At 46.4% G+C, this 72089-nt stretch overlaps 1 protein-coding gene across 1 annotated transcript; it reads left to right on the top strand.

Moving 5' to 3' along the window:
- Nucleotides 1-17258: 17258 nt before the first annotated feature.
- LOC144784144 (vimentin-like) lies at nt 17259-50489 on the top strand. Its single transcript, XM_078662820.1, has 6 exons — nt 17259-17581; nt 25418-25478; nt 43962-44057; nt 44455-44622; nt 45951-46076; nt 50265-50489. The coding sequence occupies exons 1-6, from the start codon at nt 17259-17261 to the stop codon at nt 50487-50489; spliced, it is 999 nt and encodes a 332-aa protein (XP_078518946.1).
- The last annotated feature ends 21600 nt before the right edge of the window (nt 50490-72089 follow it).

Raw genomic sequence — 72089 nt, 5'->3', positions numbered from 1 at the left:
GAGCAAGAGTTTACATACACGGGGCAGATTTACGAGCCCCTTGTGCCACGTTTATGCCGCTGTTGCGTCACGAAGGTGGCGTAAATGTGGCGCATCCCTACGAGGCATTTACAACGTGACGCATCTATGGAGATGCGTCACGGTGTAAGGTCCTGTGCCGCATGAAACCTGCGTCAGGTTTCATGTAGGCGTTCCGGTGCAGGGGGGGGCGTTGCGTCGCAGGAACGCCCCTGGAAAGTGACTCAGTGAAATCTACAAGATTTCACTGAGTCACTTTCCCAAAGCTGCTACGTCAATTCCTTACGCCTGCTTGAAGCAGGCGTAAGCAGTGATGCACCATGTACTGTATGGGTGGCCCCTGTGCATTGCAGGAGTTGCGTCGCGCTTGCGACGCGACTCCAGCAATGCGCCGCCCGTAAGCCAAATGATGTGTCACGCATCTGCCCTTCCTTGCACCATGGTGCGCCGCATTGTAAATGCGGTGCACCATGGGTGGCGGAGCTGTGGCGCACAATAACTGGCGCATCCCTGGGGATGCGCCAGTTATTGTAACTCTGCCCTGAGGTCTTTAGATCGTGAAAATCATTAGTCTTAACCTTGAAATTAAGACTTGGAGTTTGAACCTGCAAAGCTGTGTTTGTTTCTTTGATTGTTTGATATTTATCCCTGGTAATAGAAAAGTGAAAAGTGTGAATGTGTTTTAGGAGAGTCTTGTTCACATTAAAAGGCAGTATTACCCATAGTAGTGATAATGCATTTTTGTGGATCCATCCTTCTGCTCCGCATCTCCAAAAGATAGTGGCAGATTACACACAGCCTAGATGGGAGCTACGGAGATAGAGCAATGTTTGCATAAGAAATTATATGAACAGCAAGGACCTAAATCATTGTACTTGGTTAGAGAGAGATTGTTTTTAAAGGACAGACATTAATACAACACATCCTACAGCTTTTCCCTAAGAGAGGTGCACTCTGCGCAACCATTATGTACTGGTTCCGGGCTACAGCTCCATCCAGATTGCATAGGGCACAGCCTACATCTTTGCACTCTGTGTTGTGCATTTACTGCAGTCATTATGAACTGGGCATGAACTGTGGCCTTGTCTACACTGCATAGCACACGCATCATTATATCAAAACTTGGTATCTAATACAGTGTGTAATACAGAAAGAAGACGTTGTTTGATGATAAAACTATATTGAGCGGAGCACCGGACTATCAGTAAGTCGGGCGTGCCTGGGACTCATCATTGTAGAGCAGGGGGCAAAATTTACATCCAGAACATTGCGGCCTCGGCGGACACGTAACAGTGTGGAGGCGGGAGAATGGCCTCTTTGATCCTGCGCCCCCATCAACACTGTGAGAACAACACAGGGCATCTGTGGTCACTTGGGGCTGCTTGGTTTGATTTTTCCTGACTCTGTCTTCCCTCCACCCCCTTCCCCCCCCTGGCCATTCTCTCCCAAGAGGATCCCCAACTGCGGTGAGTGAGAGGTTCTGTTTGCCATCAGCGGGGGCTGCCACTCTGCGGTCTCATATACACACGGCTCGCTGGACAGTGTAGTCCTGGGGAGAAACACCTCCGTTAAGCCCGGTCTGTGACTGGCATAAACTTAACTGCCCGCCATTTTGAGGAGCGTATTTGCCATTTGCCATTGCCAAAACGACCAGTCTGTGGCAGTTATTGAGCGTCTCCTAAAGAAAGTGACACGCAGCGCCCTCACAGATTTGGGGCTCAGCAGGAGGGCAAATGGCCCCTGGAAGCGGCGGCAGAGGCAGAGGCAGAGCAGTGGGCTCACCACAGCATGTGGGACTTGGTGTCCCGACAGACAGCAGCGCGCACAGCCCCGCCCACACCCTACCGGATATCATCAGCTGGCCACTTCTGCCCCGCGGAACGCGCGTGGGCGGCGCCGGGCGAAGCCCGGGCCAAGGGCGGGCCCGTTGTAGTCCGTTGGAGCCCGGGGGAGACCGGACTGGGCCATTCCTCTATCGTCTGCGGCTTCATTACTGTACAACATCAGCCATAGTAAGTACTGCTGCGGGGGTCCTGCATATCACTAACATGGCTGCCCGGGGAACAAGGAGTAACACAATGGCCAACAGAGGGTTGATTACTGGTACTCTAGACAATTTCATCATCAGAGCAAATTCAGTGATCGACCAGGGTATTTCCCTCATGGAGCGTAGAGTGTCCCAGGACCTTGCTATGGCCAAACGTTCATCTATGGGCCACCTTGCGAATGCTCGGACGCCTGTGCACTATAACCATGCCAATACCACCTGCGTTCCAGTCCTGGTACACGCTCCTCAGGAGGATGGCCACATCTCTTCAACTACATGCTCCCCAACTCCAGAGGCAACAGTGTTCCAAGAGGCCGAATCCCCGCCTACCTCGCCCTAGAAATCATCGGATTACCCACCTAGGGGTACTAAAAGAGGGGCAAAACATAGGACGAAGCGGGCTGCCACCAAAGTGACTTGTCACAGGAAGACTAGAATAGTGAAGGGCCGGTCTGGCAGTGCTACATACTCACAAATCAAGGGAGGTCCTACTTTGAATGACTCAATTGGCCCGGACACTGACACATCTTTGTCACCTCCAGATACACAAGGACCCTTGATTCTGGAGCAGGCCCAGTGCACGGGGGAGGCCAAGGGGGAGGACGATCTCATCCTAGAGAGACTGGGGTCCCTACTAAAGATAGCGCTTGAACCAGTAGATGAGAGACTTGCTCGCATGCAATCTCAGCTCTAGGTCCATAGGTCGCACGATACTCCACCATTCCAGCGGAACTTTTGAAAAGCGCACCCACTTTGAGAAAACTGCATTTACCATGATACTCCTGGGGTATACCCGCTGGAATGGTGGAGTAGCGTGCGACCTATGGACCTTTTACTTAAATACGGCTCCCTCGAGCCTTTGAGCTGACGAGCTCAGGTAACGCCCTACGCGCCCGGAGAGGTACCAGACCTGAGAACACTTTGGCAGCCTGCACAGCAACCCCTGAAAATCTTCCTACACTCTGCTGATGAAGGACAATAATCCTGAAACACCGGTGTCCAGAGTTGGCCTGTAACTTTGCATTACACTTCGGAACTTTTGAAAAGCGCACCCGCTTTGAGAAAACTGCATTTAGCATGATGCTCCTGGGGTATACCCACTGGAATGGTGGAGTAGCGTGCGACCTATGGACCTTTTACTTAAATACCGCTCCCTCGAGCCTTTGAGCTGACGAGCTCAGGTAACGCCCTACGCGCCCGGAGAGGTACCAGACCTGAGAACACTTTGGCAGCCTGCACAGCAACCCCTGAAAATCTTCCTACATTCTGCTGATGAAGGACAATAATCCTGAAACACCGGTGTCCAGAGTTGGCCTGCAACTTTGCATTACACTTCGGAACTTTTGAAAAGTGCACCCGCTTTGAGAAAACTGCATTTACCATGATGCTCCTGGGGTATACCCGCTGGAATGGTGGAGTAGCGTGCGACCTATGGACCTTTTACTTAAATACGGCTCCCTCGAGCCTTTGAGCTGACGAGCTCAGGTAACGCCCTACGCGCCCGGAGAGGTACCAGACCTGAGAACACTTTGGCAGCCTGCACAGCAACCCCTGAAAATCTTCCTACACTCTGCTGATGAAGGACAATAATCCTGAAACACCGGTGTCCAGAGTTGGCCTGCAACTTTGCATTACACTTCGGAACTTTTGAAAAGCGCACCCGCTTTGAGAAAACTGCATTTACCATGATGCTCCTGGGGTATACCCGCTGGAATGGTGGAGTAGCGTGCGACCTATGGACCTTTTACTTAAATACGGCTCCCTCGAGCCTTTGAGCTGACGAGCTAAGGTAACGCCCTACGCGCCCGGAGAGGTACCAGACCTGAGAACACTTTGGCAGCCTGCACAGCAACCCCTGAAAATCTTCCTACACTCTGCTGATGAAGGACAATAATCCTGAAACACCGGTGTCCAGAGTTGGCCTGCAACTTTGCATTACACTTCGGAACTTTTTAAAAGCGCACCCGCTTTGACAAAACTGCATTTACCATGATGCTCCTGGGGTATACCCGCTGGAATGGTGGATAGCGTGCGACCTATGGACCTTTTACTTAAATACGGCTCCCTCGAGCCTTTGAGCTGACGAGCTCAGGTAACGCCCTACGCGCCCGGAGAGGTACCAGACCTGAGAACACTTTGGCAGCCTGCACAGCAACCCCTAAAAATCTTCCTACACTCTGCTGATGAAGGACAATAATCCTGAAACACCGGTGTCCAGAGTTGGCCTGCAACTTTGCATTACACTTCGGAACTTTTGAAAAGCGCACCCGCTTTGAGAAAACTGCATTTACCATGACGCTCCTGGGGTATACCCGCTGGAATGGTGGAGTAGCGTGCGACCTATGGACCTTTTACTCAAATACGGCTCCCTCGAGCCTTTGAGCTGACGAGCTCAGGTAACGCCCTACGCGCCCGGAGAGGTACCAGACCTGAGAACACTTTGGCAGCCTGCACAGCAACCCCTGCAAATCTTCCTACACTCTGCTGATGAAGGACAATAATCCTGAAACACCGGTGTCCAGAGTTGGCCTGCAACTTTGCATTACACTTCGGAACTTTTGAAAAGCGCACCCGCTTTGAGAAAACTGCATTTACCATGATGCTCCTGGGGTATACCCGCTGGAATGGTGGAGTAGCGTGCGACCTATGGACCTTTTACTTAAATACGGCTCCCTCGAGCCTTTGAGCTGACGAGCTCAGGTAACGCCCTACGCGCCCGGGGAGGTACCAGACCTGAGAACACTTTGGCAGCCTGCACAGCAACCCCTGAAAATCTTCCTACACTCTGCTGATGAAGGACAATAATCCTGAAACACCGGTGTCCAGAGTTGGCCTGCAACTTTGCATTACACTTCGGAACTTTTGAAAAGCGCACCCGCTTTGAGAAAACTGCATTTTCCATGATGCTCCTGGGGTATACCCGCTGGAATGGTGGAGTAGCGTGCGACCTATGGACCTTTTACTTAAATACGGCTCCCTCGAGCCTTTGAGCTGACGAGCTCAGGTAACGCCCTACGCGCCCTGAGAGGTACCAGACCTGAGAACACTTTGGCAGCCTGCACAGCAACCCCTGAAAATCTTCCTACACTCTGCTGATGAAGGACAATAATCCTGAAACACCGGTGTCCAGAGTTGGCCTGCAACTTTGCATTACACTTCGGAACTTTTGAAATGCGCACCCGCTTTGAGAAAACTGCATTTACCATGATGCTCCTGGGGTATACCCGCTGGAATGGTGGAGTAGCGTGCGACCTATGGACCTTTTACTTAAATACGGCTCCCTCGAGCCTTTGAGCTGAGGAGCTCAGGTAACGCCCTACGTGCCCGTAGAGGTACCAGACCTGAGAACACTTTGGCAGCCTGCACAGCAACCCCTGAAAATCTTCCTACACTCTGCTGATGAAGGACAATAATCCTGAAACACCGGTGTCCAGAGTTGGCCTGCAACTTTGCATTACACTTCGGAACTTTTGAAAAGCGCACCCGCTTTGAGAAAACTGCATTTACCATGATGCTCCTGGGGTATACCCGCTGGAATGGTGGAGTAGCGTGCGACCTATGGACCTTTTGCAATCTCAGCCCTCCCAGTTACAACAGGCGATGGTGGGGAATGGGGCAAAAAGAAAGAAAAAAATGCAGCCGGTAGATACAGTCCAAACCAGTTCTGTGTCCATTGGGGCCCCAATCTTGTTCCTTCTTCCACTGCCGGGCTTCCTAGCTCTGCTGCCAACTCGACAGCTGTGGTTGCAGTAGTCGGTGCTGGGATTGGACCGGCAGCCAAACCAAGTGCGCCCACTTCAGACCCCGCTGCAAAAGCACCAGAGAGGAGTCAGTCTCTACCTAATTCAACATCTAAGGTTGTAGCAAGAATTGATTTACCGCCTGAAACCAGTCCGTATGTGGTGGTATTGACAGGTATTCCTGAAATTAGCAACCATGGCCAGGAATCACACACGTCTCTAAAAAACAAAGTGACCCAATGGCTCAATCACAATAGGCCCCTACCACACAATGTCAAAAGTGAAGTAATGATGGTACGCAGGATAGCTTGGGTGGGACGCAGCAGAAAAGCCATCTCAGGCGACTGTGTTCTGGTTAACTTTAGGGACCCGCGCACAGTAGAACACGTTTGCAATTGGGCTCATGACAATGCAGACTCAAGGATTAAACCCTATCCTCTGTCCTTCTTTTACCCCCAACCCGCAATGCAAGATTGCACACCGGATTGGTCACTGGTGATGCAAAGGCAGGGCCAAAAGGTGATCAGGGGCGGCCACAGAGACCTAATTACCTATAATTACCCAGCGACCCACAATAAGTTTAGTTCCCTTGAAATGGTGGACTGACTTCATGCGGACAGGGAGCTGAGGGTGGGTAATTCTCAGACTATGGGTCCTAAAAAGTCTACTGAAAGTGCAGAGGAGACAGAGGGTTGTCCAGGTAGAGTGTTCCCAATTATCCAGACCCGGGCACCGAATATGGTAGAAAGGCCTGTGATACGAGAAAGTGTGGTGCCACAGCTCCAAGCTCCAACTGATTGTGGAGAACAACTGTAGGCGAGCCACTAGGAAGCGCTGCAGTTACCAAAGTAGCCACGACACTGACATCAATTAAAATATTATCCTGGAACGTGGCAGGTGTTACAAGTAAGCTACATTGTACAGAGTGGGGCTCCCTGGTAGACCAGATGGATTTATGTCTGTTCCAGGAAACTTGGGCCAGGGAGGAACACTCTAGAGTGGGATTTGCCACCTTTTATGTACCTGCAAAGTAGGGAGGGAAAGGAAGACCATCTGGGGGGCTGGCTATATGGGTTGCTCTTCACCTGGGTTGTGTGGTGGAAAACATGCCCACTGATTCAGATGATGTGCAGTGTCTAGTGCTAAAATGGCTCAACGGGTATGGTGTGGCGGTTGTGAATGTTTACTCGAGGCCAGTACGGCGGGGCCTTGAGACTTCCACAATCGATGATCTATCCCAATTCCTGAGCACATTGCCAGGGGATTTTAGGCTTTTGGTGGCAGGGGATGTGAACTGCCAATTTGAGCCATTTTTTGGAAGTAGCGAAGGTGCCCTTCTGGGAGAGGATGACTACTGGGCGATTCCCCAATGCCAGTCCCCACGCCCCAAGGTGTGGTCCATCCCCTTTGGCTACTCAGATTACAGCCCTGGTATTAAACAACTCCCTTAGGGCTTGTAATGGACGCTCAGCGTCCGACAGCCCGTCAGTGTGTACCTACAACAAAAAAGGGCAAGAGTCCCGAATCGACTACATCATGGTGGAAACCCGGATGTGGTCGAAGGTCATTGATTTCAGGGTAGTCGAGAGAGCTGACAGTGACCACAACGCGTTACACCTGGAGTTGGTACATCCAGGGCAACAAGAAGTAGACCCAGTTAACGCAGGAGAAGATGATGAGGGTACTGGTTTGACCCTATCCAGTAACAGGCACAGGGTTAAGTGGGGTAGAATAGTAGGTTCGGAAGAGAACTTAGCTAAAGTTTATAATATAGTTCTACCACGACTCCTGGAGGTCGAAACTCTAATCTCCCAAGATTCTCACAGGGACATCAATGAAGAACTTAGCTTAATCCACTGAGAATTGGCCAATAACCTGGCTGAAGTTTTCTACCCTCTGGCACCCACAAGAAGGCCCAGACAACCTGCTTCTTCCTGGTATAACTCAGTATGCAGGAAGGCAAAGTGCAATCTTGTTACAGCAATCAAGGCAGGACACAGTAAAATGGTGATCTGAGATTGTAGATTGAAGTACAAAGAGGTAATGGGGCATGCAAAAAAAGAATGGGACATGGAAAGGTGGTTGGACTTAAAGTTAGCCCTGGACACAAAAGATGCGCGCAGATTTTGGTCACTTGTTAATCATGGCTCGGGTGAACCGAAATCTGCTTTAGAACCGAATATTGCAGCATCAGCATGGGAGGCCCATTTTAAAGGTCTATATGGGGGGGGAAGCTGTGTTGTCTAGTCTGCCCGACCTGCAAGTCTCAGAAGATCAGCAGGAGCCCCTGGAGTTCACCTTGGGGGAGGTGATAAGTGCAATAGGCAAACTATCAGCGGGGAAAGGCCCCGGGGCTTGATAAATTACCGGGGGATCTCTTTAGACATCAACCTGAAATCTGGGGCCCCTATCTCCTTGTGGTATTTAACACCATCTCGAGAGGTATGGCAGTTCCTAGTACTTGGCTGGGGGCAGAGATAGTCCCGATATTTAAGAAGGGGTCCCCTCTGCTCCCAGTCAACTACAGGCTAATTAGCTTGATATACGTGCAACAAAAAAATATTTGCGAGACTGGTCCTGGACCATTTGTTGACGTGGATGGAGGAACACGTCCACTATGGACCAAATTTTCTGACTGATCCTATTGTCCTGGAAGACGGTAAAGGTAGAGGGTGGCAGCCTCTACATGGTCTTCGTGGACCTTCGGTCCGCGTTCGACCTAGTTCCTAGGGGGAAATTGTGGGCTGTCCTTCATGATCTGGGCCTCCCACACCAGATTCTAGCACTGCTCATGAGATTACATGAGGTGAACTTTGCCCAGGTCTGCTGTGGCAAGAACGGGATGCTGTCACCAAGGTTCCCCATTGGCAGGAGGGTGAGACAGGGCTGTGTCTTAGCACCGACCCTGTTCTGCCTTTATGTCAACGGGGCAATCTCACATCTGGACAGCGTCCCCGACAATGACGCACCAAGGCTGTCTGGTAGGAGGGTGCCGGCGATTATGTTCGCGGACGACACCCTCCTACTCTCCAAATCTCCCATGGGAATTCAGAGGATACTGAATGGTTTTGGGGACTTTTGCCGCAGTAGAGGCCATGAGATCAATGCCGACAAGACAAAATTCATGATTTTTAACCTGCCAGTGTCCATTCGTGCAAATCCATCACTGGGCGATGTATGCCTGGAAAGGGTTACGACTTTCCAGTACCTAAGTGTTACACTTCATGAAAATTTGTCATGGGGACCGCAAAAGGCGAAATCCCATATGAAACTCTCACAGTTGTCGGGTGCCATCTCAAAGGTTTCCAACTCTTCAAGCTTTAGGCCAGTGAGTCCTGCCCTGGAGATCTATAAGACGCAAGCAAGGGCAGCTGCTCTATATGGAGGTGAGCTGTGGGGTCACTGTGCTGCCCCGGAAATCACAAAAGTTGAGTCCAAATTTGTAAGGCGATTATTATCGCTTCCCCAGAGTACCCCATTAACACCATTGAGGTTAGACTTGGGACTGACGCCCTTTGCAGACGAGTTAACAGTAAAACCTCTATGGTTCTGGCACAGACTATGGACCGCTCCAGATCTCATAAATTACAGGGATGAACTCAAACAGATCCTGAGCTTTAACTGTGTGGGCAAAATTCCCTGGCTTGCGTTCATCAAGCGTGAACTTCTAAGTTTAAGACTACAGCCCATGTGGGAAGAGCCAGATAGGGCCTGTGGCAGGATCTCACAGAAAATGTTCACTAAAATTTACAAAGGGCAAAAGCTGGAACTTTTATCTACGGCCCCTAATGCAGGCACCCTCACTAATTCCTTCTTTGAATTCAAAAATTCTTATAATTTCGAGGACTTCATGGATGTTGTCTTTCCGATTTTAGCTCGGAAACTTTTTATCCAATGGCGACATGGCACTTTACCCCTTAAGGCCGTTACATCCAAGTGGACGGCCTCTTCTAACAAGTCTTGCCCGGGCTGCAGCTGGGACTTAGAAGATGCACTCCATGTTCTCTTCTTTTGTCCAGAATACACAAAATCAAGAAAATATTGGCTGATACCATTGTGCAGAAACCTGGGTTTTGAACATTGCTTGGATGCTTTTAGAATTTTTAAAACCAGTACACTGAGCCCTATTGTTTTTTACTCTCTAAATTTCTGCTAGCTATGTGGTGTAGGAGGCGTAAATTAGTAGAAATTGATTGCTAGCCTTAAAGCTTAGAAACAAGTGTGCTGAATTTGATGCTATTTTTAATTAATTTTAATGTGGCATAGTTGAGTGGGTATTTTTGCCTGTACGAAAATATTGTCATGTGTATATAAATGAATTTTAAATGTTACCTACCCTCCCTTCCCCCTTTCTTCCCTTTTTCCTTTTACTGTGTACTCTTTTATGGCCAAATTGGCCGAAATAAAGAATTTTTAAATTTGAATTTGATATTGTTCTGTACCTCGACCTCTTCTTTAGACAATCCTCTGGAGAGTATTCCCAGAATGTTAATTCTTTAGTTTGATTTGTATCATGTATAGTACAGAACAATAGTCCGTTGTCAGTTTAATCGCCTCCTTGAAATCTCCTCAATATTGTACATGTAGGTTTTCCAAACTGATAGGTCCAAGATCTGACAGTATAGGTCAGATACAAATCACGCTACAGAATTAACATTCTGGGAAGAATCTCCAGCGATTTTTGATGATTGCCTCATAACATTAAGACGTTGTTTGCCAATGCTAGGATTGCTTTTGGGGAGAATAGGGAGTTTCTTTCCACTCGTTGGGAGCACCGTGGGTAAGAACCTTTGCATTAAAGTATCTTTTGTGACTGTCAAGTGAGGGCCGCACACCTGTCTAACATCCACCTCAGTAGGATGCATTGCATAGGACACACCTACAGCTTTACCCTATCCATTATGTGTTCACTATTTTTTGGTTGAGCCTACCAGACAGCTCTGTGTGTAGGCAAAAATACCTATTGTCATCTTACAGTGGGCTTAGAGCCTGCCCAGTGCTTACCATTGGTTGGCTTTATTATTACGCTCATTTGCTTGCTTCTTTTCTGTTCATTTCTGCAGACTGTACTTCCTGTTCATGATTTGTTTTCAGCTGGTGAATGACAGAAAGAGAGGGCCTAATGTGTCTAAAAAAACTCTAAAAAAGGGTTTTTAGCCCACCAATGACTTACCATTCGTTGGCATTATTATCACTCTTCTTTGGTGCCTTCTGATTCAGGAGAGCGTTCAAGGCATCAATTACGGTGTCACTTCCTTGCCTTTCTACGGGAAATGGACCAAGTACCGGTTGATTTATTTTAATTAGTGACAATCTGCTGCTCAAGCTGTGCTTGAGGTACTAGTTATTTTTTTTGCAGTTTTATATAGCGTGAGCCTGACCTGAAGGTATTGGAGCACTTTACACAAGCACCAGTTACATTACACAAGTTTGTATTATTTTATTTATGCACTGGAAAATTAAAGGATTTTTTAACAGCATGGACTTTTATAAAAACTTTAATACCATCTCCAATGGAAACTATTTTGGAATAATAGCTTATTTCTGTGTGTTGAATACTTTGTATGGTCTAGCCGACCTGCAGGACAGTTACCTCCCGGAATATATGGCCAGCACATGCTTTTGCTCGTGAAAAGGGTTGTGTGTCATCTTCCAAGCTTTGGTGTTTCCTTTTATCTTTTTAAAAGCTTGAATATCCCAACTACTGAGCCTCTTTAAAATAGAACTATGTTCATACTGTTTGCCTTGTCCAATAACACACAGTACTATAGTGAAGAGATTGGACTTTGTGTATTCACTTTAAACCAGTGCGACAATTACTATGACAAACTGGCCATTTAAAACAAAGCAATCCACATTGCCTGTTTTGGACCCACATTTGGAGTTATCCAGCTCCCTGTCTCACCATTTTATTCTTTTCTTAATTGCCAGTGAGTCCAGAGTGTCTGAAATATGATAATCTCTAAATAATCTAATGTCTACAGCCTACCCTGCTCTCTCAAAAGCAGCAACAGTGGGTGCAATAAAGATGAGTGCTACCTTCCTGTGCCGGTTCTCCGTGCTCTTCGGGATCCGGATGATGCTCTACGGGTCCACCTCCAGACCTCCCCAAGCCCTGCTACTAAACCTCCAGAGCTTAGAGGTGATCAGGCGTGGGAAAAAAGGGGTAGGGAAGGTGCTGCCTGGGATTAGGAAACCTGAAAGACAAAGGACAACCCATTACTAAAGGTCTATACCATCTCACTACACTCCATAGTCTCACTGGTGTTGTTCCACGTACCTTGCTGAATACACTGTGGGGGACTAAGGTATCTGTCTCTGAATGGCCTCTCCTAACGTGGAACAATCTGGTGAATGCCCATAAAACACAAGCACAGATTATACACCGATTCCACCGCTCAATTCCACACCAGACACCTAGATTCCCTTTCCTCATACATACCCAGGGTCATGCACCATGCAGACATGAAAGAACGGACCAAACTCCCCCAGAAGCCAGTAGACACAGTTCAAGGTATAGTTCTCCAAAACAACCTCCTTCTGTTCACTCCACAGAAACAGAGATCGTAATCCACAGTAGTTCAGCACAAGAACCAAAATGATAAGGGGTCAAAACTCAAAAACAACTAGGGCACAGGATGAGGTAATCCCATTACCGTACAGAGTACAAACGGAGTCTACAGTACCTCTGGGCTCCGAATACTGTGCTTTGATCCGGGTAATGCCTTATTGCCCCGCCCCCGCTGTTCTGCAGACATGGAAATCTGCCCGCTGCCACGATGCTCAATCCAATAGGAATGGCGGTCCACGAGGTAACAACTGCCCTGTTCTGAAACGAGATCCAGTGGCCACTGACTCTCGGATCACACACAGCACACGAGGAAACGATTCCTCCACGGTGACAACAGTCTTCTGGTTCGCAGCCGCGAACAACGAAAAAGGTCTCTCTCCTCCAGTGACGCTGCACGGACGAGACCGCACAGCCGCTGCACTCTGGGTGTCTGAAAACTGGTGTCCGTGTCTTCAGCAGAGACGTCTGCGAAGCACCACAGATCACCAGAGAAGAAGCGGACAGACGCTCCGCTAGGTACCGAAGGCAACATTCAATACAACCCGACTTCCGGGTTGACGATGACTATATAGGTCCCGCCTACTAGAAGCAGGGTATTCTGGGGCAGGTAGTCCAAGATAAATTAGGCAGGCGCGATACCGCTTCAGATCCTGACACTTCCTGCTCCTCCTCAAGCTATGCACTGGTCCAACTTTACCCCCACTCTAGATGCCCCTCCCTCTCATCCCTCTCTCTCTTTCGTACCTACCCTTACCCCTCTCCCTCACTCTCTCACAAACTCTTTCCGCCTCTCTCATGGGGTTCACTTCAGGTCTTTGAGCACAGTTTCGTACCTTGCCTTTGAAGGTTTCCCTCCCTGAAACCCACTCTCTCCTCCTCTTCTTGCGGTGTCTGCTGCATCCACAGTGCTCCATCTTTATGCATCTGTAGCCTGCTCTCCCCCTCTTTCTCTCATTCTCACACAGTGTTTCTGCTCCTCTTTCTGGATTTCATTCCCCATTTCATGCGCAATCTACCTATCCGTCTCCATCTTCCCTTCTATCCCTTCTGTGCAGCTCACACCCCATCTATTCCCGATTCCACAAAATTCCTCTGTGCAAATACACTACACACCACACAATTCCACAACTAACAAATTCTAATCCAACACACATAATTTGACTCCATACTACATACATCCACTCCAAACAAAAACACTTGGGTAATATACCTTGTCATTTGCTTAACTTTCACAAATGCAAGATCTATGGCATGGTAAATGCGTGTGTGCTTTTGTTTGTGGTTCTTCTTGTTTCTAGGTCAAGCATTCAAGACCTCTTGTATATACTTTAGTATAGACGTATATATGTATGTACTTTGTGGGCTCTGGAGATCAGCCCTAGGACTTATCTGCTTCCGCTTGAGGACTTTTATTTTTTGTTTAACTACCTCTATTTAACTGTTTTGATAGAAAACAACCAGTAGAGGTCAGTAAAAAAACAGAATTGCTTTCTGCTTGCTCAGCTGCCACTATTTAACTGTCTTGACAGAAAACGACCAGTAGAGGTCAGTAAAATACCAGAATTGCTTTCTGCTTAGGGACTTTCTTTTGTTTTTCTGGCAACTGCCTCTATTTAACTTTCTTGATAGAATACGACCAGCAGAGGTCAGTAAATTACCAGAATCACTTTAGCTTCTCTAGATTCCAGTCCATAGATATTGTCTTCCACAAGCAACCGTAGAAAATATTTTTTTCAAATCTTGTATTTACAGTGATACGACCACCGATTGCCCTGATTTCATATTAAAACACAGAGCTTTGGACTGTACCATTTCACGCTGAAAGGAAATATTTCTCTCCATATTAAAGAACAGTAGATGTTTCAGCACCCAGGCTAATGTGCTGCATAGCTAAATACAAATATGGTGCCAAAGGCGAGACCGATTGCATTGCAAATATTTGTTTAATGTTTTGTTCAAACCAGTGAACTGTGGAAAATAAAACAATAAAGATCTGGAAACTGTAGCCAATCCTCTAAACAAAGCGATAAATGCAGCATTGCCTGCAGCCACATGTGTGACGGGCTTGCCGTCATGTGTGTGAGAATACTTGCAGTGATGTGTGTAACAGTGCCTGCAATGCGTGTCACAATGCTTGCAGCCATGCGTGGAACAGTGCTTGTAGTGATGCGTGTAAGGGTGCTTGCAGCCAGGTGTATATCAGTGCTTGCAGCCATATGTGTGACATTGCTTGCAGTCATGCGTGTAACAGTGCTTGCAGCCATGCATGTGACAATGCTTACCGTTATGCATTTAGGCATGTGTGTAACATTTCTTGCAGTCATGCATATAAAAATGCTTGCACTCAAGCGTTTGACAATGCTTGCAGTCATGCATGTACCAGTGTTGCAGCAATGCGTGTAACAGTGCTTGCAGCCATGTAAACAGTGATTGCAGCCATGCATGTAACATTGTTTGGAGTCATGTGTGTGACAGTGCTTGCAGCTGTGTGTGACAATGCGTGCAGTCAGGGCTCGAGTCAGGCGTACACGCGGGTGGACCGCGTCCCCCCACTCTATTCACAGGGTGGACGCCGTCCCCCCTGCCAAGAAGCTGGGCCCCACAGAAATAAGCTGAACGTGTCCCGGTGTAATTTTCAGACACCGGGACACGTTCAGCACGTGACGTCATAAGGTCATTTACATAATGTCAGTCCCCCCACTTCTTTTTATAGGACTTGTGCCCTGCTTGCAGTCATGCGTCTAACAGTCCTTGCAGCCATGCGTGTAACAGTGCTTGCAGACATGCAAACAGTGCTTTCAGGCATGGGTGTAGCAGGGCTTGCAGCATGAAATTGACAGTGTTTGCAGTCACGTGTGTAGCAGTGCTTGCAGCCACGTGTGTAACAGTGCTTGCAGTCGTGTGTGTAACAGTGCTTCCAGCCATGTGTGTAACATTGCTTGCAGCCATGTGGTAGCAGCATGGCCCTCCATTCTCAAACTACTAAAAAACTCCTGATTTATTTCACCCGCCCCCACTGTTGGAAAGGATAAGGGGAGTCCCTGCCAGATGGTGCCTTTTACCCAGCGGCTTAGAAGGTTGCCTAGTTTGGGACGTGCCGCACCCTGCCTTTCCTCACTGAGGTGAACCTTCTGGTTGAGACAGAGCTGCTGGACTCGGGCGGATGTCAAGACAGTGTACATTGACTGGCAACATCTGGAAGACCCCACCCAGAGAGGGAGACTTATAGGTTGTGGTCATTAGCGTTCCTTGCGACTAACATGAGAGCCCGGGGTATCTACTCTCCTTTGGAAATATAGAACTGTTAATTAATATTAATACTTTTGCCAAAAAAAGTGTGTGACCTGTTACCTGTGGGGGACAAATAAGCCCTTCTGATAGCAGATTGCACCACACAGAGTCGTCTGCAATCATGTGAAACATCTGGTCATGCTGGCCCACACCTCAGTCAGAAGCTCCCTCAAAGTCTGATGCTTTCCAGAACCTAAACGATATAAAATATCACGCTCGGTTGTTTCCTCAAATGTTGAAGTTGGTAAACAGCACGTTCCTCTCTCTCCTGGGTTTTCATTGGTTCCTGGGCGGACCACTTACTTTTCCTCCAGTTCTATTTGGTGTGCCATACTTTCCTGCATTGCCAATGCTTGTTTATTTTGTCAAAGGCAATTGCAGTATAATCTCTCCTACACCATGGCGGCAATGTTCTTATTCAATTTTAACACCTCTGTTTTTTTATGTAACTGATTATTTTCAATTTTTCCGGAAGCACCATATAGCGTGGTGCATGTAAAAATGCTGTAAAATGTAATATTAAAGAGGGATGCTGAATTTCGCGCTAGGTTATTTGCGCCAAGGGAGAAATTTGTGATCAACACATTTAGCAACAAAAAGAGGCGTAGAATTGATGACTCTCAGTAAAGTCCACAATCACCCGTAAGGGTCTCTAGGTGCCGTCGGGAAGATTAAGCGAGCTATTGCCCAGAGTCACATGGTGCTGGGCTAACCTGCCGACGGAGCCGGAGATCGAACCGTGGTCCCCAGATTCCAGCTCAGTCGCCCTGGCCGCGGCGCCACACCTCTCAGTGGCTCGTGCTGCCTCCCGCCACGGAGCGAGTCCCTTGTTGACCCAAGGGATGCTTCATAATGTCTGCTTTGATGGTCAAAGTGACAGGCGGGTCGTCAGGGCTGCTTTCCTCACTTGGGGGCATCCCGTGTCTGAACTGTCCTCTTTAACACCACATTTTGCTTTTACTGTTACTTGCGCACCCGCGCAGGCATCCTTCAGCTGCTCTCCCCATCCTCTACCTAGGTGGCCAGAGAGGGATGTATGCTGGGCAGGGGGCCCTCTTTATTGCCAAGGGGGGGGGGGGGGGGACTTGATAAACTGTAGCGTTGCAGGAATGGGCTTTGTACTAGGAAGTAATCCACATATTTGGGCTGCAATATAGGGAGAAGGGTGGGAGGCTTCGGAAATAGATGCACTACCGACATTGCCTGTCCCGCGAGTCTCAAAATGTTAAGATGCGGAGCATGCGACGTTAAACTTTCTTTTCATGACTGTGATGCAGCTGTCCCTCCTTCTTGCACTGTGCTGAGGAGCCCGCCTCCCTCCCAGTGAAGACAGAATTTGGAACAAGCCCCACCTCTGCCCAGCCGCTGCACCCTGGACCTGCTGCTGGTCCTGCCCGGACGGTCCTGGTCACACCCTGGCGCTGATTGGCAGATTGGGGCCGCTCCGTCCTCCCATTGGCTGTGGTCGCTGCCTCTGCGGATGCGGTCCCCTCATGAGAGTATTAAAAGAGGTCCCCGGCCGCCCCTCAGCACTGACTGAGCGCACCAGAGAGGAGCACAGAGAAGCACAGGGGAGCACCGCAGCAGCAACATGAACACTCTGGACACCTCCCTGGCAGATGCCACCAATCAGGAGTTCATGTTCACCTGCATCAACGAGAAGGTCGAGATGCAGCATCTGAACGACCGCTTCGCCAAATACATCGACAAAGTGCGCTTCCTGGAGCAGCAGAACAAGAGCCTCGTGGCCGAGCTGGAGAAGCGGAAGGGCCAGGGCAAGACCCGCGTGGGCGACCTGTACGAGGAGGAGCTGCGGGAGCTGCGCAGGCAGGTGGACCAGCTCACCAACGAGAAGACCCGCGTCGATGCCGACCGCCTCAACTTTAGCGACGAAATCCAGCGGCTGCAAAAGAAGTAAGGGGATGGTGTCTGAGGGGGTCTTTTGAAGGACCGCATTACTATCTAGCAACAGCTGGCAACCTTTGTGACACCAAAGGACCAGCCCAGGGCACGAGTCGGGGTGGACGGCGTCCCCCCACTTATTTCACAGGGTGGATGCCGTCCACCCTGCCAAGGAGGTGGGCCCCACAAAAAAAGATGCTGAATTCGTCCCGATGTAATTTCCAAACACCGGGACACATTCAGCAGCGCCTGCACGTTGTTATCTGCTTTCCATCACAACAACGTGCAGGCGGGGATGGGGCTCTCTTATTTCTGACTCCTTCTAGAATACTGGCCACAACAAAGGCCGATTCTCGGGGGTCCCAAGCCTCCTTTTGTTGGAGTTTCCTGGCTGGCAGCAGTCAGGAGCCTCACACCTGATGCAAATGCAGTAGAGGGGAAACAAAGGCTCGCACTTTGTTAGCACTGCACACATACTTAGGAGCGGCAGCTTTTCTCTTTATTCATGCTCTGTTTAGGAGATTTTCATGCACTGTTAGAACGTCCGGTGTGTTGGCCTTTCCCAGTATTTGCACAAAATAAATTACATTTATATACGCTTATTACCCTTGAGGGGGCCTTGTAATAATTTAAATATCACTATTCTTTTTAAAGCACTAGGGCTAGAGAAAGCTTAATGCTGACAAAAGGTAACATTGTTTTATATGTAGCGTACAAAAGTGTGAATCTTCTGCCTAAATCAGGAGGGTTTGCAAGTATACTTGAAATGTGCTCATGATACACCTGCTAAACATATATGTGAGAGCTTAAAATCTGATATCACTTCTTGTGATGCCAGTTTCTTTGATGTCACGCACTGTAATGTCACGCGCCGTTATGTCACACGCTTGCGATGCCACGCTTTGTGATGCCACTTGAATACTGATTAACTAGGTTAGACCCCCCCTACTTCTTTTTTTAGGACTTGTACCCTGCAAAGGACCATACCAAGCCTCAGAGGGGCATCCCACTGTAGCAATAAGTGTAAACCTGCTGACCACCATGCCCAGCTTCTGAGGGCTGGTCCAGAGGGGCACCCCACTATAGCATTAACTGGCAAAGCCTTTCTGGATTCTTAAGGAGTGTAACAAGCCTCTCAGGGCTAGGTCAGAGGGTTGTCCTGAGCCGGCCATTGCTCAGGGAACAGTCTGGGTAAAAGCAACGTTGGCACCCCCTCCCAAGCGTCTTCTTTAAGTGTCTAGCAATTGATAATTTGGGAGGAGTAGGAGGAAGGTGGGTGGGCGGATTAAGGCATGCCACCAACTTGTCCTCCTTAATTGTCTTTATATTGAATATTTGGGAAGGTGTGGGGGGCAAGATTATGGAGCGCTATGGAAAGAAAAAAAAGCAGGCAAGGGCACCAGCAGCCTTTAGAACAAGTGTTATACATTTTTCTTTGGACGGAAGAGGTAGGGAGACTGCTGCTGGTAGATGGAGCGCTGCTCTAGAGGTCCACAACCCGGCTGTAGACCCAGTTCACACATACCGATTGTGTAAGATCCGCGCCCAGCAAGACCCATGGGCAGTTCTCGTGCGGGCACAGCCGAAGGTCCTTTACCATCGACATGACGCCCACAGCCACCGAAGGACCTCCCACTGAACGACCCACTGAAACCCTCAACTGCATCCTTCTCAACATGCGCTCTCTACACCGTCACGCCGTGGAGATCTGGGACTTGATCAACCCCCTCTCGCCCGTCATCGCATTCTTCATGGAAACCTGGACCAACGCCACCTCCGGCCCCGACATCGCCAGAGCTATCCCTGATGGCTACACGATCCAGAGAAAGGACCGCCCACACCTCCCGGGAGGAGGACTCGCCATCGCACACAAGATCCCCCTCTGGCTCTCCACATCCAGCACCAGCGACCCACACTCCAACACAGAACATCTCCACTTCCAGACCCAGGACCACGCCATGTGGCACCCTCATCTACAGACCACCGGGACCCCACACCCAGCCCGCAACCACCATCACCAAGCTCGCCGCACCCCACACCATCACCTCCACCGACTACATCCTGCTCGGGGACCTGAACTTCCACCTCGAGAACAACTAGGATCCCGATTCCACCACTCTCCTTGAGAACCTCACCAGCCTAGGACTGAAACAGCTTCTCAACAGGCCCACCCACAGAGCTGGACACACCCTCGACCCCATCTTTGCAGGAGGATCTAACATCCGCTTCAGCCACACCACCCAGCCCCTCTGGACAGACCACCACTGCGTCCATTTCACTGTCAACAACACCACCGCACCCAAGCCTGAACAACACAACATGATTGGGTCAGAGCTATTTTCTACCTGCACACTATTCCACTATATATAGTCCTATATCTAGTACTCAAAAGCCTGTGCGTATTGGTCGAGGGCGTGACCCGTGAACACCCCCTAAATAGTGATGCAAAACATCACATACAATGAAAATAACAAAGTGACCCACACAAGGAAAATTATAAACAGATTATATTTTTTGCTAGATAATGCAATAGTATTTTCAGATATACAACATGAACGCTTTCCAAGGAGAAGTAAGATCCAAGTCTTGAGAGTTGTATTAGAAGAATTTTTATTCATGAAAAAATATATTGGAGATTCAGAAAATTGCTAGCTGCCAACGCGTTTCGTCACCACCGTGACTTCTTCAGGGCTCTAAAATCAGTAGAACTGTGATAGATAGAGCTTGCGTCGCTTGGACAGAAATACATCAATGAAAAAACATTAAAAATCCTCTCTCCTAGTTCCCTTTGTATTTAGTCTGACTTCTCAGTTATTTCCTCTGTTATACAGCAGTTTTCAGTATTAACATCTGTGTCACAGGGATAATGTCAAGGGTAGTCTGATATATCCCCAATAGTGTCTTGCTTATTTTTGTATGTTCAGGTCTTGTGGTGTTATGGGACCATCAGAATTTCTTCAGTAAATGGCGGGCATCTGGTTAGGGCTCTCCTATTTACCCTCTTCTGTCTGATAGTCTCGTCAACCTCTTAACCCACACCTGCCTCGGGAGGGAAAACCCGTTAGGTCTGTTCATGCGCGTGCCACGCTGAGCAAGGCGCGCGGAGCAGAGGACAGGAACGCGCGCTGCCGGGTTTTCCCTCCCGAGGCAGGTGTGGGTTAAGAGGTTGACGAGACTATCTGACAGAAGAGGGTAACTAGGAGAGCCCTAACCAGATGCCCGCCATTTACTGAAGAAATTCTGATGGTCCCATAACACCACAAGACCTGAACATACAAAAATAAGCAAGACACTATTGGGGATATATCAGACTACCCTTGACATTATCCCTGTGACACAGATGTTAATACTGAAAACTGCTGTATAACAGAGGAAATAACTGAGAAGTCAGAATAAATACAAAGGGAACTAGGAGAGAGGATTTTTAATGTTTTTTCATTGATGTATTTCTGTCCAAGCGACGCAAGCTCTATCTATCACAGTTCTACTGATTTTAGAGCCCTGAAGAAGTCACGGTGGTGACGAAACGCGTTGGCAGCTAGCAATTTTCTGATTCTCCAATATATTTTTTCATGAATAAAAAGTCTTCTAATACAACGCTCAAGACTTGGATCTTACTTCTCCTTGGAAAGCGTTCATGTTGTATATCTGAAAATACTATTGCATTATCTAGCAAAAAATATAATCTGTTTATAATTTTCCTTGTGCGGGTCACTTTGTTATTTTCACCGCACCCAAGCCTGCCCTGCGCCTGCCTCAACAGAACTGGAGCAAGGTCACTGAGGAACACCTGAACTCCACCCTCCTCCAAGACCCCCCCAGTTCTACCACCGACCCCAACTCCACAGCCAGGGAATTCCACCACTGGGTCTCTTGCTGTGCCGGCAAGCTGGCACCTCTCTGGCACACCGCCAAACAACGCCCGCCAATGGCCGCCTGGTTCACCACCGAACTCCAAGAAGCCAGGCGTACCTGCAGACGTTTGGAGAAAACCTGGCAGAACCTGAATGCCTTGGAAGCACGAAACCTTCACAAGATCGCCATGAAAGACTACCTCCAGCGTATAAGGGACACCAAAAGAAACTTCATCAGAGACAAAGTCAAGACCAACGCATCCAACATGAAGGAACTGTTCAACGTCATTCAGCAGTTCGCAAAACCATTCTGCGAAGCCACTGACATCGCACCCTCCCAGGAACTATGCAACAAACTCAGCTCCAACTTCCACCTGAAGATCCAGGCCCTATACGACAATTTCAGCGAGCCTGCAGAAGACATCACCACACCACCCACCACCGTCAAGAAGCCGACCATCACCTCCTGGGTTACGGAGTCTGCCGAGCTCTTCTCCTCAACCATGAAGAATACACATTCAGGAGCCCTTACGGACAACTGCCCCCCCCCCACATCTTCCACAGGGCTGCCGCTGCCATCGATCCCAAACTAGGACACACTATCAACTCCTCCCTTTCAACCGGCACCTGCCCTGAAGACAGAAAACGCGCAGAGGTGAAACCCCTCCTCAAGAAAACAACGGCCGACCCAATGGACCTGAAGAACTACCAGTCTATATGTCTCCTCGCGTTCACTGCCAAAGTCACCTAACAACTCATGAACGCCCAGCTAACCGCCCTCATTGAAGAAAACTGCATCCTAGACACTACCCAATCTGGCTTCCGCAGCAACGACAGCACAGACACTGCCCTCCTCGCTGCCACCGACGACATCCGCATGCTGCTCGACCAGGGACACACCGCAGCCCTCATCCTCCTAGACCTCTCCGCAGCCTTCAACACAGTCTTGCATCGCACACTAGCCACCAGACTCCACAACGCAGGAATTCAAGGATCCACCCTCGACTGGATCCGATCCTTCCTCTCTGGCAGAACCCAGTGGATCAGACTCCCCCCTTTCCACTCCGCCCCCACTGACATCGTCTGCGGAGTACCCCAGGGATCTTCACTAAGCCCAACGCTCTTCAACACCTACATGGCCCCCATCGCTGCCATCGTCAGACAGCACGGGCTTAGCGTCGCATCCTACGCCTACGACACCCAACTCATCCTCTCCCTCACCAAGAACCCAGAAATCACCATACTCATCTTCCAAGAAGGAATAAGAAGTGTAGCAGCTTGGATGAAGGACAGCAGCCTAAAGCTCAACTTCGAGAAGACCGAGGTCCTCATCCTCGGACCCTGCACCTCCGCATGGGACAACACCTGGTGGCCCTCTGCCCTCCGGAGCCCACCCACCCCGACTGACCACGCTCGGAACCTCAGCAATATCCTTGACTCCTCCCTATCCATGAACCGCCAGATCAACGCTGTCTCCTCCACCAGTTTCAAACGCCTCCGCATCCTCCGCAAGACTTTCAAATGGATCCCCCCGACTGCAGAAAGACCGTCACCCTTGCACTCATCACCAGCAGACTTGACTACGGCAACACTCTCTACGCCGGAATCAACACAATTCTTATAAGCAAGCTCCAGACCATCCAGAACGCTGCAGCCAGACTCGTCCTAGGGACACCGCACCACAAACATATGACCCAAGACCTCCGAACCCTTCACTGGCTCCCCGTCGAGAAGAGGATCACCTACAAACTCCTCACCCACGCCTACAAATCCCTCAACAACATCGGACCCAAATACCTCAACGACCGAGTATATTTCTACGTACCCAAGAGAAGCCTCTGCTCAGCTGACCTCGCCCTGGCGGAGGTCTCCCACATCAGCAGAAGCAGAACGGGCAGGAGAGCTTTTTCCCACATCGCTGTTAAAACCTGGAACCTAAACCACTGATTGATTGTTTGATTGATTGAACTAGTCCTACTCACTCCCATTGGTGTAGGGGATGCCAGTGAGAGGCAATGTGGAGGTGCATGCATGTATGTATTTGGACCATTAAACATCGAACGAAGCTACAAAGATACCAAACCTTGTACAGAAACACAACGGGGAAGGGGGGGCAGGAGTGTCAGCGACCGGAGCGTAGGCAGTGGAGAAGACACTAAAGGTAGATATGACGTGCCTGTTAGGGGATAGGGGAGGTGTTGGGTAGATGGATGAAGACATGGAATGGGGAAACACGGCAGGTAACAGATAGGGGTTGCTGTGAGGCATGATATGGCGAAGGCCAGATGGGGAGTGGCAGTATCAGATACTGGACTGCGGGAACGGTGGTGATCAAATACTGGGGTAGAAGCTACACTTGAAAGTGGGGAGGGTGCATGATGTGAGGTGGTGGACTGGTGAGGGAGAAAAACAAGCTGAGCCATTGGATGAATGCATTTTATGGCATCACACTCTTCAGAAAGTCTAAGAGTGGAGGTTACATAGAGAGGGAGGATTGCTTGAAGACATGGGTCTTGAGATGCTCCTGCGTGGAGGAGGGACCATGCCTTTAGGATTTAGCGGGAGAACAGTGGCGTAACACAGGCCCCCGCAGCCGTGGGGTGCGGTGGGCCCCCCATTCTCCAGGGTGCCCCTCAGCACAGTACTCTGGCAGGAGAGCCCCGGATTGAGTCTGGAGGGGGGCCCTCCACGTAGCTTGCAGGGGCCCCTCAAGGTCTGTTACACCAGTGCAGGAGAAAGCTTGTTTTTTATTGTATAAAATGTATTTATAAAGAACACTGTCACCCTAAGACCACCCAGCGTCAATAGTAGAACATCAACTGTGCTGAACTATTCAAAGAGTAAAGTTGTTAGCTTGTTTCAGAAGGAAGGATGGGTGTAACAAAACTGAAGTTGCTTTGGTAACTTCTTCAAAATGAAATGTAGACTGAAAAGGAGCAGCCTCCAGTCTGAGATTTGCAAAATCTGGGGACTTTCAGAAGAAGGCGCCCCGAAGGCCTCTGATGACCCTCTTGCAGTATAATCCAGTGACCCTGTGGCTACCTTTTGGAAGCCTAGGCATGGTGGGCCTCCATGATTGAGTGCCCTGTGAAGGCTGCAGCGAGCCTTAGCATTATTGGCCACCTCCCGGTGGGCATGCAAAGGACCTTATTAACTTGACACAATCTGATTTCCATCTGTGGTGCCCTCTCAGATTCAGTGCAGAATAGCACCTCAAATCTTCATGGTGCGAATTAGGATGTGTATATAACACTTACTACTAATGGCTTGAACTCAGGACACTGTTTCAATCAGGGCGTCTTTTACTTCCATGGGGCAGCGCAAGGTATGTCACGCTGAGTGGTTTCATGGGTATGGTGGGTTGTGTCCTCTGTTCTAAAAACGTGAGGGCTGACATCCCACCATGTTTACAAACACAGGGTAACGTCCCCGAGATTTTGCCCTCAAACATCTGTACTTTTGGACGAGGAGTGCGTCCCTTGGACATCAGGTTCCCCCTCACAGCTACCCGTGTCTTCTCTCGCTCTCTTCTTTAATAAAGCTATGGCCACTCTCTCACGCCCTCTGCCTGCCAAACTGTGAATTCTCGAGTGCTGCGAGCTCATGAAGTTAGATACAGTTTGTTTTTCGACATTGCTCCGGCAGGTCCATATCTCTCCTAAGCTGGGTTTCTTAGGTGTGTGTTTTTGTTTGGCTAACGGGGGTGCCGCACCTCCCGGTGATCTCCTGATCCAGAGCGGGGGCCCTTGTGAAGTGGCCGCGACCGCAGTGGCACACGAATGGAAGACCGAGGCGGCAAAGGGGCATTAATTTTATTTTCAGATTTTTATGAAGTGCAAGGAAGGCCCCTACAGGAATCAGAGCATCTTACATTTTACTTTGCCTGCTACAATTTATATACATTAAGAAAACATGCACAATAACACCCCAAATTGTGACAGAAAGTTTGTTGGAGGAATTGTTCCTGATTCTCCTGTCATGTTTTTGTTTTCAGGCTGAAGGAGGAAATAATAAAGCGAGAGAAGGCGGAGAAGACCGGCAAGTCTTACAGACAGGTTTGGGACACTTACTTTTATCTCCAAAACTAAACTTTTGTAGGTCTCTTAGGGGCAGATGTACAAGTCCCATGCGCCACTTTTGCGCCGCTGTTGCGTCACTTCTGTGACGCAGCGGCAGCGTAAAGCTGGCGCCATGCTGCAGGGAATTTACAACGTGACACATCTAGGGAGGTGCGTCGCGTTGTAAAGCCCTGCACCACATGAAACCTGTGTCAGGTTTCATGTGGTCGTTCCGGTACAGGGGGGGGAGGTTTCTGGTGCAGGAACGCCTCAGAAAAGTGCCTGAGGGAAATATCCAAGATTTCACTCGGTCACTTTTTCGACCCCGCTGCGTTAAACCCTTGCGCTTTCTTGAAGAAGGCATAAGGAGTGACGCACCATGTGCAAGATAGGCCGGGTTGGTACAGTGCTGGAGTTGCGTCATGCCTGCGACACAACTCCAGCACTGCGCCAACGTTACAACATTTCATTGCGCCATGATGCAGTGCATTGTAAATGCAGCGCATCTTTGGTGGCGCAAGGTTTGTGATGCGTGTCGCAAGTTTCCTGGCGCATCCCTGCTGATTTGCAGACACTGGTACACACCTTGACTAGAAATATGTCTAAGAGAAAAAGACAGCATCGATAAAGATAATTCATGAAAACATTTATATAAAAACCTCAGTTTGAATGGACAGTTGAAGAATTGCATTTCAAATCTGATTTAATGACAAATTCACTAATACATGTAGCCTCACAATACAGTACAAGGCTTTGAAAGACAGCTGATGGTTTATCTGGGGAAAGAAACAAAATGAGTTTCATGATTCTTTAATCATACAAACCCAGAAACACCTGTCTAGAGATAATAGCACTACCTGCACCAACTTTGGTGAAAGACTACAGCAACTTTGAAAGTAAGCATACTGCATTTACCAGGATGCAATGGGATCAACTGTGCTGGGATGAGAGGCAGTGTGCTCCCTCCCCCCCTGTGTTCAAAAGGCTTCCATGAGCCAACAAGCTGACGAGCTCTCCTGGGATGCACCTGTGTGCCTGTGGAGAGGTACTGTGACCTGTGAAGACTTGGGCACCATTTCAGCAACCTCTGATGACTTTTCTCTGCTCCTTACAACTCTTTGCTTTCTACTGATGACGGGCTAAACCCAGAAACACATGTCTAGAGATAACAGCACTACCTGCACCAACTTTGGTGAAAGACTACAGCAACTTTGAAAGTAAGCATACTGCATTTACCAGGATGCAATGGGGTGAACTGTGCTGGGATGAGAGGCAGTGTGCTCCCTCTCCCCCTGTGCTCAAAAGGCTCCCTGAGCCAACGAGCTGACAAGCTCTCCTGGGATGCACCTGTGTGCCTGTGGAAAGGTACTGCGACCTGTGAAGACTTGGGCACCATTTCAGCAACCCCTGATGACTTTTCTCTGCTCCTTACTACTCTTTCCTCTCTACTGATGACGGGATAAAGCCAGAAACACGTGTTTAGAGATAACAGCACTACATGCACCAACTTTGGTGAAAGATTACAGCAACTTTGAAAGTAAGCGTACTGCATTTACCAGGATGCAATGGGGTGAACTGTGCTGGGACAAGAGGCAGTGTGCTCCCTCCCCCTATATATATTTTCATATTTCGATGCACTCATAAATGTTATCACAAACTCTCAATGTTAACATATTTTTTATTTTCTCTCAACACATAGATACAGTTATGTGTATTCTCATTTGTTTCTCTCATTGTTTAAATGTTTGCGTTGATCGAGTTAGAACATGCTACATGCTGTATAATGATGCATCATGTGTCTCTTACGTTGTTTGACTTAACCGGTTAACATGTCTTCACGAGGAATTTATTGTTGCAATGATCTTTACTAGTAAGAATTGATAAAGGTAGCCATCAAATGACATTTACTCTCCATCACTTCCAATCCTCAATTTTACCCACTCATCTGCAATTGCGGGTAATTTCGACTCTCACCAGAACTGCAGTGTCTATAATGCCTACCCTATCTCAGCCCTAAATCACTGGACACAGATTCAGCTAAGCCACTCAAACTTTGTGCAAATAGGAGTTGCAAAAACGTTTGTCAGCTGGCTTTATCCAATTAAAATCAAATTTGAATACATTATGTGTTTTCTTGCAGATACAGGAGATGTCTGTTTGTGCATCAACACTGGAGATATATTTTTGTTATTTTTAGGTCAAGCCTGGGCAGCTCATGCACTGCTCTGCGAGGCATGCTGTATTTGGGTATGGACTTGAAGCTCCTCCCACTCATCGCTCATATTTTTCATTGGCTGTGTCATTGTTTTTTGTAAACTGTGGCTTTTCATTGGTCATTAGGCTTAGTAGTCCCTCCTTAGTACCGCCATGTCTCGTCTTGTAGCCTCTGTTAAGGACTGGCCCTCTTACATGTGTTGTTACTTGGTCGTCTTTAATGAAAGCCTCCGACGACTATTTCGTTAAATGTTTTTCACCTTCCTTCTGTTGCAGGCAAGATACGCTCTCTCCTAACACTTCTTTTTTATAGCACAGCACGCCACAGTGATGGCCAAGCCTTTGGTTTTTTTTGTGGCACTAAATGCAGCCGTCTGTATTTTTTCTATCTATTCACTTTTTTATTTTGTTTACAAGCGCCCCTGCCAGAATTTCATATTAATGGAGGCTCGCCCCTTTCTTTAGACGTGGCACATCTAAAGAAAGACACACAGCCGCTATTAAATTGAAACTGCAGCATGGGGCGTATTTACAAAAAAAATATTTTGTTTGTCAACCTGACAAACGCTTTTTTTGTAAAAGTGACCTACACTACGCTTTCACTTTAATGGCCACTGTGTACCTTTCTTTGGACACAGCTCGTCTAACACCTTGGCTGCTGCCCCGATTCCCCTCCGGTGCTGGACATCCCTTAACTGGGTGTGGTCATGACGGAACCATTCCGTCATCAGCACAGCTCAACCGTGACTGATGACGGAATGGTTCCATCACCAGCATCGAAGGAGCTAAAGAAAGGAGCTCGGCTGCCATTAATGTGTAAGCGCAGCATGGGGCACTTTTACAAAAAAAGTATTTGCAATGCAATAGCTCTTGCATTTGTGAGACTTTAAGCTATTGCCAATAGCTGAAACTCTCGTAAATGCGAGACCTATTGCATTGCAAATGCTTTTGTTTATTCTTTGCTCTTCTTTGTTTTGACATGTAGCCTGGATGCCATGCACAATGTAACTGTGTACCTCTTCTCCTACTTTCAACTCCATCCCTTTTGTCATGAGACTGCTGCTGCCAGGCTTTTTCCTTCACACCCTGCTCTCCCTCCCTCCAATGGGTGCAGTCAAGAGACTGGTGCCTTCAAGCTTATTTTCGCTTTGTCTTCCTTCTTCCTCAACCTCCTGTTGTGTTTTCACATCTCATGAAGAATCAGGAGCTAGGCAACCTGAAGAGAACTGCAGCTGTCAGGTAAATACTTGTTTGAATTATTATTAGGTTTGTTTTCTTGTTCCTAATATTTTCATGTCTGAGCTCAGAAATTCTGTAGTAAAAGTTAAGTGTATAGATGCCAGACCTTTCTGCCCAGGCAATTTAAGAAAAGAACATTAAATAACATTAGTTGGTCTAACTTTTATGAAACTTGCTCAATGATTAATGGGTACATAACCGGTTATTCACAGAGAGGAATCTCTGCTCCTTTGCCATACTCTCTTAAGGCGCTTTTTGAAAATTGAATAGCAGATATTTTCTTAGCACTCTCCTGATCTTTTTGTTTTTGTTTTAACCTTTTTTTTTGGTCGAGCTGGACAGCGCAGCTGCCACTTCGAGGCCTGCTGTAATCAGTCTGTGTGCTTAAAGTCCATCCCCTTTTTTGATATTGCTTTTCATTTGTCTATGTCAGTGTCCTTTAACATTTTTTGCTTGCTAGTGGTCAGTCCAGCCTCTTTTTCCATCCTTTCTCTCTTCTGTTCCTCCCACAGAGCAGGGGCTTAGTACTGTCTCATTGCTCTAAGGTTTGGTGTTTGGTCTCTGGGTTACCATATTTTTTCTTGGTTTCCTGCTCTGGTACGGTTTGTTGTGTTCAGCGTCAGTGCCCTGGCTTCTTACATTTAAATATAGCATTCTTCCTCCAACCCCTCTTAACATGCCAGTTGTGTTACTGCTGCCTCCCCTGCCCTGCCTCCTGCCATGTTGCTTGTTCTTAATAATTACTTGATTGTCATCCACGTGAGGATCAGACCCCAATTGCCTTTGTGATGCGATGTGCGAGTTTAACCTTAAAAGAAAATTTCTTCAGTTATGAAGGGAAATTATATTGGCAAACTACGGGCACTTCTATGGGCAGCACTTGTGCCCCTAGTATGGCCAATTTATATATGCATGGCTTCGAAACCAAGTTTGTATACCCCAGTACGAATCCTTTTCAACCTCAACTCAAACTGCGGAAACAGTATATAGACGATATCCTGGTCATCTGGGAAGGTGACCAGGGATCTCTTTATATGTTTTCCAATTGGTTGAATGACTGTGACATTTATCTGAAATTTACTGGTGAAGCCAGTACCATGACAGTATCATACCTAGATCTTAGGCTATACCCTAAAAATGGTAAAATCCACACAGAATTATACCAAAAGCCTATGGCTAGGAATTCACTGCTTAGTTATCATAGCTTTCAACCACGTGCCTTATTGACGAATCTTCCTATAGGTTAGTTTTTAGGACTACGTAGGAATTGTAGCGAGGTACAAACAACATGCCAAGAATTTGAGTGAAGAATTACTTGCAAGAAATTATCCCACTCACTTGGTGTATAAAGCAGAAAAAAGAGCACATAATAACCACTGAGAAGCATTGCTTGAATCTTATGATGAACCAGAAAAAAAGAGAATGGTTTGTGTGACTACTTACAGTGACTTGACTGACAATATCAAAAGGGCCGTTACAAAATCCTGGCATATTTCGAATACAGGTTCTCTAACATTGGAGAAGCTTTATTTGCTCTGAAAAGGAGTAGTAATCTGCAAGATCTACTAGTTCATACTAGACCGAGACTACCACAACAGGGGGCCAGACAGAATACTTTATGGGGGGCTTCACGAGTCACAGGTAATTTCCCTTGTGGATGTTGTCCCGTGTGCCCTTTCACCAAACATATGAGTCGCTTGGAAAAGGTGGTTTTTTGCCCACCCTCCTCATTTTAAAATAAGCGTTCTTTGTTGTGTGACAGAGGGAATTTGGGGGGAAGGTTATTTGCGTGGATTGTGTGAATTGGGGCTTCTTGGAAATGTTTTAAAATACAGCGTTGGAATTGTTGAATTAGCTGACATTGTGTGGAAGTCTTTAAACAGAGTGTACCATATCCCTTCCTCATCGGGTGGCACTCTCGGGGGGGTTAGTCGGGACAGCGGCCATCTTGGACACGACTCGCGTTGTTCACGGTCAGTGTTCCAGATGACGCACGCTGCACGCCAGCTTTAGCCACACCTTGTTTGAATGGCGCCTGCTCGAACGAGCAACGGGCGCGCCAACGGTGCGCCGAAGGCGCACCTAAGGCAAGCCCGTCTGCGCCCGTCAGAGCTAAGTCAGCGCTCAGGGCAAGCAATTCTGCTCGAGATGACTCTGGGAGCAGTAATGTCATCCACTTATCAAGTGAGTTGTTGAAATCCCTGAAACCCCTTCCCTGTCCATCCCATAGAGATGGGCAAATAGGACCTACTAGGGACTATGTTTGTGAGGATTGTGGGTTTAGATTTTCACCGGAGCCCCTGCCGCTGCCAACTGATATGTTAGCTGACCCACTTAGGTCGGGGAATAACAGTGCCTGTCTCATTAATGCTAGATCAGTCAAGAAGCATTATGTAGACATTGCTGATCTGATTACTGACAACGGTCTGGACATATTGTTTGTCACTGAGACTTGGCTTGACGCCTTCTCTAACCCCATCGTGGCCTTGGCTACACCAGCTGGTTTCAAAGTCCATCGGGTGGATCGCCATGTTGGCAGAGGTGGTGGTCTAGCCATTTGGTATAGGGAAGGTTGGTCCCTCCACAGTGAAATATCCACCCTTTGGGGAGATTGTGAGGGTCTGGATTTTAGTTTACAACTTTCAGCCCACTTTACTTTTGGGGGGGGTCCCTGATTTACCAGCCTCCTGGGCCAGCCAGGACCTTTCTGTATACTTGTGAGGATGCGCTGGCAGAGCGTGCACTGCGTTTCTCAAATTATGTTTTTCTTGGTGATGTCAAGCTCCACCTGGACCACACTGGCATCACTGATTCTATAGTTCTTTTGGCTGCCCTTCCTCTGGCTAACCTTTCACAAACAGTTATGTTTCCTACCCACCTAGGATGGCACATTTTGGATACCATCTGTACTAATTTCCCTATATCGGTGTCAAGGCCAAGGCCGGTTGCCTGGTCGGATCATTTTCCCATATTTTTTTCACGGGCAATGAAGAACTCTCCACGACCAGCCATCTGCCACCGACCCCCAGCCATTAGGAAAATGGACCCGGGTCTGCTGATTGTTTCTCTGGCAGCTTCCAGGCCTTCCCTGTTGGGGGATCTGGAGGAAAATGTATCTCCGTTTGCTGACTGGATTGCTAGCTCGGGGGCTACTCTGTCTGCACCATGTCAGCCAAAGCTGAGGAGAGAGTCCCCCTCTAAGCCGTGGTTTACTCCTGAGTTGAGGACTCTGAAACATGTGTGCAAAATAGCAGAGAGAGCCTGGGGCTCCAGTGGCTACTGCCGGATTGATAAAAACACTCTCAGAACTAAACAAAAACTCTATTATGCTGCGATAGGAGAGGCCAAAGGCCAGCACTATTCTGCTCGCATCGAGCGGGCCAACAACAACCCATAAGAAATCTTTGCAATTGTGCAGAGTTTTTTTGCCCCTAGCACCCAGGTGGCAGTGGCACCGGTTTCAGAGACCTGGTGTAACACCTTGGCATCATTTTTAAGGGATAAAATCGTTAGTATCTAAGAGACGTTTTCGATTTCTTCCAGGAATTCCGGTGTTGGGTTGGCGCTGCCTAAGCCTGTGGTTAAACCTGACTTTACCTTTTCTGAATTTAGGCCGGTTGATTCTGCCAGCTCTCTCAGAATCCTTAAGGCCCTTAAGTCCGGCTCACCTAACGACCCGTGTGCAGCAAGGCTTCTGTCTGATTTGCCAGATATTATTAACTTAGAAGTGAATCTTATGGTAAATAAATCACTGCGTGAAGCTTGTGTTTCAAAGGGATGGAAAATGCGTTGATTCTCCCCCTACTTAAGAAGCCGTCACTTGACCCTCTGTTGCCTGAGAACTATCGGCCTATCTCGCTTCTGCCAAGTCTGGCTAAAGTATGCGAGAAGGTGGTTACGTTCCAACTTACCAACTTTGTTGCAGGGGCATGTCTGCTTCATCCGGCACAATCTGGCTTCCGTGCCTCTTATAGCACGGAGTCAGCTTTGTTAGAGGTCACGGAGGTGATTCGGGAGTGTTTGGATGACGGCGGGAGAGCAGCTTTGGTTATGCTAGATCTCTCAGTGGCGTTCAACACTGTGCCCCATTCCCTGCTCCTAGACCGCCTATCTGAAATTGGTATTTCTGGCATGGCCTTGAAATGGATTAGGTTCTTTTTGGAGGGTCGGCTGCAGCAGGTCTGGCTCCCTCCGTGTGCCTCTGCGCCTAAGCGGGTGACTACTGGTGTACCGCAGGGGTCCTCAAAGAAAGGGAGGTTCCCCTGTCACGTGTGTCAGGGAGGGGAATATTCAGTCATAAAAAGTTGAAGGTCCCTGTTATAGTTGTAGCAGACTAGGATCGCTGAGAGAAAGCTAGGGGGGGGGTTTGTTTAAGTTTTTGTCTATTTGTCAATTAAACAAGGGATTTTACAAGGCAAACTTTGACTGTATATTTGCTCATTTTATTACTACTGGACCTCGTCCCGAACGGTTGCTCCCCCACGCTCCCTGGCTCCTGCTTGCAATCTTCTTTCCAGCGCCCACAGCTGAAGCGCTTTCAATCGGCCCTCGTGTGTGGTATCGTAGCTCTTGTGATTCTTTAGCTTCACTTATTCATAGCGCTTTGTGCTTTGCTCATTGTGGTAGCGCTTTAACATAACTGCATTTGCCCACAGCTGAAGCACCTTCAATCAGCCCTCGTGTGTAAAATCATAACGCTTTGTGCTTAGCTCATTTTGGTAGCGCTTTAACTTAACGGCATTTGGTAGCGCTTTTACATATTCGCAGCAGTATTCAGTCCTTTGCGCTTTCACTGCCTACAGTGCATTCCTTCATTGCTGGCATTGTACTGTGTTGGTTTCGATTCCTATCCCTCCCACCATTTTGTTGTTGTGCTTTCCCCTGGCCCGCCTCCCCGCTACCGCCTCCCAACTGACCCGCCCACCCACGAACAGAGCGTCCTCCACCTCCAAGAGAAGACTGTGACCGCCTGGACCTCGTCCCGAACGGTTGCTCCCCCACGCTCCCTGGCTCCTGCTTGCAATCTTCTTTCCAGCGCCCACAGCTGAAGCGCTTTCAATCGGCCCTCGTGTGTGGTATCGTAGCTCTTGTGATTCTTTAGCTTCACTTATTCATAGCGCTTTGTGCTTTGCTCTTTGTGGTAGCGCTTTAACATAACTGCATTTGCCCACAGCTGAAGCACCTTCAATCAGCCCTCATGTGTAAAATCATAGCGCTTTGTGCTTAGCTCATTTTGGTAGCGCTTTAACTTAACGGCATTTGGTAGCGCTTTTACATATTCGCAGCAGTATTCAGTCCTTTGCGCTTTCACTGCCTACAGTGCATTCCTTCATTGCTGGCATTGTACTGTGTTGGTTTCGATTCCTATCCCTCCCACCATTTTGTTGTTGTGCTCTTCCCTGGCCCGCCTCCCCGCTACCGCCTCCCAACTGACCCGCCCACACTCCGCCCCCTCCACTAACCATTAAAAGCAGATGTCCCAACGCGCAGCGTCCACGCGCTGCGGCCGCGCGGAAGGTGCGCCAAAGGTAAGCCCGTCTACGCCCGTCCGTGCCTGGACCGCACCTAGCGCCAGACCCCCTGGTCCCCGCACCACCCACCCCTCCCTCATTACGTACAACGCATCCATCCTCCTAGCACTAAACGCCGGCCGACTCCCCAACTGCGCCCAAGCCGCACCTGGACACACCCATGGACCCTTCACATGCAACTCCTGCAAGTATGACGGCACCAAGACCAACTCCACATCCACAAACACCAAACAGAGATCCGCCACTAACCACCTTAAATGCATCCTACTCAACACCCGATCGGTCCACAGCCACGCCATCAAACTTTGGAATCTACGAGACACCATCTCTCCAGACGTCGCCTTTCTAACAGAAACTTGGATGAACGCCTCGTCAGCCCCAGACATCACCATAGCCATCCCGGAAGGCTACAAGATCACCCGGAAGGACCGCGTCAACCAGACCGGAGGAGGCATCGCCATTGTACATAAGAACACCATCCGCATCACGACCAGCTCGGACGTCAACCTCTCTAGCGCCGAACACCTTCACTTCCAGATCCACACCGACCCCAAGACCACACTCAGAGGCACCCTCCTCTACAGGCCACCAGGACCCCGTGCACAATTCACTGAAGACATCACTGATTTTATCACCCAACACGCCCTCTCCTCCGAAGACTACATCCTACTGGGAGACCTCAATTTTCACCTGGAAAAGAGGAACGACAACAACACCACCACCCTTCTGGACAATCTCGGCAACCTCGGACTCAAACAACTTGTTAATACCCCCACACACCACGCAGGACACACTCTCGACCCTATCTTCACCTCCAGCAAACATATTTCCTTCAGTCACACCACAGTTCTCCAATGGACGGACCACAGCTGCGTTCACTTTGTTTACAAGAAGACCACAACCCACAACCATCCTCAACCTTCCCTGCGAAGAAACTGGAACAAAATCACCATCGACCAGATCTCCACATCGCTTCTTCAAAACCCCCCTGCCCACTCATCGAACACCAACCAAGCAGCCATTAACCTCACTCAATGGCTAACCAACACCGCCGACAACCTAGCACCTTTGAAAAAACGTCAAATCAAACTAGGAAGCAAAAACGCCCCCTGGTTCAACGAGGATCTTAAGAAATCCAAGAAACTCTGTCGCTCCCTTGAGAAGACCTGGAAAAAAGACCCAAACACCAACACCAGGGACGCCCTCAAAAACGCCACGCATACACCACCAATTGATCCGGACTGCCAAGAAAACCGCATTCAAAGACCGACTAGACAAAAACGCCCACAACAGCAAAGAATTATTCAACATCGTCAAAGAATTTACCAACCCCACTGCCAACTCCAACGACATCACCCCCTCTCAAACCCTTTGCGACTCCCTAGCTTCGTTCTTCCACGACAAAATCGCAGACATCCACAACAGCTTCGACAACAAACCCGGAGACCAACACACCCAACCCTCTGCCGTACCTTCACCCCCCTTGAACATCCTTAATGACTGGAACCCAATCTCCACTGATGACACCATCCGCCTGATGAACTCCATCCACTCAGGATCCCACACAGACCCATGCCCTCACCACATCTTCAACAAAGAAGACTCCATCATAGCACCACACCTCCGAGACGTCATCAAATGCTCCCTCAACTCCGGCACCTTCCCAGAAAGCTGGAAACACGCCGAACTCAGCGCCCTTCTCAAAAACTACCGTCCCATCTCGCTCCTTCCATTCCCGGCCAAGGTCATCGAGAAGGCTGTCAACAACCAGCTCGCCACCTTCCTCGAAGCCAACAAATCCCTCGACTCCTCACAGTCCGGCTTCCGAGCCAAATGTAAATGTAATGTGTATAGGCATTTATATAGCGCACTACTTACCCGTGGGGTCCCAAGGCGCTTCGACCGCTGCGAAACCCTTCCTGGCTTCCCTGAGAGATGGTCCCTTAATGGGTATCTCCAGGGTGAGACCAGGCATCCCCGGCGGTCTGGTGGGGCCGTTAGTGAAGATGAGGCAAGCTAATGCCCAGAGTTGCCGAGTGTGAACGCTGATCAGAGTGGGCACCGAGGCGAGAGAATTATCGAGTCCGCTGACCCTGGTCCAGAAACCTGCCGCGCCGGGAATCGAACCCTGGTCCCGGGCCGTCCTCTGCTCTCGGGTCTGCCGCCTCTAACCAGTGAGCCACACTACTTCACAGTACTGAGACCGCACTCATCGCAGCAACAGACGACATCCGAACTCTACTGGACAATGGAGACACAGTCGCCCTCATCCTCCTCGACCTCTCCGCAGCCTTCGATACAGTCTGTCATAACACCCTGTTACAACGACTCAGAAACATCGGAATCCAAGGAATAGCACTGGAATGGATCACCTCATTCCTTGCCGGAAGAACTCAGAGAGTACGCCTCCCACCATTCAAGTCAGAGGCCACTGAAGTCATCTGCGGCGTGCCACAAGGATCTTCACTCAGCCCCACCCTCTTCAACGTATACATGAGCCCCCTAGCGACCATCACACGCCAACACAACCTCAACATCATCTCCTACGCTGATGACACTCAACTGATCCTCTCACTCACCAAAGACCCAAACATCGCCAAAACCAACCTACATGAAGGAATGAAAGAGGTAGCCGAATGGATGAAGCATAGCCGTCTGAAACTGAATTCAGACAAAACAGAAGTCCTTATCTTAGGTACCTCCCCCTACGCCTGGGACGACTCTTGGTGGCCAGAAGCCCTTGGAAAAGCACCCATCCCGACGGATCACGCACGGAACCTAGGCGTCATCCTGGATTCCTCACTCTCGATAACCAGACAAGTCAACGCCGTCTCTTCATCTTGCTTCAACATTCTTCGCATGCTCAAAAAAACATTTCACTGGATCCCTACCGAAACTAGAAAAATGGTCACCCACGCACTGGTTACAAGCCGCCTGGACTACGGAAACACCCTTTACGCCGGTACCACCGCAAAACTCCAGAAAAAACTCCAACGCATCCAGAACGCATCAGCCAGACTCATATTAGACATCCCACGTAAAGAACACATTTCTGATCACCTGAAAGACCTCCACTGGCTCCCCGTCAATAAGAGGATAACTTTCCGCCTCCTCACTCACGCACACAAAGCTCTTTACGAACTTGGACCCGAATGCCTCAATACACGTCTTTCCTTCTACACCCGCTCCCGCCAGCTGCGTTCTTCCAACCAAGCCCTCGCTGCTGTTCCCCGCATCAACAAAACCACCATGGGAGGAAGATCATTCTCCTACCTAGCAGCCAAAACCTGGAACTCACTTCCCATACACCTTCGCCTCACTCAAAACCACCTAATATTCAGAAAGCAACTTAAAACTTGGATATTCGAGAAGTAATTCCCCACCCCTCTTCAAGCGCCTTGAGACCCTCTGGGTATGTAGCGCGCTATATAAATTTATTGACTTGACTTGACTTGACGTTGCCACTACAGGTGGTATTTTAAATTGTTTTGTATTATGTTTTAGATTGTGACCCAGATGGGAGGCTTAAAATAACTCTTGTATATTTTTATAATAATTCCTTGTAGCAGTGCCATTTACTCTTGTGTACTTTAGTAATTTGATTATATTTAGCTCTGTAGTTTGCCTTGTGAAATCCTTTGTTTAATTGACAAATAGACAAAAACTTAAACAAACCCCCCCCCTAGCTTTCTCTCAGCGATCCTAGTCTGCTACAACTATAACAGGGACCTTCAACTTTTTATGTACCGCAGGGGTCATCACTTAGCCCTCTCCTTTTTAACATCTACGTGACTCCACTATTTTATCTTGCAGAGTCAGTGGGAGGTAAGGTGATGACCTATGCAGACGACACCCAGTTGTTGTTTACCTGGAGCAAGGAGGGTGACTCGGTTGTGACAGTCCAACATTGTCTGTCTTTCAGTGGCTGGCAAATGCACAGCTGAAATGCAATGAAGGAAAGTCTGAGTGTTGCTGTATGACTCCTTCTCAACGGACTTCAGTGAGAGGCTCTGGCCTTCTGGTTTTCCTCATCCTAGTGAGAGGAAAGGTGCTGCCAAAAACATTGGAGTCTGGTTCGACGAAAATCTGAACTTTGTGACGCAAGTAAAGAAACAGGCCGGCACTTGTTTTGGCACGTTGAAGATCTTGAGGAAGTTTCTTCCCTTTTTGCCATGCACGGCCAGAGAAACTGTGGTCCGTGCATTGATTTTGTCCCATTTAGACTATGCCAATACCCTTTTGGTTGGCGGTCCGGGATTTCTAGTGAGGAAACTGCAAGTTCTTCAAAACTCGGCAGCCAGACTTCTTGGAGGTTTGTCATCTAGGCATAGTGTTTGCACTTATTTGCGCACTTTGCATTGGCTCCCGGTTGAATCTCGTCTTAAATTTAAAATGCTGTCAATTGCTCATCAGGCCCTTTATGGTCTAGGCCCTATCTATTTGCAGAAGAGGTTCACTTTCTATATACCAGATAGACAGCTGCGCTCCTCTTCTCAGCTGCTGATGCAGACGCCGACGTTTAAGTGCCAGCGACTTGGCAGGAATTCTCTTGTGCTAAAGCAGGTCTGGCCTGGAATATGCTGCCCCTGACTCTGCGGGGCAATCAGGATCCACTGTTGTTTAAGAAAAAATTTAAAACGCTGCTTTTTTAAGCTGACGGGTGTGGTTTTCTCTCTTTTCTGACGTAAGCGCCGGGACACTTTCGAGTAGCTGTGCGCTCTATAAATTAAATATAAAATAACATAACAGTTGGATATGGGCTTAAAAATACCTTGGCAACTCAGGATATATACCAATTGTAATATGAGCGGGTAATTTATATGATCACTTGCCCATGCTCACTAATATATATTGGTATGACTACACGTAAAGTTAAACATAGAATGGATGAACACCGTAGTGCTTTCAGATGCAGGAAATCTAACACACGCATGACTAGACACTACATAGAGATGGGCCATTCCGAGGATGATTTTTCATGGGTCATGGTGGATAAACCTAGATATGATACCAGCGAGGGGCCCCTTGACAAGGTACTGTTTAGGCGTGAACAGAGATGTGTATTCCGTACAAAAAGTCATGAGATAGGACTGTACAAGGATATACCGTGGTGTTCAATATAGATTTTGATTACACTTCTATTTTGGCACAATACATGGTGTGTAATACTAATTACATAACATAATTGGCGTAATAGATAACACAGACGTGTTAACACTATTATTGTAAGCATGTTTTGTACACCCATGTATATTACAGACAGTTGAGAATCAAACAATTATTGATATATACGTGTGACAGGTATTAGTTTTGTCCATTGTTCTCTTGATTCCAAAACATGATATTCAGGGATTGGTTTTTGTCGCAAACTACATTTCCCAGAGTGATTGTAGTTCTGGCAATTAAATCATCATTTAGAACTACGATTCCCAATACCCTTGCAGCTCCGTTCACACGACGAGATGACTGCAATAATGACAATTGCGAAATATAATGTTTCTACAATTTTATACTTTACTAGCAGCCCGTCCCGACGGTGTCCAGGTATGAATTGCTGCCGGCCAGTAGTATATTGTTTTGTAGGATTTCGTTTTGATAGCATTTCTTATCTGTGACAGGCCTGTGAAACGCTCCGATTCACAGTGAACTGCTGATGCACTTAAGAGTGCGCGTTCAGTAGTGTGTGAACTCGAGTTTCCCTACTTTATTTTTCCTTGCAATATTATATAGCGCAAACTCGACAACATGGCATGAGCACAATTTACATTACAGAAGAACACATTCATTTGTGGTAGGCTCGGGGAGACAAAGCGATTTGCCTGGAATCACAGGATGTTGAGCTGATGCCGAGATTCGAACTAAGCTCCCCAGCTCTAAAGTTCGCAATTCTAGAACTTGTGGCGGGAGTTGTGTCTAAAAGTGTATGTCGGTGCTGGCCATCAATGAGAGAGACCTGTGCATTTTTCAAATGGGTGGTGAAAAATGATGAGTATGTTGCTGGAGATGTCTGCCGCCGTGCCACCAATGTACTTACCGGGGGAGGGTAAACACCCATTATTCCGCAACTTTCTTTCCGCATACCATCACTCCGCATACTTTCATTACGAAAGTACCATGACTCCGCAATGCCATTATAACGCATGGCATTACATTTTATATGCTTTTACCACGCATACATTTACAACGAAATTCGTTGTAAATGCATGAATGGTAAAAGCACGTTTTTCTGGATAGGTATGGGTTTTGGGCTACAGGGGTATTTTTAGAGTTCAGGGCTAGGTTTGGGTTTTGGGGTATAGGGGTATTTTTAGTGTTCAGGGGTAGGTTTGGGTTTTGGGGTACAGGGATATTTTAAGCGTTGTAAAAGTTTTAGAAATGATGTATTTGCGGAGTAATAGTACCACGTTATAAAAATTGCGGAATATCATCACATATTCCCGGGGGAGGGATAGTCCCTTTCTTGCTATTTCCATGGAGCCGGGCCTTGTGTCCGGATGGGCATGGCGCGAGGCCTGTGCGCAACAGAAGTGGAAAATCTCCAGTGTGCATTTCAGGCGTCACCGGAAGTTAAGGCGAGATTACATTTCCTGCACAATGGCCCCTGTTTGCGCTCCTTCCGGTCCTTGGGAATGGTGCCATGCCTGACCTCCATACAGTAAAGCAGGTGCACGTCACTGGGAGCGCGGGGCAAGCACACCCGGAGCTGGAATATACAGAACCTGGGAAGAAAAACCAATGAAATATTGGGCACAACGCTCGCTTTTTTTCCCCGTAATCCAGCGCCCCGCACACGCCCACGCCCCCAGCACACGCCCACAGCACACAATATTAAACATTGCATGAAGGGCAGAACGTATCACACGCCCCCAGCGTTTGTCACGCCCCCAGCACACGCCCACAGCACAACGCAGACACGCCCACAAGGGACTACTTTGCTGGCACGGTTCTTTTACCTTTTAAATGTATATGGTGGGCGCCTGCATAGCATATGTCCTTCTGCTGCAACTGCCCTTTCCAACGCTGTATTGGGTATTGTGATTGGGGCTGTGGTTCCTGAGATTATCTGCCTCAAAGGTTTGGGCTCTCTCTTTATTATATTAGTATAGATAGGCAAATTCTGTAAACCCAAATTTGGGGTTAGGCCATTAACTTGTATTGTCCTTGAACCGGAAGTGGCCCGAGGTTTTGCAATAATAATGTGTCTGTTTGTGAACCGGATATGATTAGGATATTTCTGTGATGCGATATGCCGGCAAGGCACGGTATTTAAATGTTTGCAAAGCCTGGCGGGTTTCCTTTTGGCCTGAATGAAGCAGCCGTAGGCTCCAGGAAAGTCGATAAGACCCACCTTGCAGCTTTGCTAACATGTAAGAAAAGCATTGTTGCCTTTACGATTAGCCGCGCAAATCAAGTATGGAGTAGTGCTAATGTGACTCTAGCGCTACTGTTTTGAGGGGACCTGACAGATGCAGTGAGGCTTTTAGTCTGCCGGCGGCCGGGTGCAACACCTCAAGTAGAATGATTTGGCTGGATAGTCTTCGAGTCCCCCATAAAGATAAATATTAAACCTGGATGACTTAGACTTTAAGCTTGCCTATCAAGAACGTTTAACCAAGTGAATTGAACACCATGATTATGTAATGGAGAATGCCCATGTGAATAATTGAAGTGCTAAAGAATTTGTGTTATATTGTTTCATTTTAATATTTTGATCACTACATTCCAGATTCCTGTGACATGTGTATTTAGGACCTTAGAAGGAAGAAGTAGATGATCTGTCAGAAATTGGTGAGGTGATATAATTCCATCTCACACGTGTGCAGTGATATGGTTATCGCCCTGGTTCTCACTAAAACTGGGTGTATGGGTTTTGTGGATATTGTGGATATTGAGCAGATTTAAAAGTGAAAGGTTTTTATTCACAGATAATGGACCAGATTGCAGCTGGTTCCTTGGCTCTCCATATATATTAAGTATGGTCATTTTATAATTTTTTTCACGTTGTAGCAGAGTGAGAATATGTTGGTCCTGACGAATGCCACGAACTTTTAGTCATGTTGACCTGACATATATGGAACATCCATATCCCTATTTTCCCACTGTTTTTATCTCTATCCGCCTAGGACAACTATTCAAGTTTTGTGTCCTTTGTGGAGATAGTTTTAACTCACTAGTTTTGATTAATTTTTGCACTCTACCCCTCACTCATCTTAACATTGGATGAAATAAAACACCTCACGCTCCTCTCTGGAGGGAGAGTTGTAGCCCACACTGTGTACCTTGCGGTTGCCTGTCATGTTGTGCTTTGAAACGCACAACATGCATTTTTGGCATTGCGGAGGACGGTGCTTTCAGCACCACCCGCCGCAATGTTAAAAATGCGGGATGCACCCGCCACTGTGGTGGGTGCATCCTAATTCTAGGCACAGGACCTCTGCCCTTATGGAGGACGGTCCCTGCCCACGACAGGATGGCGGACGGAAGTTCGTCCGCCATCCTAATGATGGCGGTGCCTGTCATGTTGTGCTTTGAAACGCACAACATGCATTTTTGGCATTGCGGAGGACGGTGCTTTCAGCACCACCCGCCGCAATGTAAAAAATGCGGGATGCACCCGCCACTGTGGTGGGTGCATCCCAATTCAAAGGCACAGGACCTCTGCCCTTATGGAGGACGGTCCCTGCCCACGACAGGATGGCGGACGGAAGTTCGTCCGCCATCCTAATGACCCCCATAGTGTTTTAAACTGGATTCTTTTTTCAACTGGCAGCCAGTGTAATTTAGGTAGAAATTTGGACACTGAGCAAGATTTCGGGAGCGCCAGGAGAATGGAGGCTGCAGCGTTCTGTATTTTCTGCCGACGCCAGATACTGGACTTATTGGCGCCTAAATAGAGAGAGTTGCCATAGTCCAATCTAGATAAAATCATAGCCTGAACAATGGTCTGACGAATTTTCAAAACAAAAAAGCCAAGTAGAGGTTTTAATCCTCCCAAGAGTCCAAAACAGGTCCCAGCTACAGATTTAGATTGGGTATCAAAAGAGAGACCACTGTCAATCCAAACACCGAGATTCTTAACTGCCTAATTATGCAGGGGAGCTGGTTTGAGTCGATCTGGCCAATATTGCTCAGACCACATATCACGGTCTCTCCCGAACAACATAATTTCTGACTTACTGGCATTCAACTGCAGGTAGTTTGAAGCCATCCAGTCCGCGATCACAAACAAATCCTCCTTAAATTTCATGAGGTTGTGGCCTATCACTGAGTTGAAATCATGAAAATATACCATCTCAGTCTTCATTAAGATCATTGGGGAGGGTGGATTGTTTTACTGCTATTTTTTTTTAAATATTTCAGGGGACGAGTGAATAATTATTATTTACATTTCATGCATGCATAAAGTACCCTAAAATTGTATCATACATGCTGTTGACTACACAATGAGGACAGCTGCATTTACTAACATCTTCCAATTGTTTTCTGTCTCAATAAGGAGCTTGACAATGTCAAACAGGAACGCCGTGATCTGGAGTGCAAAGTAAAGACACTCCAAGAAGAAATCGACTTTTTGATGAAGCTTCACAATGAAGTAAGATATTTTGCAGGACAGTTTTTTTTAAAACATTCATGATTATGGTAAGGAAAAGAGCAACATAAACCTTTCAACGCTACTTCAGTGAATTCTGTTGCATGCTCTTTAAGTAAATCAAACACCAATAACACCTACAATAAATAAAGTAGTTTTCCTCAAAGTATGTTTTAATCAGTTTATATTTTCTCTGCTGCAGTGGAAGCTACATTAAACACTGACAGAGTGAAAAAAGAACAGAGGAAGTAGCTGTTCACTGCAATAAAATGACATTAACCATGTGCTAATGTTTTTAAACTGTTTTACTTTAACGTACAAAGCTTGCTTTCCCCTCTGGGTTAGGTGTGGGTTGTCCTCTTGAATTGTTTGCCGCCACTTCTGTTTTTTGTGTTCGCAGGAAATTTGGGAACTTCAGTCACATATGATCAAGAAGCCAGCCAACAACATCACTGAACTAGATGTGCCTAATTTTGACCTTGCAGCTGCCCTCGGTGAGGTCCGCCTACAGTATGAAAAGATGGCAATCAAAAACCTCTCTGAGGAAAATGATTGGTACAAGGCCAAGGTACAGAATGGTATTTAATATAAATTAGATTATAGACAAAAAGGCAATTCATCATTGTCGTAAACCAAAGGTCATGAACCAACAGATTATTTTTACCACTATTAAGAATTCGGAGCCAGATGCACTAAGTTTTTTTGTGGTCGTACCGGGTCCAATTCACAAAATAAGGCCATTTGCAACTGCAAAATGGTCTTTTTGTATGTAATATTCCCAATTGAGAATCAGTAACATGTTACCGAATTGCAATTTGGACCAGCTGTGGCCGTACAGGTAAGAGTGGTGGGGCTGGGTGAGGGGGAATTTCAACGGACGATGACCAGGGAAAATGAAATAAATAATTAATTCACCCTGGTCATCGTCCGTCAAAATCCCTCCTCACTCTGCCCTTCCGCTCTTACCTGTGCGGGCCGCGGCTGATTTGGACGTGTGAATAAACCTGAATCCGTATTTTTAAAGGGCATTTTTAGGGCACCCCTTGCAAATAGTGATTTGGTTGAAATGTATGAATGTTTTGCAACTGAAATCTAGTCGTAAAGCATTAATAGATGACTTACTACTGAAAGCTAGTGGTAGACATTTTGCAAAAGGTAATGTTGACAGAAATTTTTTTTTCCCCTGCCTACTCTTAAAAGAAATGTCCTAATTATTTTTTTCCTAAGGAAAATGGGATGCATTTAAAAAAACAATTGCTTTATTCTAAAGCAATCTCAGACCCCAGCAGTCCACCATCCCTGTGATGTCAGTGAATCATAGTAGGTCCCAATTTTGTGACCAACCTCATTAATATTCATGAAGAAGGTGAAATTGTGACCCACTACGCTTCAGTGCTTAGTGAACCGACCTATTTGTTAGTAAAATACCACACTAGTCACAAAAACACTGCAACCAGTATTTTGCAACTAGTGTTTAGTACATCTGGCATGGATTTACCCACTGATTATATATTTCTCATGTATCACTACTTGCACTCATAACGATTGAAATGGCACTTCATTCATTTTACAAGTATTTGGAAACTTAGCAGCTTTTCGAATATATGCTTTTGGGCTCCAGATTGAGTATGGACTCAATGGACGATGCCCTTCAATCTGGTGAATTTTGGCAACATGAAATCTCAGTTTTATGGTATTGTGCCCTATTTGAAAGATTTTATTAAATTAAGTGTGACTGATTTATTAACAGCAGTGCACTATTAGTGAATTAAATTCACATGGACAGTAATGTTGGCCTTGTGCTTGTCTTATTGTGAGACCATGAAGCCTGCACCTCACTGTTATATAGATTTTATATCATTCAAATTTTCACAATTTACTACTTTTGTACCCCAGTTTGCAGAACTTTCTACAGCTGCGATCCAGAACAATGATGCCCTGCGCAAAGCTAAACGGGAATCAAATGAGTCCCACAGGCAGCTACAGACCCTGAAATCGGAAGTCGATGCACTGAAAGTAACTGTGAGTAAAATGTATCTAATGTCTCCATGTTTCCAGTGGTAATTTTGCTCCCTTTATTTGCTTGCCCTTTCACAAAATAGCGTCTTATTCTGATAATATGTACAAGAGTTTAAGCTGATTTATGTTTGTAAGCCCCAAATGCATTACATGTAGCTCCACGTCCATTTTCAGTCACAGTCCATCTGCCTCAATGTGCTGCTAGCATAATACAGACTTCACATTTTTTGGGTCCGGTAACATTGAAACGGGGAAAACCATGCTTGCCTTATATTCTGATCAGATTTTATGTGTCACTAAAATAGTGCATACTTTTGGTTATCTCCTCATATGAATAACATTCTCAAGATAGCATGTAGTACTGTATAAAAGGCTACAATCTAACCCAGAACTGGTGTGATGGAGCGTAATGCAAGACCCTGCTTCACTGGCTGGTTTAGTCCAATGGATCGTGCTACCAATATACATTACTTGCCATAGACATTCCTAGCAATAAACACAATAAGGTGTATTGCATTTCAATTGAAATAAACAATGTAATGAATTACTCAACAAATGGCTCATAAAGAGCACTATCATGTCAGCGTGTTATATCAAAAATGTTTTCATATATGATTTCCTAGCATTATAAATCAATTTGAAATAAATAATTATAAAATGTAATAATTAACAGTGAAACCCCCGTTGTCAATGAGAGAAATTATTGACTGTGAAGGATAATGAAGCAATATTTAATCGCGATTTCAGTGGGAAATAGACATGTTCCAATATGGAGGCCAAGAAATCTAATGTGGACTATGCATTCCATTCTTGTCCTATGTCTATGTCAATGAGTTTTTGATGACACAGGAAGTTGTAGGTAATGATATGTTTAAAATACATGGAGAGGCTGCACGTAAGCATGTTGATGAAGGCTCAATCTAAAACGCCTCCGTTGTACCTGTAACTCGTCTAATTAAATTGAGTTATTTTCATCCCTCAAGAATGCAGTCTCTTCTTTTGAAGAAATTCAAGCTCAATAGAATTCGTGGTCCCACTACCACGCCCTAAAAGACAGGCACCTGCTCCGGAGTAGTGTGTGTTCCTTGGTGGAATAGTGCAATAATATACATCCAACACTGCTCACAGCATTTCCTTTCGGCGAACTGTGAGAAATGAAAAACCCAGACAATTTGACGGAAAAGTTGTTTATTTCTCCTCACTCCTCAATCTCCATGACGCGTTTCAGGCATCCAGTGCCCTTGATCAAATCCAAACATTGTTTGGATTTCATTATCCTTGATATAGATTTCCGTATCTAAGAATACTAATCTTTCATTGCTTATCTTATAGGTAAATTTAAAGTTTGTGGTGCAAATTTTGAATTAATCATCAATTAATCTTTTCCAACTGACAATTTTATTCAACACATGATCGTTAAATGTGCTCCATGCTCTTTCCTTTTCCCACCTGCTCCATATGTTTTGCCACAGCATTAGCTCTGTCTTTGTGTATGGTTGCCCCCACATGCTAATGCCGTGGTGAAACATATGGAGCAGGTCCATCAAGGGGACTGGAAACAGTTGAAATTCTTTGGAATAGAGACGGTACCAAAAAGAGAATGTGGTGGGGACGTTGAAAAACTATTGCACCAAAAATAATCGTGCCATATTCTAAATATGAGAACATTAAGCCTGCACGGCCTGAATCAATCGGAGGAGCAATATATTCATGCGTAATAAGAGAGTAATTCTCGATGAAGCTGAATAAGGAAACTAAGGAAAGCGAAGAGAAGAAATGTGACATAAGTAGCCCCACTGGAGGGGTGCGAATGAGCTGGGTTTGATACATACCCGAAAGGAAATGGGTGGCTTGGAAAGAAATACAAACCTAATTATACACTTACCCGAAAATAAATATCATGATGATAAATAAAGTTGGATTGAACGAGGAAGAAAAAAAGAAAAAGATTCACAAATAAAGCGGGACTGAGTTGAACATTGGAACAAGCCATGCTGATAAAATATAAAGGGGATTTTATCCCATATAAAATGCCAATAGTTTAAATTGTCACGGTGGAGAAATTCACGTTTAAAGGAGTAATAAGACTAACTATATTCTCCAGAATGCAAAGGGATACTTGTGACTCAAACAGGAAATGATGGCGTAGCGGTTTGAATACTTGAATAGAGAGTTGACAAGTGGTCAGTTGATCGTTGGCAAGGTATTAGGAGGTACCGAAACGAGTAGATCTAGTCTCGCTGATTAACTCTATTGAATGAAGGAGTAAGAAACAAAAACAAATTGCAAAAAGTACTTCAAGAGTGTGGCCTATTTTTCTTTCCTGTCTGGAAGGATTGTGTGGAAATATGAAGCGGCAGGGTTCCGCCACAGGGGATCGCACCTGCATGGACTGCTGCAGAATCCAGTGAAGGGGAACAAAGGTGGAAGAAATATACATATATATATATCTGTATTTAAACTGAGATTGTATTTATTATAACATTGCTGCTATATTTATATCCATTTTATGGATGTATTCAGCAAATAAGTAAATATACACAAGTATATATTCGTTTTTGTGGAGTTTACAAAGTATGTTCTCACTTTCTATGGTCACATGACCAAGTAACATGATTTCGGTGGGTGTGCACTTTAAAGCATTTAAAAATGGAAAAGGTTGCTGTGACCATTGTGTGATCAAAGGCTTTCGCCTCCGAAACGCGTCATTTGTAATACTTGGCAATAAAGAAAGGAACATCTTGCCGTACTCCAGTGGTCTGTTCTCCTTCTCCGCTAGTTCTATAGAGCTGCAGGTGGTCCGTAGATTTGCTGATTGATATATATATGTATATATAGATATATATATATATATATATATATATATATATATATATATATATATATATATATATATATATATATATGTGTATACATATATATTTAGATAGATAGATAGATAGATAGATAGATAGATAGATAGATAGATAGATAGATAGATAGATAGATAGATAGATAGATAGATAGATAGATAGATAGATAGATAGATAGATAGATAGATAGATAGATAGATAGATAGATAGATAGATAGATAGATAGATGTAGGTATATGCAAGCAATAGTAAAATTCACAAGAAAAATGCAGGGAAATAGAACACAAGTAAATGATAAATGCATGGAAGAATAACTCTATGTACATAAATATATAGTTAGGAACAGAAATACTTCACAGCATGGTCACTCAGATGAAAACACATGTAGAAAGTACTATATATATATATATATATATATATATATATATATATATATATGTATATATATGTATATATATGTATATGCACATATGTCTCCAATCCAATGATCAGCAGAGAAAATACCTCACCAGCTGCAATAGCTTCATCTGGGGTCAAGAGACTTCTCAAGCCTGGAAATGCTTCATCGAACGGGTGTGCCCGTCCCTCAGTAGGAGAACCCGATTTCCAAGTCAAAAGACTCCAGTTTTATACTGTTCTGAATGCACCAGAAACTTAGTGAAGCTGGCCAGGTGCCAGCAAGCATTCCAAGGCACAGGATACTTCACATATTTCTTTGCGCTCCCATACTTCATGTTTCCCTAATCTTGCATCGGTTTGAGAAAGTACAAAAACATTTCAGAAAGTGTGCAAACTCCCTTGAAAGAGGAAACCAATCTGAACCTGCGGGCCTGCTTGTGTGTGTAAAACTCAGAATTCAAGATGACACGAGGGCATGTCAAAGCCAATATACAACATACTGCACATTTGTGCACCACTGCCTTTAGCACCACACACTGAGATGGAGAACTAAATTTCACACATTTCTCTCTCATGCTTTCAAACACACATTCTTTTCCGAACAAGGCTGTTTTGAAACTCTCCTACTCTGCAGCTTTAAGGTGACATGAAATGAAAATGCAAGTTAAAATGCAAGTGAAACACATAGAGGCAATGAAGACAATGGTAGCCAAGGCCATCATTTAATCCTAAGTGCATATAGCACAATAGGGCCCAATCATTTTTTGCTAAACCACTACTGGTGTTTGAGGGATTTCTGGTTCATGTACTTGCTGGGTTTAGATTTCTGAAAGCCCATCCTAACTTGATACCCACACATTCTCATTTAGCCATGATAATAAGTAGTCATAATTCAGAAATGTGTCCTTGGAATGACCACTGGTCCTATCACTGTTTGCAGAACAAGTCTCTGGTGCTCCAGATGCATGAGCGGGAAGATAACTTTGAGATGGAAACTGCTTGCAACCAAGACATCATCAGCCACCTTCGTGTTGAAAACCAGAACATGAAAGAAAAAGTGGCACGCCACCAGCGTGAGTACCAGGAGCTGCTGAACGTCAAGATGGCCCTGGATATTGAGATCGCATTTTACAGGACACTGTTGGAGGGGGAGGAGAGCAGGTAGATTGCCAACATTATGAGCACCACATGATATACCACAACAACTACATGTGGTCACTATTCATGAGTAACACCAGTTTATTGACCATAATCTGCTCTTCCATGTCTTTACAGGATTGATCGCTCATTCTTTGCTACGAAAGGTAAGAAATGTACACCAGCGCTAACTCGTACCATGGGTACATGTTCGCCGCTAATCCTTCACACCATATGTCTAGTGTAGTAACACATTACAGTTGAAAAAGTACCTTGTCTGCTTGCATAGTAACATTTGCATAAACTTAAGATAATCAGTAGAAAGAAGGGGCAGTCTCGGCCTATTAGAAGAAGCAATAAATGGTTTTCAACAATTTATTTGTTTTTTTGTTTTTTGAGTACTGATCTTCTTTGAAGTAGCTACTACATGCTGCATGTCTGGTGTTTGCACAGCATTTCCGAATTGTAATGTACAGTACATTGATTGAAAACTGGAAATAGTGTGTTTGCAATGCTTTCAGGTTAGATAATAGTCAAAAGAAGCTAATCACATCGTAATGGTACTATTACTAATACATATTGTTGCTATCCGTGCAATACAAAAAAATCGTGGTTCAGGCGTTAATAGGATCACGACTTGATTACGCTAACGCCTTGTATGCGGGATTGCCGAAATATTTGTTGACAAGACTACAAATAGTTCAGAATTCGGCTGCAAGAGCCATTTTTGGCCTTCCAAGTAGAGCTAGAGCCTCCAATCTGCTCAAAGAGTTACACTGGCTCCCCATCTCTAAAAGAGTCATTTTTAAAACTCTTACTCTGGCGTTTAAAGCCCTTCACTCTGTAGGTCCTAATTATATCAAGAAGCGAATGGCTTTTTATGCACCTAGGAGGATGCTGCGATCGGCTACTTCAGCTACGATTGTGGTCCCGCCCATCAAACGTGCTCGGATGGGAGGACGGTCTTTCTGTTATCTAGCGGCCCTCCATTGGAATGGGCTCCCGATCTCGTTGAGGAAAGCCAACAGACTGGTGGCCTCCTGATCTGGGCCCAGTCCCTGAGCCCAAAACAGTGATCAAGAACCTAGGAGTCAGACTAGAACCAGAGCTGACTATGAAACATCATGTCTCCATTACGGTAGGAACATGCTTCCACGTAATAGGTCTCCTCTGGAGGATTTTTCCTTTCCTTCCGGATTCTTATAGGAGAACCCTGGTTCAAGCTCTGATTATCAGCCGCCTTGATTACTGCAACGGCCTCCTGGCAGGAGCTAACGAAGAGGTCCTCAACCGCCTACAGGTGGTACAAAATACAGCAGCGAGGTTGGTGCTCAATGCTCCCCCTAGGTCTCCTTCTAGACCTCTATTGCACAAACTTCATTGGTTGCCAATACGGCAGCGAGTGAATTTTAAGATCGGCTGTATAATCCACAAAGGCCTCAATGAATTAGGACCTGAGTATCTTGCTACTAAGTTTGTTCCCTACGTTCCTACACGTACCCTTAGGTCTGGTGAACAGCTCTTGTTGAACATTCCAAAAATCACCAAAGCAAGGCAAGGAGGTAGGACCTTGTCTGTGGTAGGCCCAAGCTTTTGGAATTCCCTCCCGCTTTCTTTAAAACAGTGTGGGAGTCATCTAGAATTCAGAAAATGTCTGAAAACTTTTCTGTTTAGCCTATGCTAAGCATTTATCCGCTGGTTTTTACTAGACCTTTGGTATTAAAGTGTTAAAATATCTCCCCGTAGCTCCATCTAAGCTCTCCACTCTAGGTGTCATAAGCGCGGAGATACTCCTTCGGGAGTTTATTCATAGCGCTATAAAAACCTATAAATAAATAAATAAATAAAATAAACAGTCTCCTCGTCTTTAGAAAGGAGCTTAAGACGTGGCTCTTTTCCGCGTGACTTCCATGACCACTTATAAGCCGCTGTCTGGATGTTTTGGGACTCAGGTCTCTTTGCCAAAGCGCCGGGACACCCTTTGGGGTAGCCGTGCGCTATAGAAGAGATCGCACATAACATAACATAACATATTAGCACCACCTCCTATAAACATTGAATTAAACATTAAATGAATCCCTTGTAAATATAATGTCAAGAGCTACTTTTTTCCTAGGTGAGGGAGCGGAGGCTTTCATTCACTCATTGAGGGCTTAGCTTTATGAATAAAATGCAATTTACTATGTAGTAACATATTGGTGGATGAGGGAGCAGAGATGTTATTCACTCACTGGGGATTCATTTTAGGAACAAAATATCATGATCTATGTAGTAACAAATGCTTTCATAGATGAGGAACAGGAGGTGTAAGTCACTCATTGAGAGTTTCGCTTCCGGAATAAAATGTCATGAAGTATGTACTCACACATGGGGGGTGAGATGCATACCATTTTCTCCACATTTCACTTGAATTATGCACTGAAACAAATCTTCGTGCTTCCTAGCTCAGTGTCATGCCCAAATGACACGATTTAGACAAAACTCCAATAAGCATGGAGACCTTTCCCCCCCAACCAATGCACAGCAATGTTATGCCCATTGGCGCATTTTACTCCTTGCTCGACGGTTTGAAAGTACTGGTCCTGTGTTTCTCCATGTTAACTCTCTTTTTATTATTTTAGTCCACAGGTGGGAATGTGCGCCATTTTTCCAAGTTTCTCCTGTTCACCATGTGCCCATCTGGACCTCGATATGACAACACGACAGAAGCGCTTTTCATAAAAAAGGCAGCGTTCATTCAAAATAAAACCCAATGCATTTCGGGCAGACTGTGCCCTATGTCAGGGGTCACTGAAGAATAAATAACAATAAAACGAAATCAGTACGCAGTATAATAATAATATATCACAAAATCGTGCTGTAATGTAGCGTGCTCACATTCTTTACAATGTCCCACATTTACCTCAAATGACAAAAATTACAAATACTAGTTTTACTTGCCAATTATCTTACTAATCAAATGTCATCTGCAGCCTCTTATTTTTTACTGTTTCGCCCTCTTTATTTGACAAAAACTTCCCCGCAATGGATGCCGAAGCACAACCTGCGCACTGTTAAATAGACCTGTTTTCCCCATTATTCCCGAATTCTCGAGCACATTATCAACCCCGATTTAACTTCCAAGCAAGATGTTGACTCTCTTAACCCCAATAGTTTACCCTCCAAAGTTGTCCCCCCTCTCTGAGTCTAAAAAGAGGCTGTTTCTCATGCGCTATAACGGCTCTCTCTCATACCTGTGACAAACGCTGCAAATCCTTCAACCTCATTCGTGCCAATAAATAAATATGTACTCCTCAAACTGGCGTCTATTTAACCGGATATCCTCTCTCTTTGCTCCTCCCTCTCTACACCTTACATACTCCATTTCCCGCCCCCATCAAGCGCTTCTGTCGTGTTTACATTTCGAGGTCCGGATGGGCACACGGTGAACAGGAGAAACTTGGAAAAATGGCGCACATTTCCACATGTGGACTAAAATAATAAAAAGAGAGTTAACATGAAGAAACACAGGACCAGTTCTTACAAACCATCGAGCAAGGGGTAAAATGCGCCAATGGGCATAGCATTGCTGTGCACTGGATGAAGTATGTACTAACATACTCATTCATAGATAGGGAGTTAAGGCTTTTATTCACTGACTGAGAGGTTCACATAAATTATGTAGTAACATACCCATTCATAGATGATGAGGCAGCAGAGGCATTATTCACTCACTGAGGGATTCACTTGAAATTGTCATAAACTGTGTAGTAACATTCACAGATAAGGGAGAGGAGGCGTTCATTCCTCATTGAGGCATTTGCTTGGTGCTAGCCTGGGATTCTTGACACATACGAGTAAATAACTTCAATCACACTCTTGGGGATGATGTGCATATTTTGTATGTCTGCTGCAAGTGGCCTGCACTTACTGTTTCTTCTAGTTATGTTGTATGCATGCTTGTAGGGAAATCAGTTTCCTTTCCTTTGAAGTCTTCCATTCAAAGACTGTATATCTAACTTCTACAGATGGACACTTTCAATCATCGCCCAAGAACACCATCGTGAAGATTCAACATCTGATTAAAGATATGGTTAAAATAGATGGCCAGGTACGTTTTAGCACCACCTAGATTATTGTGTTCGATCCTTTGAAGAGATAAGTGTCTCAATTCCTGCATGCAGTTGCCATAGGTCAGTAAGTTACACTGATTCAGAGACCACTTCTTACTCCTTCTTCAATATCATAAAACATTTTCCTCTGTGTAATGAAGAATATTATCAATTTTTTGTTGCACATGATTTGGATCGCAATACATGTATGTTAAGGCATTGTCCATTTATCAGCAGACCTCTGTACCATACTCTGCTTCACCATGACAAGATGCCAGAAGCATCTTTGACCATGATTGGCATGGCCACACTCGACACCACTCCTCTTGCTCCCTTACGGCATAAAACAGATCCTGGGCTGTTTTGGTCTGTGTTGGGGAGTCTGGCCAGGTGATGGTCTTTACATGAAGATCCTATTCGAATGTATATTTTTCGCATTTCTACCACTGAAAGTTGTAAGTAAAGATTAAGAAAAAACGTGACAAGCAACATGCATTTCACAGTAATACCATGACACTTTGGCCTTTCGACACGCCACTGAGCTACCACAGGCATAACGATACCCAGCTGGTGGTCTCTTTGACGCGGGCCGAAGACCCTGCGGGCACGGTGGATCTGGTGGGCTGCCTGAGTGAAGTCAGCAGCTGGATGACCCTGTCTTGTCTCAAACGTAATGGGGACAAGACAGAGGTCATGCTGTTGGGTCATTCGGCTCCATCTGTGGTCGACCAGATCTGGCCAGCTTGCCTGGGCTCTCCTCCAGTCCCTAAGGATGCTATTAAAAGCTTGGATGTCTGGTGATAAGTCCTTGACGTTTGACCATCAAGCTGTCGTGCTATCTGCCACCTGTTTTGGCCTCATTAGAATGCTGAGGAAGATCCTTCCTTTGCTACCATTTGAGGCAAAACAAATTGTTGTTCAGGCATAGATTCTCTCCAGATTAGATTTTGGAAATGCACTCTATCTTGGAGCCCCAGATTTTACACTGAGGAAGCTACAGGTGATCCAAAATTGTGCGGCCCGGACCCTGCTTCAAATCCCTCGCAGGACCTCTCTTAAACCAGGATTAACAAAACTACACTGGCTCCCTGTAAGAGATAGGATTAGTTTTAAATCTCTCTGTGTTGCTCATCAGGCATTCTGGGAAACTGGCCCAGCAATTAGTCGTCCCTTAATCACCCCTTACCTCCCTAGCAGACAGCTACGGTCTACCAATGCTTTTCGTGCTGTCGTGCCAAAGGTTAAACGGTCCAGAGCAGGAGGTCGTTCCTTTTCCCTGAATGCAGCTAGGCTTTGGAACGGTCTGTCACTGTTTCTCAGGTCCAACTCAGATCTTACCTCTTTTAGGAAGCACCTGAAAACTTTTTTGTTCAATAAATAGACTGTTTTTTCTTGTTTTGTCACACACTCAGCTGTCTATACACTGTTAGTTTTAGCGCTTGGACGCCTCTGGGCAGCTATTTGCGCTCTATAAAACACATTTTCATTTCATTTCATGAAAAAGTGCATTTGGTAGTTATGATTTTTTTTCCTTTTATCCATGTTTTAATATCTGTAAGCCAAACCACACTCTTAAAAAGCAGATACTTTTGTCTATTAAAGTGTGGCCTGGAACCCGGGATTCCATGACTAAGCTGCCACTTGATAGTCCTGTAAGAAAGTAATTACTCCAATTGGATTTTTCATTGAAACACCCTGAACAACCTTTGCATCGAAAACTGCAGGAAATCATTGAACTGAGACACCCGTGATGAACTTCGATTCGGTTGCCATATTGGAAGGGCCACTTGTATCTATGCTTTTCCGTCTAATTTTGTTTGTTTATCATGGCATTTCATATCACAGATTCACCACTGAGTAAGTTTCCAGACCGAAGGAGCTGATACATAAGTGCCCTGCCAAAGCAGGAAAATAGCAAGAATTTTGAACGTTCACCCTAGAAATCATGAGGCAGATTTATGAAGGCCTTGCGCCGCCGGTGCGTCATTTTTAACATGGGAAAAAGTGACGCACCGGCGGCGCAAGGCCTTCATAAATCTGCCCCCATGTGTTTTTTTGTGTCCGTTAAATGTTATTTGTCATCACCACTAGAGGGTGCCCTAAGGTTGCTGTCTTCACTTCGTGTCACGGATGTGTAAAATACAAACTGGAAAGTGTAGCGTTTGATATATTGTCTTTGAGTTCAAATAATGCAGTTGCAATATTTCTATTAATAATTGAGTCATTTGTGGTATGCGCTACTCAAGACAAACCATTCCTTTCAACAGAGTGATAACGAAGAGAATGAATCATCTTTGAACTCGGGCTTAACAGAGGCCCTCGTGGCATAGTAAAACGCCCTGAATGCTCCGGATTTGGAGTGAAAAGGTACATCTGTAAAGCCCAGCATGTATTTTCTTTGAAGCAGAAAAGACAACATTCACCTGCAAGACGAAGCTGCCCGCAGTGTTCAAGATGAAGACAACATTGCAAGTGCCTTTTGCAGTTTATTTTAGAGCGCAAGATAGTTCTGACAGTACTTAGGTCTGGTGAGCAGAGGCCTCTTCTGAAAGACAGAAAACCCATTTACAACAGTGTCTGGTTTACAGAAACTGCAATAGCAATATCTTGTGCCCGCATACTGTTTTTTTTAACAAAAAACCCCGCCTTCCAATAAAGATCTTTTTCCATACTGTGTATGACACAACTCCCAATGCTTTAATAAATATTTCAAAAAGAATGCCTTAAAGGAGGTTTTATATATATTTGCTCCTGATTTGACTTTGCTTTTCATTAAAAACATTTGCAATATTTCTTAGCCAAGTGCTGAAATCAAACAGTGATAAATTAACCACAGATTAAAAATATGAATCCAAAATATTACTAACTTTATCATTAGGACAGTCATTCTGCAAGTGTAGAGACTCCTACAAACAACTACAGCAAATTGGATCTTCTACAACATAACTATTGATCGGAACATTATTGTAATTTGAGCGTATTTCTGTCTACTCATGACATTACAAGCCAGGGGACACAAGCATGAAGCATTTTTGTCTTCTCAAATGGCCCAATTGGCAGAATCGTTTTCGAATGCAAAAAATGCTTTTCAGATGCAGCACATCATATATTGTGATTCAGTAACCTGTTATCGAATCGCAAAATGGGTTTGCCATTCACTATTAGGAAGGGGCGTGTTTAGGGTGTCCCTTCCTAATACCGAATCGCTTTGGAATGTACAAATGTTTTGTGACCGAAATGCGGTTGCAAAACATTCGCATTTTACCACCTACTTAAAGTAGGTGGTAACTCATTAGCAAATGGGAAGGTGTCCTCACACTCTTCCCCTTTGTGAATGTTTGTAAAAACATTTTTTAAGAGCAGGCAGTGGTCCCACGGACCACTGCCTGCTCTTAAAAAATGAAAGGAAAACTCTCATATTCCTTTGTCCTTTGTCATCTAGCACCATTACCTCTGGGCCATGTCATTTCCTACGTGCAGCGGACGCGCGCAGTGGGCTCGCCACTGGCGTGCCGATGGCGTGCCTAAGGCAAGCCTGTCTGCGCCTGTCCGTGCCTGTTCCAGGACCAGCGCCAGCCATGCTGTTGGTTGTTCCCTTGGAGCACGTATTTGTTGGTCCAGGTCCCAACTTTTGACAATTAGAAATAAAGGGTGCTACACCCTGTTACTTTGCAATTTCTCTGGGTCTTTCAATTACCATTTTAGCTGTCGCACTTGCCCTTTTAATTTGGGTCCTGCTGCTCCATCCAGAACACTTCTCCTCTCCACTGGACCGGTAGTCGCACCCTCTGGCCCCCCCTATTTCATCAAGGCGTGCCTGCTCAACTGTAGATTGCTACCCCGTCATTCGGGAGATATCTGGCTTTCCCTTACCACTCATTCCTGGGACCTAATGTTTTTAACAGAGACGTGGGTCAAAGATTCCTCTAATCCTGACCTCAATCTTGCCATTCCCCCGGACTACCGTTTTTTAGGGGTTAACCGTATTGGCACTAAAGCAGGGGGAGGGATTGATGTGATCCTATGCTCAAGCTGGAAGACCGTCTCTAGAAAACTTTCTAACACTGGTTCTCTCAAAGCCATGTATTTTAGCATCTCGGAAGCCGCAAACTCAATCTTGGCGGGTATTCATGTATATAATCCTCCTGGTTCTTTCCCTCAATCTCTCATTGATCTACACACCACGGCCGCCGACCTATCGCTTAAGCACTCTCACTTGACTATTTTAGGAGATTGTAACTTGCACGTAGATGATACTTCATGCACCAAAGCAGGATTGCTCCTGGATACCATGGAGGACCTCAATCTTACCCAGCGGGTTAGTGACCCCACACATCGGGCCGGCCATACGCTTGATCTATTGTTTACCAATCATTCAGGTCTGACCACTTCATCTCCCCCACCTCTCCCTTGGTCTGGCCACTATCTAATCCCATTTAGTCTGGCTACTATCCTTCACACCGACATTTCAGTTCAGGCCAGGGACTATGGTAGGAAATGATTCAAAATCACTTGTGCCTCACTAGCCCCGTGCTCGCTAGTTCTACCTGGCAGTCAGTAGGGGACCTGGACAACGATGTCTCAAATTTCATTGCCTGGTTATCCTCAGCCATTGACGCTACTGCCCCTATGCAACCTATCGCTTCCTCTAGGCTCAAACCCTCAGCACCCTGTTTCTCCCCTGCCTTGCGTGCTAAAAAGAGCAACTGCAAAAAGCTTGAGCGCAGTTGGAGACAATCCTATGATCCAGACATTAAAGTCTACCATAGAGCCGCCATAAAAGAATTCCACATACTTAAACATACTGTAATAAGAGAGTACTTTATTGGAAAAATCAGCTCTGCTGAAACCTCCTCCAAAACTTTGTTCAAAATAGTGAAAGAGTTTTCTAAACCTGCTGTACTATCCAGTTCGACCTGCCCAAGCCAAAGCCTCTGCGATGGCCTATCTAACTTTTTTCACGAAAAAATCATAGATATTTGTGTTACATTCAATCAACCCCTGTCAGGCCCAGCCCCTGACTCCAGGGTACCCAAGGAGGAGGCTTTTATGTCTTTCAACACTATCTTGACTGAAACATCCTTGAAAAAAATGCTGTTGTGTAAATCTGGGTCCCCGTTGGATCCGTGTCCAGTTCCATTATTTAGCTCTCTTGCCCCTCTCATTATTTCTCCACTAAATTCGATCTGGAACACCTCATTACAAACTGATCTGTTCCCCCGCCATGGAAACAGGCCATGCTCATCCCTATTTTGAAAAAACCTGAAGCCGATCCTTCGGTGTTCAGTAACTACCGGCCTATCTCCCTTTTGCCTAAACCAGCCAAAATACTAGAGAAAGTAGTGCAAGAACAACTTGCTGGCTACCTTGAGTCTGGACAACTGCTTCATGATTCGCAATCTGGATATAGGTCCGTTTATAGTACTGTGACTGCACTCCTGGAGGTGACTGAGACTATTTGCGAATGCGTGGATGCAGGCGAGGCGGCTATGCTTGTGCTCCTTGACCTGTCCGCGGCTTTTGATACGTCTAAGGATACACATAGGACCATCATTCACGCTCTTATAACATCACACTTGGACTATGCAAACAGTCTGTACTTGGGAGCTCCGGTCTATTTGATTAAACATCAGCAGATTGTACAGAAAGCAGCGGCAAGGCTGATATGTAATATCCCCTATCGATACTCAATCTCTCCTCATCTGAAGAAGCTAAACTGGTTGCCTGTGACTAGCCGCATACAGTTCAAATCCCTGGTCCTGACATTCAGAGCAATAAAAGGTCAAGGGCTTGCATTTCTCAGAGCCAGGCTCAAGCTGTCCAGTCCAATCGATCACTTATATCAAATCATCTATGCCTCCTACGCCTTCCCCGTTTTCATTGCTCCAGAATGGGGGGCAGAGCCTTTGCAGTTATTACTGCTAAATCATGGAATAGCCTGCCACTATCTCTTTGTATGATTGAATCTGAATGCCTGTTTCCACGCAATTTAAAAACCTGGCTGTTCTCCAACCCTTAGCCACGCTGAGATACTCACTACTGCCCTCTGTCCGTAGCGCCGGGACACCTCCGTTGGGGGTAGCTGCGCGCTATATACGCTTCTCTAGTGATACAAAACCACACATCAAAAATGAAAATCTCAGGACAGCAATTATTTTACAGAGGTATATCAAGGGGCCAGGACTAATGGGTAGAACATGGCTTACCTAGCAGCAATTGTGTTCTATTGCTGCCACTCAAGACTTGCAGCCCCAGGGAAAGGGGCAGGAGTGACAAGAAGCCTCACTCATCTTTGCGACGGTGAATGTTTCATGCCATCTCCCAATTACAGTGTTGAAGTTTTAAATTCACACACCTCTAAATCCCATTCAGTACCCTTGCCAGTCTGCATGAACACACAACGTCACCATGTGATGTGTAATTGCTTCAGGTGAAATCTACGGTTCTTCTGAACCACTTATGATTGTGTTATGCCCATGATAAACCATATAGTGCATCTGATTTTAGGTCTGGTAGTGAATGATTGCTGAAATACAACAGTGAATTCACTACCCACCACTGTGGCTTTTGTGACATGGGGTCATTTAGTGCGGTGATCAGGTTACAGGTACTTGTTAGTACCAAGTGAGTGAAACAGCCCTTTGTACATGCTACTGATGGTCCAGTAGATGGTCGTTTTATGTGCAGATTAGAAATTGGTGGAATAGCTATTGTATCCCTTAGCAACAGAAAGGCGGCCTGATAGATTTTGTGGATTGGGCCCACATTGCTAGTCATGATGCAAGTATATGAATTCTCAGGTGGGTGAAGGGGTGTGTCTGAAGTCCGATCGGTGAGAAATTGTGCTGGTGAGTGAGATAGTCTTCTGAAGCAATTGATGTTGGAGAGCCTCCTGGGGGGCTTCAACTTCAACAGTATCAGGTCTTCTTGGAGGACTGTATATAACAAGGGGCCCGAAGTGTTAGAAAAACACCCAGAGTAGTATGTATCAGTGGGATACTGATGCTTCAGTCTGTTCATGTTACCAAGGAGAGGTGGCCCGAGGTCCATACTAAGCCTTTAGACGATGTTCCTCTGTGAACGCAAACCCCGCACTGCTACTCTTCAACAAGATCATAGTATTCTGGGCCCAGGAAGCCTCTGTGGTTACAGATAGGTGGAAAAGGGTAGGTTGTGCTCTTTGTTCCAGTCACAACATGATGCTGCTTTAATTTACCCCACAGATTGTGGATCAGAGATGGGGCACTCATGCAACTCTGGAGAAAAGGACATAAGGGGCCACAGCGGTATAAAAGTAGGTAGAGCTATTCACCTACGTGCCCGGCAAGATGGCTCACAAATATTCATAACTTTGTGTTCTGACTGTAAAGGTTTATGATACTCAGCTTTGGAGTTTGTTATTAATGAGAGTAAGATACATCACCCAAAATATGAAAAAAACAGATGGAGTCACTATACATAAATGTGTTCTGAGCAGAGCATCAACCACACTTCACACAGTGGTGAGACTTTTATGCCTCAGCTAGCTGTGGTCTGGGCTATTGGACCTGGAAACTATTACCCAGGGCCACTCGAAATATGTGAATCTGCAGCTGCAGCTTTTTTCACATAATTAGGGATTTGGCTCACAATCCATCATCTGCTGCATAATCTTAAAACATTATTTTTAGCTCAAACAGATCAAAAGTGAATAAAATATGATGAAATGTGTCTGCGTGTATTGGAAGGCCCTTACCAAAGGTTAATTGGTCATCTTTCAGTTATTTATTTCTGTATTTGATTGTTAACCTGGTACTAATGAGGTGAAATCTGTGCTCAGACATTGTTAATATAAAAAAAGTCAAAACAAGGAAGTAATACTTATGCTGCATAATTAAGTCAATTCTATTGCATAATTTAGTGCTTCCCTGCTGCATAATTCCAGTGGCCCTGCTCTTACATGGTGGGCTTCATTGGCTTAGGAGGGACATGAGGGAACCAATGGCTACACATCTTAAAAATAGACATTAGGGAAGTTGTATATGAAAAGTAGCCCACAGCTTACAACTCTGATACTACTGCAGGAAGCCAGGGTTGTATCTGACCTGGACAAGTACCAACAGGTACCCCTATGAGGTGCTTAGCACCATTTGTCTTATTCTCCCTCTTCTAAAGTCATGCCACTGGAATTATGCATTGGGGAGTACCAAATTATATGCAGCAGGTTGACCAAATTATGTGGCAAGAAAAAGAAAATTATGATACGTAATGCAGTACATTTTGTGATAGTATTACTTCATTATTTTGTAAATTATACATGTTAACACTGCCTGGGTAAAATTTTAATCACATTAGTACCAGTTTAACACACAGATATAGCAATAAGTATAACATACGTTGCTGAGTTATTAGTAACTTTTGATCTATTTGAGCTAGAGTATTTTTTGGGTACAATCTGCAGAATTTGCGGCAGATGAAAGATTATTTGGAAAAGGCATCAAATCCATAAATATGCGGAAAAAATCACATGGACAAAATTGCATAATTGCAGTGGCCCTGCTCTAAAGATTCCTGGGGAGGAACATGTTGATGGTTATTCATTTTATTTTGCCTTGTCCCACAGCAGGTATCGTATGTTGCAGTTCTGCCCTGGATCCTAGAACCCTGGCATATGGTGCGTCTGCTCTCATCCCCTAAGGGTCCACACCTCTTCATCTTTTGTGGACTTTAATTATGTCCCCTGTTTCTTACCATGTGTCCCGGTCCCTGCGGCCTCCGGAGTTGCTACAGCCCTCAAAGTGCATTACATCAACATGTCCAGTGGGATTTTGCAATGCTGCCCCTGGCTTCCAGTTTTCAACTGCAATCCTCCTCTGATCACTAACCAGTAGAGAGCTGCTTGACAAGTGCCTCTTTAGTTTGCAGAGTTTGCGAAGTTTTCCGCACTCCACATTTCACTGAGTTTTTTCCTTGCTTGCGCTCATCACCATCAAGTTGGCAAGTGCGAGCGAGGAAAATACACCTCCCGTTAAGATGTTTTCTCCCTCCGACTTGTCAAGGTCTAGTTGGCGAGCAAGGAAAATCAACCTCCCGATGAGATTTCTCAATACGGGTGTTGGATTTCTCAATGCGAGGGGTTGCGTATGCTCGCCACCGCACAAGGTGAGAAACATTCCGTTTGCTTTGAGAAAGATGCAGCTAGGGTAGAAAATATACCCGAGCAACAGAAAGAAAGCAGTGCCCTCTTGCACTGCGCATGGTGCAGTGCGCAATGATTTTCCAGCACGGGAAAAACACTCAGCGCTGAAAATCACTACGAACAGCATGACCCTAACGCACTCTGCTGCTTGCGGAACTCCGCATAGCACGGAGGAGTTCTTTTGTCACTTCGAAGAGTTCTGTAAAGAAGTACTCCGCAAACTCTGCCCAGGCTTAATTGGCTCACAATTTAATGACAAAATAGCATTAAACGTGCAAGAGAGAGTAATTAGGAACAGGACGTGAGCAGCATTAGCTGGGAGTGTATGGCATTGATTGAGATTCCAAGAAGAGAGCAGAGGTCTAAACCAAAAAAATCAGTACATTTTTAGAACATGCCAAACCTTAAGGCCTTAAATGGAGTTTTTCTAATGGCATATAATGTGAACAATTCTCAAATATGAAGGTATAAATGAAGGAAGTGACTCAAATAGGGTCACCCGGGTCACTCACAACCACCTCTCGTCCTTCCAAACCAAATGAAGAGTCGATCAGACAGTAGAGAATATAAACCAAAATTATTTATTAGTATTGCGCTATGGCGGAGTCCAGTCTGACCAGCCTCCTGAGATAGCTGCTGAGGGACTGACTCCCCCCAACATAACATCAGATATTATACATTTCCCATTCTCTAAGAACCCGCCCAGTCTGGAAAATTCCAATACAGGCACTGCAAACAAAAGATGGATGAGGATGAGCTACGGTCCTGAGACCGGGTACATGTTATCTCTGTTTCAAGGCTGCTCTACTTGCGCCCACCATTCTGGAAGGTGGGAATGAGCCTATATAACAAGAAAGGTATGCCATAATAGAGAGTACATTCTTTAGTGCAGCGAAACTCGACCTTGGAGAATGACAGGAAAAATGCATCGAGGCAGCTTTCTGCTGAAGCAACTAAGCTTAGTTTTGGTCATAGAACAAAATGGAGCCGCTAATAAAATGGAGCCATGAATGCTAACTTAATGAGAACAGAGCATGAGCAATAGGATAACATTTCAATTCTAACAGACCCTCCTTATAGGATTCAATGCTAAATTTGATTATTGCTATCAGGTAAGGGTCTTACAATTCTAAAGGGTGTGAAAAGATCGAACATAGGCAGCATTTGTTAACTCAGCTGCCTTCTAGTGAAAGCTAAAACTCTCTACTATGCGTAAAAACATATTAGAAGTCTAGACATATACCATTAATATAAAAAAAAGCCCTCATCAATGCACATCAGATCCTGGATATCCTGCTGAATCATGACCCTGTTCTTCGAATCATGTTCCAAGTGTTTGTGGCGAGGTGTCAAGATTTGCACACAGCAGGCACAACAGGCAGGGAGGCAATGTATGCAGAGACGACATGCTAGAATGATACCAGCTATGGTAACCAGGAAAATGAGAATCTTCCAACCCCAAGATGTGAATAGGCCCCACAACTACCCTGTGAGGACCATGTGCTATTCCCTTGATGTATGTCAGATGCAAGCCTATGGAGCTTGCATCTGGTCTGGTATATGCACACAGCAGCAACTTACAATGACGCGACAGGCCCCACCCCGATCAGCAAGGATAACGTCTAACACCGTCCTGTTCTGAAGGGCAACAAGCCTCGTAGCCTGGACCTCTATAGTAATATTGGTCAAAATCCCTGCAATAGTGTTAATGGCCCCTTCCACCACTCTTGTGAGCCGTCAAATGTTAAGACTATTGGACACAGGGCGCCAATAGGGTATCATACCCTTCATAGCATTAGTCAACTGCTGCAAAGTGGTGTCGGTCGGATCTATGTCATCTGTGCTGATCATTCTTTTAAACCGGAGCACATCTGCATTCCTACACTGGAATCGATGGTCCTTATGGTAAGTGGGCGGATCTGTATGTAGAAAGGTGAGGCAGATTTAGATCGTTTACCCTTTAAGTATTGCCCGGCGTTAGCCGCCTCTCAAACCATTCAAGAATACCAAACAAAGAGGCAGGCGCTGGAGACTGGAAGGCAGGAAACAGAGGTTTATTCCGACGGAGCAGAACACGTCAAATCAGACAACGGGGTATCTTCTCGAGGTGCTCTAACAACATCTCTGAGGCCTGGCCTCTTATACACAGTTTTATGGCTTTATTGCAGGTTACATGTTATTGTTAATACTTTTGAAGTACGGAAAGGCATTCCCGGAATCCCCGCTTCAGGCTCGTTCCCAAGCATATCTACAGTAGAGATTCCCACCCCAATCTCAGCATGTGATGGCTATCGCGCAGCTGGACATTCCGCTGGGAACGGGGATGCGTGTGATCAGTCGGATCTTCGGGGTGCGAAATCGTTGATTAATCTCCGCTCCTTTGATGGGGGTGAGTTTCCTACTGTAGGAGGCAATAAACTACATCTGCGGGGCCAGGTGGTGGTCTGGGAACTGTTCGGAAAATCGGGTAGGGAGGAAGAGGTTATCAAAGGAAGTGAGATGAAAGGAGTGTGGGGGTTCAGCGCGGGATGTGGCTCCGAGGCTGGGTCACGCTGGAGATGCGTTTATGATTCAAGGGGGAGAGATCGGGGCCTGTCGGAGCGCGGGGGATGCTTGCGAGGCCAGAGGGTGAGGGGGGAGAGACGCGCTGGCTATCGATAGTGGGCAGAGAGGTTATGGCAATCAAAATGGCTGCTGCTTACGCGCATGTACAGATCTGGAAAGGACAAGATGGCGCCGATAATGTTTACGCCACAATCTAGATTTTAACAGTCCTCCCTTTTCAACATATCTAGCCAGCTTGTCAATCTATGTCTATCCCCCTCATGTTACGTACTTCAATGTCACACAGAGCTTTCATGCGCTCAGCTTCAAAGTTCGGAGTCTTAGGGCAAATGCAACTAACAAACAGTGAGCACAGAGGTGGCAAGCATTGAATACCCAGGCAGAGTCCACATATTACAATGGCAGGTATTAATATAATCATGAACAATTTCCATCCCCAGTCTTTTACAGCACTCCAGAACCAACTCCCAAGCGACCATCCGTCTTGTTCTTGATGAACTTCTGTGGAGAGTCTGTGGAGGTGTTCAATGGCCTTGTAGACTGAGGGTGAATTGTCTGGTATGTAGGTACAACAGCTGGACCCGATGATACGGCATGCTCCTCCACGGTCCGCCAGAACCACATCTAGAACAAGGCGGTTTTGAAGAGCCACCAGACGGACCGCCTGAAGCTCGGCCGTGTTGTTGGTGAGGACACCAGCGGTAATGTTCATTGTCGTTTCGACTGCCTGGGATAAGTGTCGAATGGCACGACTGTTCGCCATCGGACCCCAAAGTGGAACAAGTCCTTTTATTGCATCCAGGAATTGTGCTCCAGTGGAGTCGGCCTGTTCAATGTCTTTTGCTCGTTTTTGTCGGTGGTGGTTTGCCGGGGCCACGTAGGTTGGAGGAAGAATGAAGGCAATGTAGCAGGTACCTCCCCAGCCCTTCGGGAGCCAGGTGTAGGCTTTTGTACCGCAAACAAAGTACATATTCGGAGAGGTGACAAAAGAGGGTGGGTCGGTTGAGTCCAAAGTTCTGGTGATGCGGCAAGTGCTGTGGCCCACCATTTGTGTCCCATGGCCTGTGATGCATACAAGTCCCAAGACGTTGACGACAGATAGGGCCACAGTCAGGGTGGCAGCTGTTCATTTCCGAAGGTAAGAGAAGGTGGGTCTGGCTGGATTGTTGAATATTTGCATCTCCACCCTTTCTTTGGCGGGGATGTCCAAGTGAACGGAAGCATTGGAGGATAGAGGGCAAAAGGGAGCAGCAGTTCTTCCGGTTTTGTTCAGCCAGACTCCATGATAAAAGTGTGACATGGTTTCGCTGGAAGTGGCATTGTCTCTGTAGCTTTCTTGCAAGAGGATCAGCTAAGCAAGGCAGGAACCATGAGAACGGTGAAGGGATGAAGGGGATAGAATGTTCGGTGGCATGTGGTATCAGCCCACAGATCCAGCAGTTGGTGGCGCTGGCGGCAAGGTTGTGTTGGTGTAGCAACTGCACGAAGGAGTTGTTCCAGAACTCCTTACGCCTTTCTCGGATTTGAGGTGAAAGGGAGACCAGATAGTGTTCTTTCATGGTAGTGGGTTGTGCAGTTGTTAGGAAAGTCTTATGAGCCGGTGTGCTCTCTTCCACGACCCAGAGGGTAGTCATGAGGAGGAGGCAAAAGAGGAGAGCGATAAGAAGTGCAATAGTCTTTGAGCTGTGTAACCTGTCAGCCTTCGGGTTTCTGTAGTGGATCTTCGGATATCCGGTTGCTTCCATCATCTTCGTATCTGGCGCTTCCATCATCTTCGAGGTGCTCGGTAGTGGGCAGAACCACAGACTTCGTTTGGCTTCTCTCCTGGCAGCCTTTGTAGTGTTAGGCCGCCGCTCTGAGAATGGTAACTTAGTCAGTGGTCTACATAGCCGAAGCTCCCTCCTTTCGTCGCAGGTTATACCCTTCTCTGGATGGTACGGTGGGATCGGGATATTCTGTCAGTTCAAGTGTCTCTGTACCAGGGTAACAGCTCAGGGATGGTCGGTCTTTGCTCAGGAGCTCTTCTTGGGTGTCCACGTCTTCGGTCGTCGTTAGAGTCGAGGAGATCTTCTTACAGTGGTGCGCATTTAGCCAATTCTTCTTCCCCTCCACTCGAAGTGCTGTTCGGGTGGTGATCAAGACTTGCCAGGGGCCCGTCCACAGGGGTTCCAGACTCTTCGCACGCTGAAAGTTGCGGATTAGGATGAAATCCCCCGGTCAGATCTCATGCCCAGGGCCCCTGGAAGCATCGGGGATGGCCTGCAGCACCTGTTGATGGATAACAGACAGTGTTTTGGTCAAATTGTACAAATAATCAGACATAAGGACGTCCGGAACATCGTGGATGGAGGACGGTTTTGGTGCAGACCAGATGCTCATAGGTCGGCCAAAAACAACCTCGTAAGGAGTCAAGTGGTGCTTGGTGGGGGTGGAAAGCATGGACAACAATGCCAGTGGGAGAGCGTCTGGCCATTTTAGTCCGGTAGTAGCCACTATTTTGGACAGCTTAAGTTTCAACGTGGCATTATGTCGCTCAACTAGTCCAGCAGATTGGGGGTGGAAAACTGCGTGGAATCTCTGTTTCACTCCCAACCCTTTTATGATAAGTTGGATGACTTCGGCTACGAAGTGGGGGCCATTGTCGCTCCATACAATTCGACAGAGGCCGTAGCGGGGGAAGAATTCTTTCAGTAGTACCTTTGCAGTAGCAATGGCCGTGTTGTCGCAAGTTGGATAGGCTTCTACCCATTTGCTAAACGCGCATACAACAACAAGTACATATTTTAGCCCTCGGCACCTTTCTAGTTGGATGTAGTCCATTTGTAGGACTTCAAATGGATGATCGGGGACCCCAAACCCTCCCCCGGGTACGACAGTTCCTTTCCCGGGGTTGTGTTGCAGACATACTAGACATTGTTGGACTAGACGTTTAGCTGCGTCGGTGATCTTGTCGTTGTGCCAAACCTTGGAGACAAGTTCGGCCATAGGGGCAGATCCTATGTGTGCAGGGGAGTGTGCCATGGTCAGTAGGGGAATCAAGTACGAGTTGGGTAACAGCCATTTGTTTGTGTCTTTTGTCCTCCAGCAGCCTTCATCATCCTTCAGTCCCACCCGTGCCCATTCAGTCAATTCGTGTGGTGAGCTAGCCATCTGGATGTCTCTAATAGTCTCCCTAGCGTCCGTCCATTTTTCTGCTTGTGACCTAGTCACATACATGCGTGTCGTTGTCCTGTTCTCAGCTGTCGTCCTGGCAGTAATGTCAGCTAGTGCATTCCCTCGCCCAATTATGTCCGTCACCTTTTTGTGTGCCTGGCATTTGATTACAGCAAGTTGCTTGGGAAGAAGGACTGCTTCAGTCAGAGCGGAGACTAGATCTCCATGTAGGATGGGTGTGCCATGTGAGGTCAAGAATCCCCTTTCCTTCCACAGGAGCCCGAAATGATGAACTACCCCGAAGGCATACTGGCTGTCCATGTAAATGTTTGCTATCGTCCCTGCTGCTAGGATACAGGCTTGTGTGAGGGCAATCAGTTCTGCGGCTTGTGCCGATTTTTGTGCAATGCAAGCGGTCTCAATTACAGTTCGAGCCGTGGTGACTGCGTAAGCAGCTGAGGTGGTGCCATCGGGGAGTTTGATACAGGAGCCATCTACCCATAGTTCCCCGTCGGGGTCTGAAAAAGCAGTATCTCGGAGGTCGACTCTACTCCTAGTCTGTTCGTCCGTAAGGGTCACACAGTCATGTATGGGGGGTACATTGGGGTCGTTTTCAGGCAGGGGTAACAAGGTGGCTGGGTTCAGAGTGGTGCATCTTTTCAACGTAATGTGGGGTGCAAGCAGAGTCAGATCGTACCCAGTAAGTCGTGCACTAGTCAGATGCTGTGTCTTAGTCTGGTTTAGGAGGGTGTCGACGGCATGGGGCACTAACACCGTAAGGGAATTCGAGAGTACGATCCCCTCACTTTGTCGGATAGAGATTGCAGCGGCAGCTACATCTCGAAGGCAGGCAGGCAAGGCTCTGGCTACGGGGTCAAGAGTGGCGGAGAAGTAGGCACATGGACGTTGCTTGGGGCCAATGGACTGAGTCAGGACAGACAAAGCACATCCCTCCCTTTCGTGAGTGTAGAGAGAGAAGGGCTTCGTGTAATCGGGAGTTCCTAGGACTGGAGCGGAACAAAGGGCGTCTCGTAGTTCTTTAAAGGAGGATTGGCATTCAGGGGTTCAAGGGAGCGGGAAGGGGACATCTTTGGCTAGCAAGGAAAGTAGCGGTTTCACAATGAGGCTGAAGTTTGGCAACCACTGCCGACAGAAGGAGGTGAGGCCTACTAGGGAGCGGACTTGTTTCTGAGTCTTAGGGACGGGGGTTTTTAGAATGGTCTGAATTCGGTCGGGTGTAAGTTTCCTCCTGTCTTTGGATAGGAGGTGGCCTAGGTAAGTGACCTGGGGTTGGCAGAATTGCAACTTCTTCTTGGAGACCTTGTGGCCATTTTCCGCGAGGAAGTGTAGGAGTTGGATGGTGGCTGTGACTGCAAGTGGAGTGGTGTCGGCCGCCAAAAGGATATCATCGTCGTATTGGATCAACACCACTCCATCCGGTAGCTGGACTGCATCCAGTTGTCTCTTGAGGGCCTGGCTATAGATGCTGGGACTTTCAGTGTAGCCTTGGGGTGCTCTACAAAATCTATACGAGCGGGATTTTAAGGTGAAGCCGAAAAGGTAGAGGCTGTCTGGATGGATGGGAATGGAGAAGAATGCGTTTTTGAGATCGATGACCGTGAAGGTGGTGGCAGTGGAAGGAATCAGAGTTAGAATGGTGGTGATGTCTGAGACTACGGGGTACTGAGGTACAACTACCTTGTTAACTTCTCGTAGGTCGATGATGAAGCGGTACGCCTTCTCATCTCCCTCGCCCTGCTTCTTAACAATGGGTAGGATAGGGCTGTTGCAAACGTTGCTAACTACTTCCTCTACCACTCCTGCATCTATTAGTGACTGGATGATCTCTACCAATGCCTTCTCGCCTTCGGGCGATATCCGATATTGCAGGAGTTTCGGGAGCATCGTGTCTTGTCGAACAGTTATATGTACAGGGTCAATCATCATGCGTCCTACGTCTGAGCCAGTCTTTGCCCATAGATACAAAGGTAAGGTGTCGAGAAGGGACAAGTCAGCATCGGTAATGGAAAACATGTGTCGTGTGGGACAAGGTCTGAGCAGTGTCGGGTTGTCGTACAGAATGACTCGAACTCCGTCTTATGAACACCTAATAGTAGCTCGGTAATGTTTCAACAAATCGAGTCCCATAATGGCGTCGGGGGTGTTGGCGGAGAGCAAGAATGTCGTGTCAGTGATGTTACTATCCAGGTCAAAAGAGATTGGTGTGGACAAGGGATTAGTGGAGGGCGTTCCATCAAAACCTATTGATGTTACGTGTGAGCCAGACAAGGGTGCCCTTGAAATCAGTCGTTTAGATAACGCACTACGTGTTGCGCCAGTGTCTACCAAAAATGGAGACTTCGTACCCAGGACCTTAGCGGTGACATAAGGACCTTGCTGGTCAACATAGAGATCAACTGGATCCCTTCCTTGCCCTTGGCAGTCCTATGCAAAGTTGTGAGAATTGTCGCAGTCAGTCTCTTGGCACTGGTTCTGTCGGGGACGGTCAAATGCGTTTGGTTTGCTTGGTTTGTCGTTGTTTGTGTTCCCTTGTCCCTGTCCTCCCTTCACTGACCCACCCGCTAAGGCTCTTGTTTCCTTATTCCTTATCGTTTCTTGTAGAACCGGGCACTGGGATTTC

Source organism: Lissotriton helveticus, chromosome 10 (assembly GCF_964261635.1).
Source record: "Lissotriton helveticus chromosome 10, aLisHel1.1, whole genome shotgun sequence".
Taxonomy (NCBI): Eukaryota; Metazoa; Chordata; class Amphibia; order Caudata; family Salamandridae; genus Lissotriton; species Lissotriton helveticus.
Note: the sequence above shows the minus strand (reverse complement) of the source record. Positions and strands in the feature narration are given on the sequence as shown.

Bases quoted from the DNA above. Each gene is read 5' to 3' on its own strand.
- LOC144784144 (XM_078662820.1), top strand. From the start codon at position 17,259: ATGAACACTCTGGACACCTCCCTGGCAGATGCCACCAATCAGGAGTTC. The intron at 44,058-44,454 runs GTAAGATATTTT...TTGTGTTCGCAG, and splicing joins TGATGAAGCTTCACAATGAA to GAAATTTGGGAACTTCAGTC. The intron at 44,623-45,950 runs GTACAGAATGGT...TTTGTACCCCAG, and splicing joins ATGATTGGTACAAGGCCAAG to TTTGCAGAACTTTCTACAGC.